The sequence below is a fragment of the Lampetra fluviatilis genome, chromosome 53, assembly GCF_964198595.1.
Source record: "Lampetra fluviatilis chromosome 53, kcLamFluv1.1, whole genome shotgun sequence".
Taxonomy (NCBI): Eukaryota; Metazoa; Chordata; class Hyperoartia; order Petromyzontiformes; family Petromyzontidae; genus Lampetra; species Lampetra fluviatilis.
The window spans coordinates 7471386-7543474 of record NC_136327.1 but is presented as its reverse complement, the minus strand read 5'-3'; the positions used below and the strand labels follow the sequence as shown (position 1 = coordinate 7543474).

General features: G+C 53.2%; 1 protein-coding gene across 2 annotated transcripts; it reads left to right on the top strand.

Moving 5' to 3' along the window:
• The first annotated feature begins 23166 nt into the window (after positions 1-23166).
• On the top strand, positions 23167-68590 carry LOC144949190 (insulin gene enhancer protein ISL-1-like). Of its 2 annotated transcripts, none has more exons than XM_078879079.1 (6): positions 23167-23999; positions 46498-46682; positions 64590-64849; positions 66328-66617; positions 67693-67866; positions 68211-68590. In XM_078879079.1, the coding sequence occupies exons 1-6, from the start codon at positions 23793-23795 to the stop codon at positions 68322-68324; spliced, it is 1230 nt and encodes a 409-aa protein (XP_078735205.1). In that variant the 5' UTR covers positions 23167-23792; the 3' UTR covers positions 68325-68590. The 2 variants fall into 2 exon arrangements, with proteins under 2 accessions (XP_078735205.1, XP_078735206.1); XM_078879080.1 differs by having other exon boundaries at positions 23926-23999; positions 46493-46682.
• Positions 68591-72089: the final 3499 nt, after the last annotated feature.

Genomic DNA, 72089 nt, shown 5'->3' with positions numbered 1-72089 from the left:
TTATAGATGCGTTATTCCTGCTCGCGAGATTCTTGAGACACCTACACACAACACACACACCTACACATAACACAACACACACACATAGCACAACACACACACCTACACACAACACACCTACACACACACAGACGCACACACACACACACAAACGTACACCTACACACACACACGCACACCTACACACACACACGCACACACTTACACACACAGACCCACACGCCTACACACAAACGCACACACTTACACACACATGCACAAACACCTACACACACACAGACCCACACACCAACACACACACAGACGCGCGCGCCGACAAAGAGAAAGATCCCCCGTGTAGCCTTAACAGACTGTAGGGGCAAGTGCTGTTAGCGAGCACCTATGAAAGCCACACACCTACACACACACCTACACACACACAATCACGCACGCACACCTACACACCTACACACACACCTACACACACACCTACACACACAATCACGCACACACACCTACACACACACCAATACACACCTACACACACACCTACACACACGCACACACACACCTACACACACAATCACGCACACACACCTACACACACCTACACACACACACACACAAATACACACACACACCTACACCCACACTCACGCACACACACCTACACACACGCACACACACACACCTACACACACACTCACGCACACACACCTACACACACGCACACACACACACCTACACACACACCTACACACACACTCACGCACACACACCTACACACACACATACACACACGCAGACACACACCTACACACACACGCCTACACACACGTACACACACACCTACACACACACCTACACACACACCTACACACACGTACACACACACACCTACACACACACCTACACACACACTTACACACACACACCTACACACACACACGCTACACACACGCACACACCTCCCCACACGGCCGCGGGAGGAGGAGGAGGGGGGGTGGGATCTCAAACTGCGTCAGTCTCTCCCAGACACAACTGCCGCGAGGAATCAGGCGGCGAGGCGAGGTTGCCCTCATCCATCGCCGACGGCTGATGGATGACGAGGATGCGCTGCGGTGATGGATGCGACGCGCTGATGGCTGGAGATGAGTCGTTGATTGATGGCGGCGGATGATGGCCTCTTCCCAAAGTTCATGGATTCGTGCATAGGATTTGGGGGGGTGGGTGGGGGTAGGTGGGGCGAGTGCGGGGATGGGGGTAATGATCGAGCGAACAAAATAATTATTACAGCTGCTGCTGCTGCTGGGTTGTCAGTAGTGGTGGGCAAACAACAACAACAACAAACTCATTCGCCAATAACAACATGGTGGCCTTCCAAAGGGGAAGAACTGTAAAATGGTTCGACACTTCTATTTAAAGCTTTCGTGACTGCAGGGATTCATCTTTTTTGGTTCTTTCGGTAAAGTCACGTAGAAGGGAAATAATAAAATAATAAAAATAAAACATAATTATCACGACGTTTCGGCCACAACGCAAGCAGCCGTCCTCAGGTGAAGACCAGGTCTGTCGGGGAGCGTCTGAATGACGTCTGAATGACGCTGTCTCCCCGACAGACCTGGTCTCCACCTGAGGACGGCTGCTTGCGTTGTGGCCGAAACGTCGTGAGAATTATTTTATCATGTTTTATTTTTATTCTTTTATTATTTCCCTTCTACGTGACTTTACCGAAAGAACCAAGAAGATGAATCCCTGCAGTCACGAAAGCTTTAAATCGAAATTCAAACACATTATCATCACAGCTGCTGCTGCTGCTGGATTGTAAGTAGTGGTGGGCAAACAACAACAACAACAAACTCATTCGTCAATAACAACACGGTGGCCTTCCAAAGGGGAAGACAGCTGTAGAATGATCCGACACGTCGGCTTTCGCGAGCGATTAGTATCCATAGGAGAGGGGTGACCGGCGAAACGTCGTTCTCGAATTGGTAAATGTCGTGGGTTTACTCTCCAGCACACCGGTGTGCCAAACTGGTCACGGACTTTGATTTGAAGCTTTCTTGACTACAGGAATCCATACTCGTTGGTTCTTTCGGTAAAGTCACGTAGGTAGAAAATAAAAAAAATCACGACGTTTCGGGCGCAGCACAAGCGTCCGTCATCAGGTGGGAACGACACACTTCGAAATTTACGCGATCTAACACACACACAGAAAAAAAGCACTCTATTGTGGAAAAATAGAATGGCAAATATACAGTAGACGACGTTTCTGGCAAGGCCCCTTCTTCGTAGCGCGAGTGAGGTGGTGCAAGTGAATTGCACCACCTCTCTTGGCCATGCCGTGTGCTGTGGAGAGGGGCCCCAGCGAGCACTTGCAGGGCTGCGCCTTCACCTTATACACGCTTAGATCAAGCACTCGCCATGGCCAATGCCTGAGATGCTTCCACCACCGCCACCACCACCGCCACCACCACCGCCGCCGCCACCACCATCGCCACCACCACCACCACCGCCACCACCGCCACCACCGCCGCCACCACCGCCACCACCGCCACCACCACCACCACCGCCACCACCACCACCACCGCCACCACCGCCACCACCATCACCGCCACCGCCACCACCACCGCCGCCGCCACCACCATCGCCACCACCACCACCACCGCCACCACCGCCACCACCGCCGCCACCACCGCCACCACCGCCACCACCACCACCACCGCCACCACCGCCGCCACCACCGCCACCACCACCACCATCACCGCCACCGCCACCACCACCGCCACCACCACCACCACCGCCGCCACCACCGCCACCACCGCCACCACCACCACCGCCACCACCGCCGCCACCACCGCCACCACCACCACCACTGCCACTCGCCATCACTTCCTTCCTCCTGCTTAGACCCTGCAGCTCCCGCACCAGCGGCGCCCGACCTCCAAGTTCATCACCACCATCACCACCATCACCATCATTATCATCATCATCACCACCATCATCATCATCATCACCACCATCATTATCATCACCATCATCATAATCATTATCACCCTCATCATCACCATCATAATCACCATCATCATCATCATCACCATAATGCTTACCATCATCATCACCATCATTAGCATCATCCTAACCATCAAAATCATTATCACGCTCATCATCGCCATCATCACCATCATAATCCTTACCATCATCACCATCATAATCACCATCATCAGAACCTTCATCATCATCATCACCACCTTCGGTGCTTCGGTCCTCCCATTGCTTGCACCGTCGACACGTCCTTCAACAATCTGCTCTCATCATCATCACCATCATCATCACTGCCATCATCACCATCATAATCATTACCATCATCATCATCACCATCATAATCACCATCATCATCACCACCATAATCATTACCATCATCATCACCATCTCACCATCTCACATCAACACCATAAATCATAACCATCATCACCATCTCACCATCATCATCACCACCATAATCATTACCATCATCATCACCATCTCACCATCTCACCATCACCACCATAAATCATTACCATCATCATCACCATCACCACCATCTCACCATCATCATCACCACCATAATCATTACCATCATCATCACCATCTCACCATCTCACCATCACCACCATAAATCATTACCATCATCATCATCACCATCATCATCACCACCATCTCACCACCATAAATCATTACCATCATCATCACCATCTCACCATCCCACCATCACCACCATAAATCATTACCATCATCATCACCATCATCATCACCACCATCTCACCACCATAAATCATTACCATCATCATCACCATTTCACCATCTCACCATCACCACCATAAATCATTACCATCATCATCATCACCATCATCATCACCACCATCTCACCACCATAAATCATTACCATCATCATCACCATCTCATCATCCCACCATCACCACCATAAATCATTACCATCATCATCACCATCATCATCACCACCATCTCACCACCATTAATCATTACCATCATCATCACCATTTCACCATCTCACCATCACCACCATAAATCATTACCATCATCACCATCATTATCACCACCACCACTGCCACCAGCTTCACTTCCTCATAGTGCGGCCCTCTGGGTGCTGCTCAAATCCATCCCCGTCTCGGTATCGAACCCGGGTCGCAGGGGCTCGTAACTCTGCGAGGAAACCACCGCGCCACGCCCCCCCCCCCATCGAAGTGTCACGGTTCGTGGTCGGTTTGCTGGACCAGGTATTGACGCACCAATCCCACATTGTGAGTGCCGAGGCCGAGTGAATGCACGGCTCAGACAACCACTGGGCCCAGATTCGGTCGGGGTCAAATCTGGTTTGTTCTGATCGGCTGAGGTCAGGTAGGATCACATCAGGTCAGGGCAGGTCAGGTAGGGTCACATCAGGTCAGGGCGGGGTCACATCAGGTGAGGTAGGGTCAGATCAGGTCAGGGCAGGTCAGGTAGGGTCACATCAGGTCAGACGGGGTCACATCAGGTGAGGTAGGGTCAGAGCAGGTCAGGTCAGGTAGGGTCACATCAGGTCAGGGCAGGTCAGGTAGGGTCACATCAGGTCAGGGCAGGGCAGGTAGGGTCACATCAGGTCAGGCGGGGTCACATCAGGTGAGGTAGGGTCACATCAGGTCAGGTCAGGTAGGGTCACATCAGGTCAGGCGGGGTCACATCAGGCGAGGTAGGGTCAGATCAGGTCAGGGCAGGTCAGGCGGGGTTAGATCAGGCAGGGTCACATCAGGTCAGGCGGGGTCACATCAGGCGAGGTAGGGTCAGATCAGAGCAGGTCAGGTCAGGTAGGGTCACATCAGGGCGGGGTCACATCAGGTCAGGCGGGGTCACATCAGGTCAGGGTCACGTAAGCTGGCGACTCGAGATGGACGCAGCGAAGCGGGCAGCAGACGGGCGAACGAGAGAAAGAGAGAGATCGTGAGAAAGAGAGAGAGGAGAGGAGAGATGGGGGGGGAGAGAGAGAGAGAGGCGGACGCAGGAGGGCTACGGGGGGAGAGAGAGAGACAGGGCACGGAGAGAGAGACGCGCTCAGAGGGAGAGAGAGGCTGGAGCCGGGGAGACGCCGGGGACAGGAGGCGAGGCGGAGAGGAGCGGCGAGGACGCACGCAGAAGGGAGAGGCCGAATCGGAGAGCGAGCGAGAGACTTGGAGAGGGCAGAGAGAGAGGGGGGGGCACAGGAGGGGGGAGGTGGGGGAGGGAGGGAGGGAGGGGCGCGGGTCACCACTGACGCCTCCTAGTCTGCGGCTCAACATTCGATCCGTGTTGCGTCCTCGGCGTGGCGCGCGTGGCGCTCCCCCCCCCCCCCAACACTCCCCCCCTCCTCCTTACTCTGATTTATGCCTCTGTGATACAGAGACACATAGACACACATAGACACACAGACATAGACACACAGACATAGACAAACGTACATAGACACACACAGACACACATAGACACACGCAGACACACATACACACACACAGACACACGTACATAGACACACAGACCCACGTAGACACACAGACATAGACACATAGACACACGTAGATAGACACACACATAGACACACAGACACACATAGACACACACACATAGACACACAGACACACATAAACACACACAGACACACATAGACACACAGACACGCATAGACACACAGACATAGACACATAGACACACACACAGACACACATAGACACACACAGACACACATACACACACAGACACACGTACATAGACACACAGACACACATAGATACACAGACATAGACACATAGACACACGTACATAGACACACGTACATAGACACACACATAGACACACAGACACACACAGACACACATAGACACACAGACACGCATAGACACACATAGACACACAGACATAGACACATAGACAGACACACAGACACACACAGACACACACAGACACACGTACATAGACACACACAGACACACAAAGACACACAGACACACATAGACACACGTACATAGACACACGTACATAGACACACGTACATAGACACACATAGACACACACAGACACACATAGACACACACACATAGACACACACATAGAGACACACACATAAACAAAGGGAAAGGTCCCCCGTGGAGCATGAACAGACTGCTGGGGCAAGTGCTGCGTTGGTCGCGAGCGGGGTTCGTAGCGCATGGCGCTGGGAGCTACACTACCGCTCCCCACACACTCAGACACACACACAGAGACACACACACATAGACACACACACACACATAGACACACTCTCACAGAGACACACACACATAGACACACACACACACATAGACACACTCTCACAGAGACACACACACATAGACACACACACATAGACACACACACATAGACACACACACACACGTAGACACACACACACATAGACACACACACATAGACACACACTCACAAAGACACACTCACACATAGACACACACACACACACACATAGACACACTCTCACAGAGACACACACACATAGACACACACATATAGACACACACACATAGACACACACACATAGACACACACACACGTAGACACACACACAGACACACACACATAGACACACACACACACGTAGACACACACACACATAGACACACACACACATAGACACACACTCACAAAGACACACTCACACATAGACACACACACATAGACACACTCTCACAGAGACACACACACATAGACACACACACACGAAGACAAACACACACTTAGACAGGCACACATAGACAAACACACGCACACAAAGACACACACATAGACACACACGAAGACAGACACACACTTAGACAGGCACACGTAGACACACACACACATAGACACACACCACAAAGACACACACGTAGACACACACTTAGACAGGCACACATAGACAAACACACACACAAAGACACACACATAGACACACACGAAGACAGACACACACTTAGACAGGCACACGTAGACACACACACATAGACACACACAAAGACACACACATAGACACACACTTAGACTGGCACACATAGACAAACACACACACACAAAGACACACACATAGACACACGAAGACAGACACACACTTAGACAGGCACACGTAGACACACACACATAGACACACACAAAGACACACACATATACACACACTTAGACAGGCACACATAGACAAACACACACACACACACACAAAGACACACACATAGACACACGAAGACAGACACACACTTAGACAGGCACACGTAGACACACACACATAGGCACACACAAAGACACACACATAGACACACACTTAGACAGGCACACATAGACAAACACACACACAAAGACACACACATAGACACACACGAAGACAGACACACACTTAAACAGACACACGTAGACACACCAAGACACATCGATCCCTCGTGTAGCCTGAATAGACTGTCAGAACAAGTGCTGTAACAACGGCAAAGGTCCCCCGCATAGCCTATCCAGACTGTTGGGGCAAGTGCTGTTAGCGAGCACTTATACAGGCGACACACATAGACACACAGACACAACAAAAACAACAACAACAACAACAACCCCCGTTTTCCACTAATTGGTGGTAAAGTCAACCACGTCGCTTGTGCCAGGCCCGGTGCACTCTGAGGCCACGAGAAGTGTGGAAGGCCCCCGGTCACCCAAATCCTGCTCCTCGTCTCTCTCCCCGTTCCGTCTCCTAATCCGATGGGCCGACCCCCTTCGCTCTCACTCCCCCCCACACACCCCCCCCCCCCCCCCCTTCACGTGGCACAACGCGGGGTGGAACAAAAGTTGCTAAGAACGAACAACATCCGAACGCCGACATTCATCCCAAATGTTTGCCGGGGACGGACGCTTGTGTTGCGCCCGAAACGCGTCGTGATTTAATTAATTTTATTTTATGCCGACGTGACTTCACCGAAAGAACCAAACGGGTAGGGACGGATGTTGATTTGGGGTTCGCTCCGGGCAGGAATCAGCCGAGAGAGAGAGTTCCAAATCGCCGCTGCGAGTCTCGCGTTAAGAACTCATTAAGCGCGATCCACGTCATCGGTGAACCGGGTGCTCCGCATCCCGTGGAGTGTGACGTATAGCCCCCCCTCCCCCTCTTCTCCCCATTACCAACCCGCAGTGACCACAAAGGTAAAGTATGGTCAAATTACCCCCCACCGCTTGTGGTGGCATTCCATCCAGAAATGGTTGGGACCCGAATTTGGTTTCGCCTGCCTTAGAGCGCAGTGACTCCCACCCCCCCTCGCCCGCCCCCTACATTATACGCTCTTAAATTAAGCATTCATGCGTTAAGCGACGTGTAAATACATTGCCAATAACGCTCCCGCGTTAACGGTCCGTGCAAGTCACGGTAAGTGAACGGCATGATTGACACCGTGCACAGTGTGTGTTGCGTAATAACACGGCGAGGTCACAAGCGCAGCTCCGCAATTGCCCGTTCGCCCCACTGTTGCCGGTGGTGCATCCGCCAGAGGGAACTCTCGAGAGCGGAGGGAGTGCTCGGCCTACTCTTCCACGCTGGTCCCTACGTCTTGGAAGAAGCGTGCAACCCCTTCGCGATGTCGTCATCATCGTCATCATCATTAATCAACCCTCGTCATCCATTGCTGTTGCGTGATCTGTCATCCACGTGTTCCTCTCTCTCTCTCTCTCTGCTGCTTTCGTTGCGGCCCTTTAGGTGCACATCGGTGCCATCGTAACGTCGACAACAACAACGACAACAACGACGATGACGACCACGTGGTCGTGGCACGCGGTGCAACTTCGCTGGCGGCCGGTGACGAGCGCCGTCGTGACGCCGTGGATGTCCGCTCTTGTGAATGGTGCCACGGGACCTTGAGGGTCTTTGTGGCGTCCGGTTTGATGAGCTCGAGGGAGCGCTTCGGTATGAATGCGTCACGCGCCCATTCAGGTACGGGGAGGGTGGGGGGTGCGATAGGCACGTGGGTGCGAGAGTGTGGGGGGGAGTCGTGAAAGACGCTGCTGGGCAGTTGGAGGCAGTGGACCTCCCAACAACAGCGGAGGGCGGAGGAGCGACGCTCACAACAACGAGCGGAGCGCCGTGTGGATAAAGCACAGCCAGTTGGCACAGTAGGGGGGCACAGGTGGTGCATGGGCCACTCATCTGAGTCGGTCGACCCGTGGCACCTGCTGGGTCGGCCCCGTGACCTCCTGCCGGCGGGCGTTCGGCACTTCACGTGGCCTCAACGTGCACCTAGCCTGGCACAAGCGCCGTGGTGACGTCACTGCTACTTAGTGGTGAATGGCGATTGTTGTTGGGGGAGCGTTAGTGGAACATTTAGCACGCAGCACTATGAACCTGGCGACCCGGGTTACTTTAACCGGTCCTGGGCCTCCCCTAGGTCGACTCAGCCTCAAATGAGTACCTGGTGCGGTGCGTAAACATCGCCACTTGGGAGACAAAGGCGGCCGGGCGTGGTGCTCGCCACCCACCCCCTCGTGTGTCGTGCTGACCTTCATAGGTGCTCGCTAACAGCACTTGCCCCAACAGTCTGTTCAGGCTATACGGGGGATCTTTGTCTTTGTGTGTGTGTGTATATGTGTGTGTGCTAAATACAATTTATGTTTAACATAAATAGCATCCGCATTTGTGATACTACGTGCAGGCCTCTGTAATGTTACGTATCATCGTGTATGTGAACGTGTGTCTCCAACGTTATAGTTGTATAGTACGTACGAATCCTGGTGCAAATGTCTACAGTCATTGTCTACATGTGAAACAAATAATACGATTGTGTACCGTATGTTGCATGATGTGGTATGTGTGTATCTATTTGTGCATACACACACCACGAACCAGCGCCCTACCTCATTGCAGACCAATTCAGACCGTTTGGGTCACCCCGTGTCCTTTATAAATCTCAACGTTCATCATATAAAGTCCCATCACAAGGGAGAAACACACACAACTAGACAATCACCACTAGTACACTCACCACTAGTACACTCACCACTAGTACACTCACCACTAGTACACTCACCACTACTATACTCAGCACTACACTCAGAACTACACTCACCACTAGTACACTCACCACTAGTACACTCAGCACTACACTCACAACTAGTACACTCACCACTAGTACACTCAGCACTACACTCAGCACTAGTACACTCACCACTAGTACACTCAGCACTACACTCACCACTAGTATACTCACCACTAATACACTCACCACTACACTCACCACTAGTACACTCACCACTAGTATACTCACCACTACACTCACCACTAGTACACTCACCAATAGTACACTCATTACAACACTCACCAATAGTGCACTCATTACAACACTCACCACTAGTACACTCACCACTAGCACACTCAGCACTACTTACCTGTCAAACCATTTTCAGTGTCCTACTTTATTACAGACCAATTCAGACCGTACTGGTCACGCCGTTCCTTATAAATCTCAAAGTTCAGCCTACAAAGTGCCAACACAAGGGAGAAACACACATTTTTATTATATTGTTTTGCCCGTATTGAAACGGCTGTACGCGGTATGGACCTGAAAACTCAATTTCCCTGTACCAGAATTCGGGCTAAAACCGCATGGGTCGACAACGATATATCGCTACATCCGGCTTGTGTTGTGTGTATGTGTGTGCGTGTATTGTAGGTCGACTCAGCCTGAAATTAGTACCTGGTGCGGTGTGTAAACATCGCCACTGGGCAGACAAAGGCGGTCGGGCGTGGTGCTGGCCACCCACCCCCTCGTGTACCGTTCCGGCCTTCATAGGTGCTCGCTAACAGCACTTGCCCCTACAGTCTGTTAAGGCTATACGAGGGATCTTTGTTTTTTTTTTTGTATAGCACGACACGTCCCGTGTGCACGTGTCGTGGAGCACACGAAGGCTCGTGGCAGGGCACCACAACGAGAGTTGATGAAGCCATCACAACACCGCGGCTCGCCATCGGTCGCCTGCCCCCCCCCCCCCATGAGCGGGCACACTGACCTCGCTCACGGGACAAACCTTCTGCGGGCTGTGAGCTCCACAGAGGAATGGGGGAGGGAGGAGGACCCCAGGATCGTTTGATTCGTCATTTGTGACCCTATGTCAGACGTGGCCGAGACTCGGGACGGCGGGGTGGTGGCTGGGGGTGGGGGGTTCGTAGCGCAGTGCGCTAACCGTGACCACCACCGTTCTGCACATTCAAATTGCACGCGTTCACATGTGCAATGACAAAAGACAAAGATCCGCCCGTATAGCCTGCGCAGACTGTTGGGGCAAGTGCTGCGAGCGAGCCGTTATACTTGGCGCCGCACGAGGCTGATGCGACGGCCAAGACCACGCCCGGCCGCCTTTGTCTCCCTCGTGGCGATGTTTTACGCACCGCACCAGGGACTGATTTGAGGCTGAGCCGACCCATGCAAATATGCGCACGCGCGTGCAAATACATTCAATATGGAGGCACACTCATCATAGATGCGATAAGGATGCTCGGCGTGACCTATACAGTACAGACTGTTGGGACAAGTGCTGTTAGCGAGCTCCTATTAAGGCCGGGTCGACGCGCGATGGGGTGATGTGGTCAGCACCACGCCCGGCCGCTGGGTTCGTAGCGCAGTGAGCTAACCACTGCGCCACCCATCTCCAAAGATCGTCTCGGGCACAGACGCGCGCACAACAACAAACCGTGGCATGGAGTGCAGCATCAGCACTGGGGGGAAAAAAGGCGGCCGGGCGTGGTGTTGGCCGTCACCCCTCCCTCGTGCAGCGCCGTTACGGCCTCCATAGCGGCTCGCTCACAGCACTTGCCCCAACGGTGTGTTAAAGACTATCCGGGCGAGCTTTGTCTTTGTGATGTCAACGCGTGTTTACACAGCCACTGCATGCAGCGGTGAGCGCTGCGCTACAGAACCGGCGGCCCGAGTTCGATTCCCGCTCACGGCCAACAACCGGTGGCGATTATCTCAATCGGTTCTGGGCCTCCCCTAGGACGACTCAGCCTCAAATGAGTACCTGGTGGTAGTGTGTAAACATCGCCACTGGGGAGACAAAGGCGGCCGGGCGTGGTGCTGGCCACCCCACCCCCTCGTGTGCCGTGCCGGCCTTCATAGGTGCTCGCTAACAGCACTTGCCCCAACAGTCTGTTAAGACTATACGGGGGATCTTTGTCTTTTAGTCAGCACTGTATGTCCACGTGTTAAATTGTCTACTTTCAACAACAATTGATTCGTTTTCTCACAACGAAACAGAAACAATATGCGATTGTGCCTTTAACATTTCATATCTTTAAACATTAGGAAAATATTGCTCATTATATTGGCGGTACGTGCGTCACTTTATAAATATTGCCTTGTAAATAAATGTACATGCATTGTGTATATATGTGCGTGTCTGTGCGTGTGTTCTATTTACATGTATGCGTATGGTGTATACATTGTGCGTAATTGTGTATTATATCAAAACATCGCATATATATGTGTGCATAGTTGTGCGTACGTATGTACGTCTGTATCGTAGGGTAATTGTGAAATTGTGTATGTGTGGGTGTGTATGTAATAATTAACAATATATTCATGCAAGCTTGTCTGTAAATATACTTACGACTTTAGGTCTACAATGTGTATTTTTTTCTGATATGTATCTATGTATGCCGCGTCTTAATGTGCGTAACTATGTTTGTAATTGTGTGTAACGATGCATACGCGTGCACGTGCGCTAATGTAATGCGTATTGGTGATCACGTGTTATTCTCGATTTGAAGTTTTCGTGCCTCCAAGGATCCATACTCTGTGGTTCTTTCGATAAAGTCACGTAGGTGAAAAAAATTGTCTTGCTGTGGTTGTCACACCTGATGATGCTTGCTTGTGTTGCAATCGAAACGTCGTAATTTTTTTTTATTTTTTTTATTCTTATAATTTTATAATAATATTTTCACCTACACGACTTTACCGAAAGAACCAAAAAGTATGGATCACGTGTTATGTATGAGTTTTGTAATTATGTACATATTCATACGTGGCACATGCGTATAGTATGCTATGTACTATCAAGCATGTATGCAAATGTAATGTTCTCTGTGTACGTACACATTTGCACAGTCAGTGTATTACGTCGTGGGAATCAGCAAACGAATTCTCAATTTTAAGAGGCCGTATCGTAATGCGCGGTGTGCGATGCAATTCAATTTGTTTAAATATTTTACGTGCAATGTGGCTGTCTTAACACACTTATCCAGTATATCTCTTGCATGCATACTGCATCATGAAATCATTACGAAACAGCTGTTGTATTTATGTGGACGTGTAAATACGGCAGAGCAAATATGGAGGGGGAGCCCTGCGGTTAGCGGACCGCACTATTAACCCGGTAACCTGAGTTGGATTCCAGGTCACGGCTAACATGAGTGGCGAACGATCTCTGAATCGTTCCAGTGCCCCCCCCCACACCCTCCCACCCCCACCTCCTTCCCTACTTCACCAACCCGCATTGACCAGCGTGATGAAGTATAGCCAAACAGACCCCCGTCACGACCGAAACGGTGTACACGCGTGTACACACGTACAAAGGCGGCCGGGCGTGGTGTTGACCACGCACCCCCTCGTGTGCCGTGCCGGCTTTCATAGGTGCTACTCGCTAACAGCACTTGCCCCAACAGTCTGGTAAGGCTACACGGGGGATCTTTGTCTTTGTGTGTACACGTAGTCACCATGAAGTGACGCTGCTTCTGCGCTGGCAGTGGTGCAATAAGCACAATTAACAACGACACTGGACAACATTCGTCACGAATACTGTGGCCTTAAATCGATAAAAATATATAGATAATTGGCAACATTTCGGGCAATTGCCCTTTATTATCGCTCAGTGATCCTCCTTCATGTGCTAGGAAGAAGGTCCATTGCCCGAAACGTCGGCTGCTATGTCCCCGCCCCGTTCCTTTTAAGGCCGGAGTGGTATAGACCTCAAGTGTAGAGCGTATAGTGACATCCACACTGCACTTGGACGAGGTCTGACTACCCACTCCTTACCCCACCACCATCACACGCGACCTGGCCACCGACTACAGCTGCCGGGTGGGTGGGCAAAAGAGGTGGGGGGGGGGGGGTGCCCATTGTTTTAATTGCCGCGTCTGGAGATCGAACTGACTACTTCGACACTTGTGCCACGGCTGATGACAACTTTCGTAGTTCTATTATGAATGGTTATTGATATCAATGTGGTTACGTTTAGTCATTTCGTGCGTGGACGATCCTTCAATTCCGCTCACGGCTACGAACTAGCCTCGGCAGAAATGTATCTCAACGGGTGCCAGTGGGTCTCTCCTTGGTCGACTCAGCCTTAAATGCGCAGCCCCCGGTGCTGTGTTGTAAACATCAGCGCGCGGGATACAAAGACGGACGGGCGGACACGCGCTCGCTGACAGCACTTGCCACGTAGGCATGCCTTTAACGAACACGTTGTGTGTTGCAACAATCACAATTGCATCGCATCGAGTTCAAATAACACCGCATGATGACGGTTACAATATGTGTTTTTTTTCATTTTCAAAATGCATTGCATTCTTACCGATGCACACACACACATATATATTTACTGTAGTGGTCATTCACAAGTAGACGGCAGATGGATTTCACAGCGATAACGTTCAGCCCCCCAATGGCCCAAAAAAACGCCAAGCAGGCCAGCAACAAACAGCACCATTAAAGTTGCAATTGACAAACGTGGCGCGTTTTCTCGAATTGAGACTTACGGTCGTAAGAACTTGCGAGCGGAGGAGTAGGGGAGGGGGTGGGGGAAGAGACGATACGCATAGCATATACACAATATAAAGTCAACAATGTGGTACGTGCATCGTGCCCGGGTGCGTCCAACGGTATTCGCCGACGCACTGCTCTAGATCGAGAGAGGGACACGGGGCTGCGTTGGGGTCGACTCGTGGAGTCGGCTCCAGACACCGCCGCACGGATTCTGAATTCGACATCGCGTGGCCGACAAACGATCACACGCGCGCACGCACAGGGCAAGAAGTCCCCCAACAGTGTCATTCGTCAGTAACAATGCTTGCGCGCGCGTGCGTGTGTGGCTAGGGTGGTGGGGGGGGGGCTTTCAAGGGAACACAATATATAATAGGCGACGTTTCAGGGAGTGGCCCTACTTCGTATCACATTGTTTGGTGAGGCCGCTAAACAGCCACAACAATCAACGCGTTCGTCAACAACGGCACTTAAAGGGAACACAAATATATCGTAGGCGACGCCATGTGCTGTGAAGAAGGGTCATTGCCCGAAACGTCATCAATAATATAGATTTGAAGGCCACGGTGTTGTTCTGAATGAATGCGTTGAGTTGTTTTGCGCTGTTAATTCGTGGATGTGCGCCGTTGTCACGAAATAAACGATTTTTTCCATGATACTTCAGACGATGAGAAGGCCCCGAAAATTCTACGCGAAACCCTCCCTGCCAGGTCTCCCCGAAGTGGCGGAATGATTTAAAATAAAAACAATTAAATTCCGCTCCGAGCGACTACCAGACCTGTCGGATCCCCTCCCTCCCCATCCCGCCCCCACAGCGAACGTCAATTTCATCCCAACCCCCCCTTAGAGGCGACGCAAAGAGGGCGCCGGAGAGACGCCGTGAACTTCGTGCCATTTGAGTCTAGATTTGAAGCTTTCGTGACTGCAAGGATTCCTATTCTTAGGTTTTTTCGGTAAAGTCACGTAGGTAAAAAAAATAAAATTAATAAAAGTAAAATAAAAATTAAATAAAAATCACGACGTTTCGGAGGCAACACAAGCCTCCGTTTTCAGGTGGAACCGTCACAGCACGATTGTTGCCTCCGAAACGTCGTGATTTTTATTTTATTAATTTTAAATGTTTTACCTACGTGACTTTACCGAAACACCCCAATAATATTTGTGCGCTTTGGTTCTTTCGGTAAAGTCACGTCGCAGGAACATTTACAGATCACGACGTTTTCGATCGCAACACAAGCAGCCGTCATCAGGTGAAAGAACCAAAGAGTATGGGTTCCTGCAGTCACGAAAGCTTCAAATAAAGCCGTGAACTTCGCTGAAGTTTGCTGTTGTGAGCCTCAAAGAGGTGACGGATTGCTGAGCGGCCTGGCCCATTTCGTGGTCGTCGGTCGATGGTAATGACGCAGTGGCGAGCCGAGAGGAGGGACACGACGGGCGAAAGGTCGTCCAGCCATCTCGGAGGACGACGAGGAGCGATTGCGAAATGAGCTCGCGTAGAGAGGCGGGTGGTGTTGTGGGGTGATATTGCTGCTTCGCTCGGGCCGCGAGAGGTGGTCGCCAGCTTGGGCGAGAAATATTCATCCCGCAGTGGATTGATCACGGCTGATGATAGTGGTGGTGATGATGATGATGCTGCTGATGATGATGATGCCGGTGATGATGATGATGATGATGGTGGTGGTGATGATGCTGCTGATGATGATGCCGGTGATGATGGTGGTGGTGGTGGTGGAGATGATAATGCTGCTGCTGATGATGATGATGGTGGTGATGATGCTGCTGATGATGATGCCGATGATGATGATGATGATGGTGGTGGTGGTGGTGATGATGATGGTAGTGGTGGTGCTGCTGCTGCTGATGATGATGATGCTGCTGATGATGATGCCGGTGATGATGATGATGGTGGTGGTGACGATGATGATGGTGGTGGTGATGATGCTGCTGCTGATGATGCCGGTGATGATGATGATGCCGGTGATGATGATGATGGTGGTGGTGACGATGATGATGGTGGTGGTGATGATGCTGCTGCTGATGATGCCGGTGATGATGATGATGCCGGTGATGATGATGATGGTGGTGGTGACGAATGGCCTCTTTGAGTTTGAATGTCTCCCGCTACAATTAGGGGGCGGCTTGCGCTCGCTGTCACTTGACCCAGCCCCTTAACCCCGGCCACGATCACTCGAGACGACCGTCCACACAGCGCCCCAGCCACGCGCGGCCACTCCGCGTTGCGCCGCGCGGACGTTGGCGAAGACGTTCCAAAGCTGAATTGGGAGCAGCTCCCATGTTCAATCCACTGCTGGATGAAGGGCTCTCTCTCTGTCTCTCTATCTCTGTTCAAGCCGCCGCCTATCACCACGGCCTTGCGGTGTAGCGATCTCTGCCCGGCATCAGCTGCACGGGAATCGATTGTGACGTTTTTTTTTCGATGTAAAGCTTTCGTGACTGCAGGGATTCACCTTCTTGGTGCTTTCGGTGAAGTCACGTAGAAGGGAAATAATAATATAATAAAAAATAAAACATAATAAAATGCAATTCTCACGACGTTTCGGCCACAACGCAAGCAGCCGTCCTCAAGTGTTAAATATACGCTGCCAAGCTTGGTGGTGTTCATTCAGACGCTGTCTTTCCGACAGACCTGTTCTTCACCTGAGGACGGCTGCTTGCGTTGTGGCCGAAACGTCGTGAGAAATGTATTTTATTAAGTTTTATTTTTTATTATTTCCCTTCTACATGACTTTACCGAAAGAACCAAGAAGATGTGACGTTTTTATTCTCATTATTTTATTGGAATTAATGGACAAGCATCGCAATGTGTGGCAGGACCCTCCTAGTAGCGCGTCTTGAGACTCAGTCAGGCTCCCCCGTACGCACACACAGTGTATGTGTGCGTGTGTGCATGGGCAGGGTTACTGGCGGTTGTTGCTGGACGGATCTCCCGCGCGACTGTTCGGGTCTAAGAGCAGCTCCCGGCACGTGGAGCGAAACGTCGGACATGCTGCCGAGCAATACACGGTGGCACAGGCCCGAAAACGCAGCACAACCATGAAAATCCACGCAGCTCTAAGATCGATAACTTCCGATAATACCGCATTCTCCGTATTATAAGACGCCCTAACCCCCTCCTGTATTTGAAAGCCAAAGTTAAGGCCACGTCTAATGATCCTGTAGGTCCGTGCGTGGAGGGGAGCGGTGGCGCAGTGGTTAGCGCGCTGCGCTCCAAACCCGGCGACCCGAGTTCTATTCCCACTCACAGGCAACACCAGCGACGGTCCTAGGCCTCCCCTAGGTCGACTCAGCCTCACATGAGTACCTGGTGCGGTGTGTAGTAAACATCGCCACTGGGGAGACAAAGGCGGTCGGGCGCGGTGCTGGCCTACCCACCCCCTCGTGTGCCGTTCCGGGCCTTCGTAGGTGCTACTCGCTAACACCACTTGCCCCAGCAGTCTGTCGAAGGCTTTTTTGTTAGCGTGACCACATTTGCGTAATTTGATCGACACACCGAGGGCACGTGGGCGAGAGGGGGGGGGTGGGTGGTGCGTCTTACTTTCCGGAGCGGCTTAGAGTCCGGGCAAGAACGACGGCCGCGTGCTTCGGGCGTTTGCGTGCGGACTGCAGCGCGTGTGGTTCGCCCCGGCCCCTCCGTCTGGGGGTTGTTCGCGGCTCGGGTCGTGGCGCGCGGTGGTTTTGGTGCACGGTGGCCTCGAGGCTTCATGGAGAGAGGGGGGGGGGGTGGTGACGATGACGGTGCCTTTACAATTGCGGCACCTAAACTCTGCGACCCTGTGCCCCTTCGGGGTGAGGAAATCATCTTCAAAATCTCGACGAACAAAAAGTACCTAAATATTGATTTAAAGCTTTCGTGACTGTAGGGATTCATATTCGTGGTTCTTTCGGTAAAGTCACGTAGAAGGGAAATAATAATATAAAAACGTACCTGTTGAAGAAGGTATATGTCTCTTTAGTTATTTCCAAACGTCTTTCTCACGTCTTCTTTACTTCGTTGTTGTTGTTAAATGATTTTCCGCCTTGCCACGCACAGCGCCCTGAGAGCGCTTGCTTGAGGGCGCTTAATGAATGTACATGATCACATTAACATCCCCATGATGCTGCTGCCCGCATCCACGCCGCCCTGTCCCCCTCCACCCGTAATGTTTACCACTGCCGCTGGTGGTGGCACACAAACAGCAGCAGCAACAACAACAACAACAACAAACAGCACTCAACACGTTCGTCAATAACAACAGTTGTGGCCTTAGAATGGAATAAAAATATGTATATGAATAAGGGTCATTGCCCGAAACGTCGCCCATAATATATTTTGTTCAGGACACGGCGTCGTTATTGACGAGTGTGTCGAGTTTTGTGTTGATTACTGTGCAGCAGCACCAACTAATTTGTTCAATGAGAATTCATCGATGACACATTCATAAATAACGCAATCGCCTCGCCTCCCTATCTCTCTATGCGATGTGAAGAAGGGCGACTGCCCGAAACGTCGCATATTTAAACAGATTTTTGTATGTATTTCAGTGTCATTGGCGAAAGGGTGTTGAGCTGTCTCGGTTGTTACTTTCTCCAGCGGTCAACTTGATGGATGTCTTTCTCCTCTGCTGCGCAAATCCAACTCTCAGTCCCCACTGATTGAAAACGTTCAGCTGCAGGGCCAAATTGGCACGCCGAGTTTTATGAACTGCACACACACGCACGTGTGATTATCGCGAGTATGTATTCCATCCATTTATCATCATCATCATGTATCGTCGTCGTTAATTTAGCCATCACAGATTCGCACCCATTGCTTCCACTCATCGATTTAATGAAAGCTCGTCTCCGCCAATTACATTCATACGTTTCACCGTTCGTTTAGCACGTAGGCTTTCGCGACCAATATTATTCATAATAACGTTTTTTCGGGTTAGATCGCGTTAGTTATAGCTGTGTCGTAATCCTCCACCACCCGACACGGCCAAACACCGTTGTTAATTCTCTATAAATTACTTTAATAATAATAATGTACGTGTATTGGTAATGCGCCTTTCACTGATGTCGCAAGGCGTCTTGTAAGAATACGGTTAAGGAAAGGCTAAGAGAGTACGAGACGCGACGTAGAATAAATTGACTTACGAAGATGTGTTTTTTAGACGACGCTTAGAAGTGTCCACATTATCAGATAAACGAATTTCAAACGGTAGCGAATTCCACAACAGAAGCGTAGACAGCGAACGAGAAGACATATATATCTCGTGTGTGTATATATGTAATAAATCAAGCTAATTATTGAAAGCGAAGTGAGATGACAATTGATTGAACAACGAAGCGAACGTGAGCCGTTTTTTTATTTTTTGCCGCGACGATGTTGATGAGTGGGAATCGCCCCGTCTCCCACTCGCCGAGAGAGCTGAGATGATGGGTAGGCGGAATATGCGAGAAGGTCGGTTATGCGAACATTTTTAAAATACATATATATATATAACGATGCCTTGCACTGGTCGGTTAATCGGGCGGATATGCGACGTTGTTCTGCGATTAGCACGTACGGTGTGACATAAGTTCAACATGCACGCGCGCGTTCTGCATTGAGCATGATGACGATGATGGCAGCCGATTGATTCCGGGAGGGCTGCAGTTCTCGTGATGCGACTATGAACGCAACTCTGACGCCACCGTCATCGTCATCGTCGGCTATGATCAATCCACTGCTGGATGAAAGCCTCCCCCCCCCCCCCACCCCCAAGTCGTTCCCATCAGTCACCATCCTGAGATGCAGCAATATCGTGCATCGCTCTCACGAACTGGCTCGTATTTAAAAGGAGCCGGGCACGCGTGAGTGCCGGCGACACGCGCGCACACGGCCACCCGAGTGAGAAGATGGGGGGTGGGGCTGGTGGGGTTAGTGCGTCTTATAATCCGGATAATGCGGCGAAATCAGAGGTCTAGCGGTGTCAGTGTCTGCGCGGGGCTTCGCGGCCGCGCTGCGTTTTCGGCAGCGTGTCCGACGTTTCGCTCCACGTGCCGAGAGCTGCTTTCGGACCCGCACACACGCGGGAGATCCGCATAGCGCAACCGCCAATAGCTCTGCCCACGCAGTCCTTCGCGTATCGCGTTCACCAAAGATAAAGAATACCCATATAGCCTAAGTAGACTGTTGGGGCAAGTGCTGTTTGCGAGCACCTATGAAGGCCCGGGACGGCACACGAGGGAGTGAGTGGCCCAGGACCACGCCCGACCGCCTTTGTCTTTCCCAGTAGCGATGTTTACGCACCAGGTACTCGTGTGAGGCTGAGTCGACCTAGGGGAGGCCCCGGACCGGTTCAGATAATCGTCGCTGATCTTGGCCGTGAGCGGGAATCGAACCCGTGTCACCGTGTTGGGAGCGCGCCGTGCTAACCGCTACACGTGGACGCTGTGTACACGGGCAGGTCACCGCTACACGTGCACACTGTGTACACGGGCAGGTCACCGCTACACGTGCACACTGTGTACACGGGCAGGTCACCGCTACACGTGGACACTGTGTACACGGGCAGGTCACCGCTACACGTACACACTGTGTGCACGGGCAGGTCACCGCTACACGTGGACACTGTGTACACGGGCAGGTCACCGCTACACGTGGACACTGTGTACACGTGCAGGTCACCGCTGCACGTGCACGCTGTGTACACGGGCAGGTCACCGCTACACGTGGACACTGTGTACACGTGCAGGTCACCGCTGCACGTGCACGCTGTGTACACGGGCAAGTCACCGCTACACGTGGACACTGTGTACACGGGCAGGTCACCGCTACACGTGCACACTGTGTACACGTGCAGGTCACCGCTACACGTGCACACTGTGTACACGGGCAGGTCACCGCTACACGTGGACACTGTGTACACGGGCAGGTCACCGCTACACGTGCACACTGTGTACACGGGCAGGTCACCGCTACACGTACACACTGTGTACACGGGCAGGTCACCGCTACACGTGGACACTGTGTACACGTGCAGGTCACCGCTGCACGTGGACACTGTGTACACGGGCAGGTCACCGCTACACGTGGACACTGTGTACACGGGCAGGTCACCGCTACACGTGGACACTGTGAGAGAGACAGGCCTTAATCCAGCGGTGAATTGACCATGGTTGATGACGACGAATGAATAATGATATCATCATCATCGTCGTCTTCATTACTTCTGTCAACATGAAAAGGCCAACGACGCGGATACATCTTCACCGGCCCCAGATGCGCGCCTCCCATTGGCACGGTTGGCTACGTACGGTGCGAAGGAAGTTCAACATACACACGAGACTGTACAACCTTCCCGAGGTCGACTCAGCTTCGGATGAGTGCCCGATGCGATGTACATATATACACCGTCGTGGTGAGTGCTGTTAGCGAGCACCTATTACACACTCACACGCATAAAAAAAAATTCATACACACACGTGGAGCGGTGGCGCTTCGGTTGGCTCACTTCACTATTAAACCCCTTTCGCGACCTGAGTTCGACTCCGAGCCACGGGCTAACGCCAGCGGCGCTGTGGTATATTTCGCAAGAGGCAGTCCTTTACCAGACTCGGCAAACTGCCCCGCTTGGTGAAGTATGCTCGTCAAAACAAACCGCGTTGACCAGCAGGGCCACGAGGAGTCCTTCATCGGCCGCGGTGATGACGGCGGAATTCGCGATGTCCTCGTTCGCGATATTCTCGCTCGCTAGCCGAACAAAGATAAAGATCACCCGTATAGCCTGGACAGCGAGCGCACATGAAGACCGGCGCGGTAACACGAATGGGGGAGGAAGGCCGTCTTTGTCTCGATGTTTAACACCATTGTCACCAGGCGCTCATTTGTGGCCGAGTCGACCTAGGAGAAATCCCAGGACCGGTTCGAATATCCCGATGTCCCTGTCATTGCTCGCGAGTGGGGACCGTAGCACAGTGCGCTAACCACCACCACCACCGCTCACCCACCACCACCACCACCGCTAGCACCAGCCACCACCACCACCGCTCACCCACCACCACCACCACCACCGCTATCACCCACCACCACCACCACCGCTATCACCCACCACCATCGCTAGCACAAACCACCACCGCTCACCCACCACCATCGCTATCACCAACCACCACCACCACCGCTCACCCACCACCACCACCGCTATCACCAACCACCACCACCGCTATCACCAACCACCAGCATACTCCAAACAACACCCAACCCTCCCTCACCTCCTATCTCCATCCCTATCCTCCTCGCCCTCTCCCCGTGCCTCTCCCTCCCCCCACCCTCCCTCTCCGCCTCCCTCCCTCCCTCCCCTCTCCGCCAACTAAACCCGACCTCGGCTGCCCAATGAACACCGCGCACACGAAGTGCTGGGGCCGTGAAGGCTGGGCGCGCTCTCGCATTGTGGCTCACAGCTCTCTCGCGGCTTGCCCCCTTGCCGCTGCTGCCGCTGCAGCTGCTGCTACTGCTGCTTCTGCCCCATCTTCAGCCTATCGCCCTGAGCGTCCCAAGACAGCAAGAGACAGCAAGAGAGAGGGACACGCGCGCGCACGCAGAGAGATCGAGAGTACGAGAGAGAGAGAGACACGCGCGCGCACGCAGAGAGATCGAGAGTACGAGAGAGAGAGAGTTGAAGAAGGGGTGTTGCATCTGCGGCTGCTGAGCGGAACGGCCGTGGTGGGTGCCGAGACGGAGTCGAATCGTGAAGGGAAATGCGGCAGCGGTCAGGAAACATCGCGTGAGTCAGCCCGGCTGCTCGCCTAACCACATACCCACACCTACCGAGCAAGCCGACCCAGCCGCCGACCTGCCAACGCACCTAAACCTCCTGCATCCACAAACCCACCCAGCTACCTATCGACCTACTCAACTCATCTTCCGGCAGATACAACATTCAACAACAGCAACAACAGCAGCAGCAGCAGTCACTCACAACAACCTTCACCAGCAGCATCAGCAACAACAACATTCGCACCCCTGCCCGCAGCCACCCAGTGGCGCGGTAGCTCCAGAGATGCATGGCAGGGTGCACTGTGCCTGGCACGCGGCTCGCATCATCGTCGCGTGAAGGAGGACTCTCCATCACCAGCATCACCGCCGCCGCCGCCTCTTCCTCCTCCTCCTCCTCGGCAGAGGAGATCGAGGCGGAGAGCTCGTTGGCCGTGGCGAGAAGAAACACGGCGAAGAAGACGAGGACATGGGTGATATGGGAGACAACTCCAAAAGTAAGTGGCGACCGACCCGCGTGTGGCGGAGCTAAGCTATGGTGGTCGCTCTCGTGGTGCTGGTGGTCGCTCTCGTGGTGGTGCTGGTGGTGCTGGTGGTGGTGGTGGTGGTGGAGGAGCTAAGCTATGGGGGTCGCTCTCGTGGTGGTGCTGGTGGTGCTGGTGGTGCTGGTGATGGTGGTGATGGTGGTTGTGGTGATGGTGGTGGTGATGGTGGTTGTGGTGATGGTGATGGTGGAGGAGCTAAGCTATAGTGGTCGCTCTCGTGGTGGTGCTGGTGGTGGTGGTCGCTCTCGTGGTGGTGCTGGTGGTGCTGGTGGTGCTGGTGGTGCTGGTGGTGCTGGTGGTGCTGGTGGTGGTGGTGGTGATGGTGGTTGTGGTGGTGGTGGTGGTGGTGGAGGAGCTAAGCTATGGGGGTCGCTCTCGTGGTGCTGCTGGTGGTGCTGGTGGTGCTGGTGGTGCTGGTGCTGCTGGTGGTGCTGGTGGTGGTGCTGCTTGTGGTGCTGCTTGTGGTGCTGGTGGTGCTGGTGGTGGTGCTGCTTGTGGTGGTGCTGGTGGTGCTGGTGGTGGTGCTGCTTGTGGTGCTGGTGGTGGTGGTGCTGGTGCTGGTGGTGGAGCCGACCGCTCACGCTGTCTGCTGTTGCTCATGCTACTGCTGTTGTTGATGTTGCTGTTACTGCTGTTGTTGGCGTTGCTGCTGCTGTTGTTGATGTTGCTGTTACTGCTGTTGACGTTGCTGATGCTGCTGCTGTTGTTGATGTTGCTGATGATGCTGCTGCTGCTGCTACTGTTGATGTTACTACTGTTGTTGTTGATGCTGTTACTGGCTGCCGTTGAACCTATTGCTTCTGCAGCTAATGCTGTTGCTGCTGCGGCTGTTGCTGCTGCTGCGGCTGAATTTGAATCCAATGCTGCTGACACCTTTGCCGTGTCGCTATTGCACACGACGACGGCAACTTCAGTAAACAGTTTCAAATGTGTAACGTGCGTGTGTGTGTGTGTATATGTGTGTGTGTGTGCATATGTGTGTGTGTGTGTATACATATATGTGTCTGTGTGTATATATGAGTGTGTGTACATATATACGTATGTGTGTGAGTGTATCTTTGTTTGTATTGCGCTCGCTAACATCACTTGCCCCAACAGTCTAAGTAGGCTACACGGGGAGATTTGTCATTCCATTCATGTGTATATGTGTGTGTGTGTATATGTGTATGTCTTTGTATGTCTTCGTATGTGCGGAGCGGTGGCGCAGTGGTTAGCGCACTGCGCTGCTGACGTCGGTGACCCAAGTTCGATTTCTCAAGCACAGTGCCAAATATTAGAACCGGTCCTGGGCCTCCGCCTAGGTCGACTCGGCCTGAAAAGAGTACCTGGTGCGGTGTGTAAACATCGCCACTGTGTCGTGCCGGCCTTAATAGGAGCTCGCTAACAGCACTCGCCCCCCCCCCCCCCAACAGCCCTTGAACGGCGTCTATAGGGTATCTTTGTGTGCGTGTGTGCATATATATAGGTTTGTGTAAAATCATATTCGCCCCGTTACATCGCATGGACGTACTGCACATGTGTGATTGCATATTTGCGCATATACGTGTGTGTCTATCTTTTGTGTATGCATGCGTGTAATATAAAATGAGCATTACATCTGCGTTACGCGCGTGCGTGTGCGTGTGTGTGCATAATAATGATATTAATTTACAGTCCTTTGTCAATCCACTGCTAGATGAAGGCCTCTCCGCTCCGTGTTGGTCGTGGAGGTTGTGTGACCATACTTCACCGCGCTGGTCAGTACGTGTAGGGCGATGGGTGTGGGGGGGGGGGTCCTGGAATAGCTCAGACGTCACCACTAACCCACGTGTGTGTTTGTGTGTGTACTGTACTGTGTGTGTACTGTGTTTGTGTGTACTGTGTTTGTACGTGTGTGTGTGTGTGTACTGTGTAGGTGTGTGTGTACTGTGGAGGTGTGTGTACGTGTGTGTGTGTGTGTACTGTGTAGGTGTGTGTGTGTACTGTGTAGGTGTGTGTGTGTACTGTGTAGGTGTGTGTGTACTGTGTAGGTGTGTGTGTGTGTATTGTGTAGGTGTGTGTGTGTATACTGTGTAGGTGTGTGTGTATACTGTTGAGGTCTGTGTGTGTGTATTGTGTAGGTGTGTGTGTGTACTGTGTGTGTACTGTGGATGTGTGTGTGTGTGTGTACTGTGTGTGTACTGTGGAGGTGTGTGTGTGTAGTGTGTGTGTACTGTGTTTGTGTGTACGTGTGTTTGTGTCTACTGTGTGTGTACTGTGTTTGTGTCTACTGTGTGTTTGCGTACGCGTTTTGTGTGTGTGTGTACGCGTGTGTGTGTGTACATGTGTTTGTTTGAGTGTGTGTCTGTGTTACGTGTGTGTGTGTACGTGTGTGTGTACGTGTGTGTGTGTACGTGTGTGTGTGTACGTGTGTGTGTGTACGTGTGTGTGTGTACGTGTGTGTGTGTACGTGTGTGTGTGTACGTGTGTGTGTGTACGTGTGTGTGTGTACGTGTGTGTGTGTACGTGTGTGTGTGTACGTGTGTGTGTGTGTACGTGTGTGTGTGTGTACGTGTGTGTGTGTACGTGTGTGAGTGTGTGTACGTGTGTGTGTGTACGTGTGTGTGTGTACGTGTGTGTGTGTACGTGTGTGTGTGTACGTGTGTGTGTGTACGTGTGTGTGTGTACGTGTGTGTGTGTGTACGTGTGTGTGTACGTGTGTGTGTACGTGTGTGTGTACGTGTGTGTGTGTACGTGCGGTGGTGTAGCGGTTATCGCTACGAACCCGGCCACCGGGTTCGTTTCCCGCTCACGGCCAACACCGGTGACGATTATCTGAACCGGTCCTGGGCCTCCCCCAGGTCGACTCAGCCTCAAATGAGTACCTGGTGTGCGGTGTGTATGCATCACCATTGGGGAGACAAAGGCGGCCGGTCGTGGTGTTGGCCACCCACCCCCTCGTGTGCCTTCATAGGTGCTCGCTAACGGCACTTGCCCCAACAGTCTGTTAAGGCTACACAAGGGGGGATCTTTGTATTCATCATGTGCAAGCCCGTGTATGTGAATGTAAATATAAACGTAAATACGTGTGTTTACGAGTGTACGTGTGTGTGTGTGTGCATTTGTGCCTGTGAGTATATAACATTGCGTACAATGGAACGTATATGCCTGTCTTGTTACATCTATGCTACGTGCCATGAAGAAGGGCAATGGCACGAAACGTCGCCTATTTGTTCTTCCTCGTAAGGGAGGCTGCCAACTCAGTAGCAGCAGCATCGCCAACTTATTTGCTTATTCTTTTACCGATGTGTTTGTGTGTGTGTATATGTTTACACGCATAGTACATTAATGTGTGTGTTTTTGTGTGTACGTGCGTGTTTATGTTATATATATATGTGTGTGTGAACGTGTATGCGTGTAATTGTTGTGTACATGCTGTTGTTGTTGGTTGTATGTGCGTGTGTGTACAATGTGCGTGTGTGTGTGTTGAACTTCTTTCGCACGGTACGCAGCCAAGCGTGCTAGTCGGAGGCGCGGGTCAAATGAGTACCTGGGAGCGGTGTGTAGTAAACATCGCCACTGGGGAGACAAAGGCGGCCGGGTTGTGTTGCTGCTCACCCACCACCCACCCCCACGTGTACCTTGACAGGTGCTCGCTAACAACACTTGCCCCAACAGTCTGTTGCAGGCTACACGGGGGATCTTTGTCTGTGTCGCACACACACGTGCGCGCTACGGACCTGGCGACACCCGAGTTCGATTCCCGCACAGGGCCACGAAAAACGTTAGTGGCGAATGTCTTGAACCGGTTCGTAGCGCCCTCCCAATTGCCGTGGGTGAACATCGGCCCCTGGGGAGACAAAGGCGGCCGGGCGTGGTGTTGGCCACCCACCCCCTCGTGTGCCGTACCTGCCTTAATAGTTGCCCGCTAACAGCACTTGCCCCAACAGTCTGTTAAGGCTACACGGGGGATCTTTATTTTTGTATGCACTGCATACACTCCTACGTGTGTGTGCGTCTGTATATGTAGGACTGTAAGTTTGTGTGTGTGTGTATGTATATGTGTGTGTGTAAGTGTGTGTATGTGTGTGTGCGTGTGTGTATGTGTGTGTGCATTGTGGGGAGCGGTAGTGTAGTGGTTAGCACGCTGCGCTACGAACCCGGCGACCCGAGTTCGATTCCTGCTCACGGCCAACACCGGTAGCGATTATCTGAACCGGTCATGGGCCCTCCCCTAGGTCGACTCGGCCTCAAATGAGTACCTGGTGTGTAAAAAAAAATATCGTTACTGGGGAGACAAAGGCGGTCGGGCGTGGTGCTGGCCACCCACCCCCTCGTGTGCTATGCCGGCCTTCATCGGTGCTACTCATTAACAGCACTTGTCCCCACAGCGTGTTAAGGCTATAAGGGGGATCTTTATCTTTGTTTTGTGTGTGTATATATGTGTGTACGTGGTTAAAGTGTTTCTCCAAATCCGGTAACCCCAATTCGATTCCCGCTCACGGCCAACATCAGTGGCGAATTTCTAAGCCAGCCCCGAGCTTCCCTTAGGTCAACTCGGCCTTAAACGATTACCTCGTGCGGTGTGTACACATCAGCACTGGGGAGACAAAGGCGGCCGGGCGAGTGCCATTCCTGCCGCGCAAAAGGTGCTCGCTACACTTGCCCCAAATGCCTGTGAAGGCTACACGGGGAGCTTTGTGGACTTATCTTAAACAATATACACAACATCACGTTATAGCGTGTACATATATACACACACTGTACATATTTATATAAAATGCGTGCGGATGTTGTTTAACCAAATTATCATTTTTGTATAATTACGATTCACGTTTTAACGAACACGGTTATCTATACAATATTTTATTAAAACATATATTTAAAAATATTTTAAAACATCTTTTAATATATATCAATATAGAAAAATACTACATCAATATATCTAGAGGCTATTTTGTCCCAATTGCACCCCTAAATGTGCACGGGCGGTGCTGGTGGGGTGGCAATAAACCCACCGGCCGTGGGAAATAGAAAAATCCACACGGGCGATCCGTCAGCATTGGGTACGGGACGTGGGGTGGGGGGGGCAGCGAGGGACGTGGGGTGGGGGGGGGCAGCGAGGGAAGTGGGGTGGGGGGGGGCAGCGAGGGACGTGGGGGGGGGCAGCGAGGGACGTGGGGTGGGGGGGGGCAGCGAGGGACGTGGGGTGGGGGGGGGCAGCGAGGGAAGTGGGGTGGGGGGGGCAGCGAGGGACGTGGGGTGGGGGGGGGCAGCGAGGGACGTGGGGTGGGGGGGGGCAGCGAGGGACGTGGGGTGGGGGGGCAGCGAGGGACGTGGGGTGGGGGGGCAGCGAGGGACGTGGGGTGGGGGGGCAGCGAGGGAAGTGGGGTGGGGGGGGCAGCGAGGGACGTGGGGGGGCAGCGAGGGACGTGGGGTGGGGGGGGGGCAGCGAGGGACGTGGGGTGGAGGGGGGCAGCGAGGGACGTGGGGTGGAGGGGGGCAGCGAGGGACGTGAGGTGGAGGGGGCAGCGAGGGACGTGGGGTGGAGGGGGGCAGCGAGGGACGTGGGGTGGGGGGGCAGCGAGGGACGTGGGGTGGAGGGGGGCAGCGAGGGACGTGGGGTGGAGGGGGGCAGCGAGGGACGTGGGGTGGAGGGGGGCAGCGAGGGACGTGGGGTGGGGGGGGCAGCGAGGGACGTGGGGTGGAGGGGGGCAGCGAGGGACGTGGGGTGGAGGGGGGCAGCGAGGGACGTGGGGTGGGGGGGGGCAGCGAGGGACGTGGGGTGGAGGGGGGCAGCGAGGGACGTGGGGTGGAGGGGGGCAGCGAGGGACGTGAGGTGGAGGGGGGCAGCGAGGGACGTGGGGTGGAGGGGGGCAGCGAGGGACGTGGGGTGGGGGGGCAGCGAGGGACGTGGGGTGGAGGGGGGCAGCGAGGGACGTGGGGTGGAGGGGGGCAGCGAGGGACGTGGGGTGGAGGGGGGCAGCGAGGGACGTGGGGTGGGGGGGCAGCGAGGGACGTGGGGTGGAGGGGGGCAGCGAGGATGGGAAGCGACGCGCAACATCGTGGGTCACGCGTGGGGCTCCACATCAAGCTGCTCTTCCTCTCAGACGGAGCAGTCCGGAACGTCGAACTTGGCGGCGCTGTCTGTGTGTGTGTTGTGGTGTGTGGGGAGGGGTAGTGTAGCGGTTAGCGCGCTGCACTATGAACCTGGCGATCCGGGTTCGATTCCCGCTCACGGCAAACACCATTGACAATTATCTGAACCGGTCCTGGGCCTCCCCTAGGTCGACTCAGCCTCAAATGAGTACCTGGTGCGGTGTGTAAACATCGCCGCTAGGGAGACAAAGGCGGTCGGGCGTGGTGCTGGCCACCCACCCCCTTGTGTACCGTTCTGGCCTTCATAGGTGCTCGCTAACAGCACTTGCCCCTACAGTCTGTTAAGGCTATACGGGGGACCTTTGTGGAGTGGTTAGCGCTACGCTGCGCTACGAACCCGGCAGAGACCCGAGTTTGATTCCCGCTCACGGCCAACACCGGTGACGGATTATCTGAACTGGTCCTGGACCTCCCCCTAGGTCGACTCAGCCTCAAATGAGTACCTGCTGCGGTGTGTAAACATCGTCACTGGGGAGACAAAGGCGGCCGGGCGTGGTGTTGACCGTCCCACCCCCCCATCGTGTGCCGTGCCGACTTTCACAACGGCACTTGCCCCAACAGTCTGGTGAAGGCTATATGGGGGATCTTTGTCTTTGCTAGTGGTGGTGGTGTATGTGGTTGTCGTGCATGTGCGCGCGTTGATGTCTGCGGTGGTGTATGGGGAGCGGTGGTGCAGCGGTTAACGCACTGCGCTACGAACTCGGGCCGCACGAGTTCGATTCCTGCTCACGACCAATAACGGTGGCAAATATTTGAACCGGTCCCGGACCTCCCCTAGGTCGACTCTGCCAGAAACGAGTGCCAGGTTGCAACGTATAAAACTTCAGCACTGGGGGAGACAAAAGCGGCCGGGGCGTGGGTGTTGGCCACCCCCTCCCTCGTGCGCTGTGCCGGCCTTCGTAGACGCTCGCAAACACCACTTGCCCCAATCAGCTGTATGGCCGTACGATGGATCTGCATCTTTATCTTTGGTGGTGCGTGTGCGTGTGCGCGTGAAGATTACTTAGGCGTATCTATTTACGTCGTTAATGATTACCATATATGTACGTTGTACTCTCGTGGTAGTGCCTTACGCCGACGATTCCGTCTCCGTGGTTACAACGGCCTCATTGGAGCCGTGTCTGTCTGACACGGCCCAGCAGGAGCATGCGCACGCGTACCCGGGCACACCACATCGAGTATGCATCATCATGTAAATGTTCGCTGGAGAGAGACACGTTATGGGTCCGAATGCAGCGTTCTGCGCGGCTTCTATTCACGATACCTCTCTGCACGGACTGCAAACGTTCGCTTACTGGCCGGGACTACGGCCGTGGGCTTACGTGGCCGCGTGGAGCGAAACGTCGGACGTCGTCAGCTGCATAATAGCAGCGCGACAACCCGCGCCGTGCACGCTGACGTCGACTCTGCGGGGGAACAAGGCACATTGCTCGAAACGTCAGCCACCGATGTTCATGACGAGTTTCTCGGTATGTGCGTGTGTGTCTGTGGGTGTGTCTGTGTGTCTGTGACTCTGTGACTGTGTGTCTGTGTGTGTCTGTGACTGTGTGTGTCTGTGACTGTGTGTGTCTGTGTGTGTGTCTGTGTGTCTGTGCGTCTGTGTGTGTGTCTGTGTGTGTGTCTGTGTGTGTGTCTGTGTGTGCGTCTGTGTGTCTGTGCGTCTGTGTGTGTGTCTGTGTGTGTGTCTGTGACTGTGTGTGTCTGTGTGTGTGTCTGTGTGTGTGTCTGTGTGTGTGTCTGTGTGTGTGTCTGTGTGTCTGTGCGTCTGTGTGTGTGTCTGTGTGTGTGTCTGTGTGTGTGTCTGTGTGTGCGTCTGTGTGTGCGTCTGTGTGTGTGTGTGTCTGTGTGTGTGTCTGTGTGTGCGTCTGTGTGTGCGTGGGGAGCGGTAGTGTAGCGGTCAGCGCGCTGCGCTACGAACCTGGCGATGCGGGTTCGATTCAACACCGGCGACGATTATCTGAACCGGTCCTGGGCCTCCCCTAGGTCGACTCAGCCTCACACGAGTACCTGGTGCGGTGTGTAGTAAACATCGTCACGAGGGAGACAAATGCGGTCGGGCGTGGTGTTGGCCACCCACCCCCTCGTGTGCTGTTCCGGCCTTCATAGGTGCTCGCTAACAGCACTTGCCCCTACAGGGGATTCTTTGTCTTTGTGCGTGTGGGGAGCGGCAGTGTAGTGGTTCGCACACGAACCTGGTAGAGACCCGAGTTCGATTCCCTGCTCACGGTTAAAATCGGCGAGAAATATCGAAGCAGTACCGAAGGCGACGTGTAAAACATCAGCATTGGGGAGACAAAGGCGGTCGGGTGTAGTACTGTACTCGCCACGCCACCCGTCCACACTTTCCCCAACAGTCTCTGCAGGCTACACGGGGAATGTGTCTTTGCGTGCGTAATTGTATGGATCGATGAAACCATTAAATGAGTACCTGGTGCGGTGTGTAAATATTAGAATCGGGGCGTGGTTGCTTGTTCCACCCACCCCCTCGTTGTGCCCGTGCCGGCCTTCGTAGGTGCTGCTCGCTAACAGCACTTGACCCCAACAGTCTATGTAGGCGATTTGGGGGATCTTTGTCTTTGCGTGTGTATGTGTGTATGTGCGTACGTGTTGTGGGTGGGGAGCGGTAGTGTAGCGGTTAGCGCGCTGCGCTACGAACCTGGCGTCCCGAGTTCAATTCCCGGCCAATAACACAAGTGGCGATTTATCTGAGCCTCCCCTAGGTCGACTCAGCCTCAAATGAGTAGCTGGTGCGGTGTGTAAAAATCATCGCCACTGGGGAGAGAAAATTCGGTCGGGCGTGGTTGCTGTTCCACCCACCCCCTCGTGTGCCGTGCCGGCCTTCATAGGTGCTGCTCGCTAACAGCACTTGCCCCCAACAGTCTGTTAAAGCCACACGGGGGATCTTTCTCTTTGGGATGCGCTAAAGATGTTCTGATTAATTTAAAAATTCTGATTTTCTTTTTGATACATTTCGGATTATTAAATCACGTCACTCCCGAACTCCCCCACCCCCCCCCCCCCGCTAAAAATTGGGTGACGTCACTATTGTCAGCACGAAGATGTAAAAAAATCGGTCCGAACTGCCCCCCCCCCCAAAAAAAAAATCCCACGTGTGCATTCTTTTATTCTTTTATTCTTTTATTAGCAATGCTGAAGGTCCATTACCGAAACGTCACCAATTATATCTTTTGTTTTTGTTCCCTTACGAGGCCAGTTGTTATTGACGAACGCGTTGCGTGTCCGAGTGTAGTTTTTTTAGGCACCGCACCCCACCGCATAGCGCACTGCACTCCCAAGCCGGCGACACGAGTTCCATTCCCGCTCACGAACCAATGACAGTGGCGAATATTAGCATCGGTTCTGGGCCTCACCTCTGTTGCAAATGTGTAATCATCAGCACTGGGGAGACAAAGGCGGCCGGGCGTGGTGTTAGCTACCCATTTCCTTCATGCGCTGTACTTATGTTCATAGACACTCGCTAACAGCACTTGCCCCAACAGTCTGTTAAGGCTACACGGGGGATCTTTCTCTTTGGGATGCGCTAAAGATTTTCTGATGAATCTGAAAATTCAGATTTTCTGGTGAAGGCGGTGATACGAATGGTATGTGTTGCGTGTATTCTACGCACTCGTATCGTTTATGGGGGGGCTTTTTGACCATACTTCACCACGCTGGTTCAGTGCGGCTTGGTAAATGTGTCGAGAACGCGGGAGTGAGCTGTGGCCCCGAATCTAACCCAGGTCACAGCAGTTGGCGGTGCGCTCACGATCCCGTATATATCCACTTCATTAACATAGAAAGTATAAAAAAATATATACTTCATTAACATATCAAACAATTTACGCAAATATATATGCGTCTATGTACTCTTAAAACAGATTGATAACAATCGATACACAAATGTTTGGCTATAATTAATTTGTTTAAACGGCTGCGTGATTATGCCGCTCACAAGCTGCGAGATGATGAAGGGGGGGGGGCCTCACGTGGATCGCACAACACTCGGCAGAGACATCGCACTGATCCTTCGCCCAGCGGCGGGTAGACCACGGCGACTGCCATATCGTCGTCGTTGTCTGTGTCGTTGTCTGTGTTGTTGTTGTTGTCATCATGACGCATGGGAGAGGCGCGTGCTTGGACTCGTAGTTCGAAACGAGAAAGAGGTGGTCCCCGTTCACCCCCCCCCCCCACGTGTTTCGGGGATCTCGCTCCATCCTCACACCGGGTTATCTGCGCGCGCGATCTCGTGACCGGGGGAGTCGAGAGGGGGCCGGTGGCGGCGGCTGACGGCTCTGATTTCTTACTGTATTGGGGCGGAGAGGCTGATGATGGCGGTGTGCTGGATCGGCTACTGAACGGCACGGAGGAAGGGACTTTTTGTCCTGGATTGCATTCACCGCGGTTCGTTCATCCAATTCCGAAGACAAAGGCTGGGGGTGGGGGGGAGGTAGTGGGAAGGTGGGGGGGGTGCCTTGGTCGAGGCTGTGGGGGAACAGCACCGCATGAGAGAAGGAGGAGGGGGGGTCACGCAAACGTGGAGGCGTCCTCGTCACCTAGTCACGTCATCACGTCGGCACGTGGTCAAAGCGAGCCGTGGGGGGGGGGGGGTCGCTTGGGGCAGGACGCACGCGGGGGTCCGGGCAGAGCCGATGTCGCGAGGCTGGAGACGGGAACTGGCGGGGGAGCCACGGGTGGGGAACCCCACCGAGAGGGGGGAGACGACCGCCCTGCGTGGAGACGGAGTTCGCTCGGAGCCCGCTCTCGGAGCCGGCTCTCGGAGCCAGGTCACGGAGCCGGCTCACGGAGCCAGGTCACCGTGGAGCAGTGAGATGGACCTCTGGCGTCCATCGCGTGAAGGATGTGGAGGTAGGGTGGTCGATATTGGGGAGGTGTGGAGGTGGAGTTGCCGATATTGGGGAGGTGGGTGGCCGATATTGGGGAGGTGGGTGGCCGATATTGGGGAGGTGGGGTGGCCGATATTGGAGAGGTGGGTGGCCGATATTGGGGAGGTGGTGTGGCCGATATTGGAGAGGTGGGTGGCCGATATTGGGGAGGTGGTGTGGCCGATATTGGGGAGGTGGGTGGCCGATATTGGGGAGGTGGTGTGGCCGATATTGGAGAGGTGGGTGGCCGATATTGGGGAGGTGGTGTGGCCGATATTTGGGAGGAGGCTGCTGGCTGCTGCTGCTGATTATTTAATTGTTTACAATACATAAGGCGTGCCTTACGTTTTACATAAGCCGCGGTGGTGCTGGCTTTAAATAGGATTGTCAAGAGATGTCTTTAGTTAGCGGAACATTGCGTGTACATTTATAAAATACTTAACAACGTACTGCGTGCAATCACGTTGGTGTAGATGCCGATGATATTCTAGAAGGGCTCGGTGGGGCGAATCGTCGTGAGCGACGTGAATGCAAAATGACGTTCTCGAGAGGAGCTCGTCGATTTGCAGGTTAGTTCGGGTTCACTTAGCGCAGTGAGTGGTCCTTAACCGACACTGCAGCCTTGCACCCCGTTCGGTTGTCGATCGATCAACAATGTACGATGTTAATAAGTACCGAGGGTTTGGCGAAACAAAGTAAGTTGGCACGTACGTGCTTAATTTGTGTTTTCGATGATCTGCCTTCGACAACAAAAATCTGGCAGTGCCTCGCCACCAGAAAGGGCATCTCGTACCCAGGGCGGGGGGGGGGGGTGCACCCCCAGGTTAAGAAGAAAAATAACAAGAACCACACTTTAATTCTAGATTTGAAGCTTTCGTGACTGTGCAAGGATTCATATACTCTTTGGTTTTTTCGGGAAAAGTCACGTCGGTAAAAAAATAAAATAAAATAAATGAAAACAACTAACAGACATTTAGTTGTTTTCAATTATTTTGTTAGAATTTTTTTTTACCTATACGTGACTTTACCGAAAACAACCAAAGAGTAAGAACCGCACTGACTTAGGGAGAGGGTCAGGGCCGACATTGGCTCAGAGTCTCACTCTAACCCCCCCACCCACCACACACGAGTAAGTCCGCAAGTCGGTGGAGTGCGACGCCAAAGCCGCAAGAGAGCGAAGTGAAATCCATCGCGATCGCAATGCCAAACAGAACGAGGGCAATTGCCCGAAACGTCGCCGCGTGTTAATCGAAGTTTCCGTTTAAGTCCGGGCGCAGTGTTGCCACCGGTAAATGCGTTGAGTGTCACGTGTGTACGGTATCTGCATGCGTGCGTTCATTGTGGTCTCAATTTACAAATGCTTATTTTTTTGTTACCAACGATGAATCATCGAACGATTGTAATCGTTACTCCTCTGCCGTGAGCACATGCGCTGCACGGCGCTGGAGAACGTGGGAGACGCGGTGGTTGGAGCTGTTTTCGTGCATTGTGCTCTGAACCCGGCAAGCCTGAGTTGGATTCCCCAGGTCACGGTTGAAATCGGTGGCGAGTGTAATCGGCCACCTCCCCCTAACCACCCCACACAACAAAACCAAACTTCACCAAGCTGCACTGACCAGCGTGGTGAAGTATGCTCAACCCCCGATACTATTAACATGGCGTGGATGCAACTCTATCCAGCAGTGGATTGATGAAGTGCTTTAGCCATTATCCATAATGGAGGTTTTCTGATGTCGGATCGCGTAAATATCTAAATGTGTCGTGAAACCCGCCGCCCACCACCCGACACGGCCAATTGGTAATGTTCGTCACACCGGCGTGTTGGAGAGTAAACCCACGACGACAATTGCAAATGTCGTGGTGGGTTTACTCTCCAACGCGCCCGTGTGCTGAACTCGTAACGAATTGGCCACGTTTAGTTTACGTGTCAACCCTCACTTAGTTGGCTGTGTCGGGTGGCGGAGACGGCGGGTTTTAACGACACACATTTATATATTTACGCGATCTGAACCCCCCCATAAAACTCTATTATGGACAATATTGTTCGCGAAAGCCGCCCGCTAAGTGTTAAACTGGCCTCAAGCGTTCTACCCGTATTTTTGTTAATCTGGTTATGAGCCGTGCCGGAAAGTAACACGCACCTCGAGAAGTTTACGGTAACCTTGGTCTCGCACGCACACAGCTACCGGACTACAAGACGCGCACACCCCCGATTTGGCTTGAAATACAGGGGGAAGGCTAAAAGCGCGTCCTATAATCCGGACAATAAGGTGGCACGTGCTCCTCTTTCAACGGGAGGTTGCGAAACGGTGACCTCAAATTGTTGTAGGTCGTCGTGTTCAAAGTCGATGTCCCGTTTTGAAAGTCGGCAAACCGAGAAACCGTTCGGAACGAATCGCAGCTTCCGCCCTCGATTCTTGATGGAAAGTCTCGAGACGCAGCCGAGGGTCTGTCGCCTGCTCACTGGGATGGTAGTATGTGGTATGTGTGTGGTATGTGCTATGTGTGTGCTATGTGTGTGGTATGTGTGTGGCAGGGGGGGGGATACCCACACTTGACCCCACCTTAATACGATCGACTGCCGTGCATACCCTTTATTTATACTGCGGTGTGGAACAGAGGCGGTAGGGGCGGTGGAGGGTGGATTTATTGTGGGCATTGCGGTGGCTAGGAGATGTTAACTAACTCGCCTGGTACGCAGGAGGTCGTGGGTTCGATCCCGACCCGAACTCCTGCTGTATATTTGCAGTTTGCGTGTATCTCATCATCATCACGGTGGCTAGGAGATGTTAACTAACTCGCCTGGTACGCAGGAGGTCGTGGGTTCGATCCCGACCCTGACGCCTGCTGTATATTTGCAGTTTGCGTGTATCTCATCATCATCACGGTGGCTAGGAGATGTTAACTACCTCGCCTGGTCTACAGGAGGTCGTGGGTTCGATCCCGACCCTAACGCCTGCTGTATATTTGGAGTTTGCGTCTCTCATCATCATCATCATCATCACGGTGGCTAGGAGATGTTAACTACCTCGCCTGGTATTCAGGAGGTCGTGGGTTCGATCCAGACCCTGACGCCGGCTGTATATTTGGAGTTTGCGTGTCTCTCTCCCCGTGGTCGCGTGGATTTCTGTCCGGGACCTCTGGTTTTTCCCTCCACATTTAGAATCAACATCACGCGTTCAAGAGTATTTGTCTGCTATAAATTTCCGCATGAGCTATAATTTCTATAAAAAAGAGCGATATACGGTAGCTCAGTGGGGTCTTACCTGGTCAAATGAAAAACATCGTTTAAATACATTCAGCATCGTATCATCTGCCGCAACGGGAAGAGATGGAATCGAGCTGCAAGTGCAGTGCCCTGTGACCGTTAACTTCGCCACAGTGACAGCTCCTGCCTGGGTCTCTGCCGTCAATGGCGCCACGCGTTGTGTTCATAGCGAGACGTGAAAAACCGGTAACCCGCTAGAAACCGGTTTTATTCATGCGGTGACCGGCAATCGAAAAAAAAATCGATTTTGATTACCATGTACACTACACTGTATACCGTATATGGTGTGTGGATTTACTACACATGTGTATGAGTGTTCGTGGGGAGCCGGTAGTGTCGTGGTTAGCGCGCTGTACTACTGAACCCGGCGACCCGAGTTCGGTTCCAAGCTCACGGCCAAGACCAGTGACGATTATCTGAACCGGTCCTGAACCTCGACTCGGCCTCAAATGAGCACCTGGTGCGATGTGTACACATCGCAGCTGGGGAGACAAAGGCGGCCGGGGAATGGTGCTGGCCACCTACCCCCCTCGTGTGCCGTGCCGGCCTTCATAGGTACTGGCAAACAGCGCTTGCCCCAACAGTCTGTTCAGGCTATACGGGGGATCTTTGTCTTTGTGTGACTTTGAGAGGTTGTGTGCTTAATGTAAGGGGGGGGTGGGGGAGCGGTAGTGTAGTCGTTAGCGCGCTGCGCTACGAACACGGCGACCCGAGTTCGATTCGCGCTCACGGCCAACATCAGTGGCCCAATCTCTGATTATGTGACCGGGCCTCCCCCCCCCCACGCATTCCCAGAAGTCCGTGCGGCCGACGGCGCGTGTAAAACACGACTTTGTGTGTTGTTGTTGTTTTGTTTACCTGGATGTGACAGATGCCTCGCAGGATACTCGCCCTCAAAATGAGTACCCCGGTGCGCTGTGTAAACATCGCCACTGGGGAGACAAAGGCGGCCGGGCCTTGGGTTGGCCACCCACCGTGTCGTGCGCCGTGCCGGCCTTCGTAGGTGCTCACTCACAGCACTTGCCCCCCTAAAGTCTGTTGGGGGGGGGGGTCTTTGTCTTTGTTGTCAATCTACTGCTGGGCGAGTACCTCTCAGAGACGCGACGGTGTGTTTGACCATACTTCACCACGCTGGTCACAGGCGTTGCTGAGTGTCCTGTGTGTGTGTGTGTATATCTATAGACGCGTGTACAAGTTCTCTTTCGGTAGCTTTGTGTTGATGGGTTGGTGCCTTTTGAGTGCGTTATAATTACAGTGTAATGTATAAACATCTACACGACCGTACAGATATACACAGGATGGTAAAGTACTAAAGCCGTCACGTATTTAAGTCGTGCTCAAGGCTCTAACGCATAGCCGTCACTGACGATGTGATTTGCATACCTTCGCTCCGCGCGACGTGAGGGTTTTCATAACATTCTAGATTTGAAGCTTTCGTGACTGCAAGGAATCATATTCTTAAGTTTTTTTTCGGTAAAGTCACGCAGGTAAAACATCAAAATTAATGAAAATAAAATTAATTTTGATGTTTTACCTACGTGACTTTACCGAAAAAACCTAATAATATGTTTTCATAACAATTGCTCTGCTCCTCGACAATAGTTTGCTCACGGAATGTTTATCCAGTATCGTCTGTACACCGCGCGCGTGTGTGTGTGTGAATGGTGGGGGCGGAGCGGTGGCGCAGTGGTTAGCGCACTGCGCTACGAACCCGCTTAACCAACTGTGGTGCGGTGTGTAAAACATTGCCGCTGAGGAAGACAAAGGCGGCCGGGCGTGGTTCTGCCCCCACACACACACACACCCATTCGTGCGTTGTGCCGCCCTTAATAGGTGCTCGCTAACAGGGCTAGGCTACGTTGCGTGAACACACTGTACGTTTTATGTACTAAAAATACAAACACGCACACACGCAAGGGCAAGATTTCCCGTATAGCCTTAAGAGACTGTAGGGGCAAGTGCTGTTAGCGAGCACCTATGAAGGCCGGCACGGCACACGAGGGGGTGGGTGGCCAGAACCCCGCCCGACCGCCTTTGTTCCCCCAGTGGCGATGTTTTACACACCGCACCAGATACTCATTTGAGGCTGAGTCGACCTAGGGGAGGCACGGGACCGGTTCCGATAATCGTAAACGGTGTTGGCCGTGAGCAGGGATCGAACTCGGCTCGACTGGGTTCATAGCGCAGCCGCGCTAACCGCTACACCACCGCTCCCACACACACACACGCAGACACATACACACGCACAGACACACACGCAGACACACACGCACACGCAGACACACACGCAGACACACACGCAGACACACACGCAGACACACACGCACACACACGCAGACACACACACACGCACACGCAGACACACACGCACACGCAGACACACACGCACAGACACACACGCACACACACACGCACACACACGCACACACACACGCACACACACGCAGACACACGCAGACACACGCAGACACACACACGCAGACGCACAGACACACACACACACACAGACGCACACGCAGACACACGCAGACACACACACGCAGACACGCACACGCAGACACACACGCACACGCAGACACACACGCACACGCAGACACACACGCACACGCAGACACACACGCACACACGCACACACAGACACACACACACAGACACACACACACGCAGACACACGCAGACACACACACGCAGACACACACACGCAGACACACACGCGCAGACACACACACACGCACAGACACACACGCACACACACACGCACACACACACGCAGACACACGCAGACACACACACACGCAGACACACACACACGCAGACACACACACACGCAGACACACACACACGCAGACACACAGACACACACGCACACACGCACACACGCACACACAGAGGCAGAGTACATCCATTCGTGGGTACACACACGCGCACAAGCACCCTTACACCGCCAACAGCACACAACATGCACCACTTAGCCCCGAGCGGACTGACCCATTGCTGTTGGCGAGCACCCAGTAAGGTCAACCACGGGGTGGCGTGGCAAGCACCACGTCCACGGCCCCCTTTGTCTCCCCAACACACACGGTGTGTGTATGCATACACACACCGTGTGTATGCATACACACACCGCACCAGGCACTTCCTATACAGGCGTAAGGCTGAGTCGACTTAGGTAGGATTTGTCCAAGATTGGTTCAGATCCCGGGTCGGATAGCGCTCGCCACTGATGATAGCCGTGACCGGGACTCTAAGTTGGGTCTCGCTACCCCACGTACACACAGGTACGTACACACACACACACACTGCCTGCACCAATACGATGAATGTGTAGTCGATTGTGTGTGCTCGTGTGGGGAGCGGTGGTGAAGCGGTTAGCGCGCTGCGCTACGAACCCGGAACCCGAGTTCGATACCCGCTCACGAGCAACACCGGTGACGATTATCTGAACCGGTTCTGGGCCTCCCCTAGGTCGACTCCGCCTCAAATGAGTACCTGTTGCGGTGTGTTAACATCGCCACTGGGGAGACCAAGGCGTGCCGTTGTGGTGCTGGCCACCCACCCCCTCGTGTGCCGTTGCGGCCTTCGTAGGTGCTCGCTAACAGCACTTGCCCCAACAGTCTGTTAAGACTACACGGGGGACCTTTGTCTTTTGTCACGTGAACGCGCGCTCGAGTAGAAATGATGTCGCTGATTGTTGACGCGCGCTCGGGGCGATTTTATCGGTCAAAACCTTTTCGGGAATAATGTTCTCCGTAAAACAATTCTGGCGGAACTCACGAATAGGCCGTGCATTGGAATGGATACATTAATTGCCAGCGTAGCAGCTCACTGAGACCATGCGAATAATGGTTCCTCATCACCCGCCGTGATCTGGCCAGGTGGCTCAGCAGGAGAGCCAATCACACTTCCCCGGGGGGGGGTCGATAAAATTGGTTCCATTTTGTGGGGAAGTCAACAAATGGTTATCTTATGTATAAACCACCCCCAACCCCTGCCCGCCATATGAATGTGGAATTTCCACCACTGGCTTATGACTGCTAACGGGAGGTGAGCTCACTTGTGCGGGGATAATCACTCTTGAGCATTATTTCCGATTTCATAAACATTTCAATTGCAGTGCCGTGTGTGTGTGTATATATATGTTTACATGACGCTACTCTCGATAGGCCGAGGAAGGGTCCAGAACGACGCGTCGCCCGTTGCGTTCCGCTTTCTTTTGAAGGCCACACGCGCAGTGATTATTGTTGGCGGATTTCGTCGAAGTTTTATCTTTTGTTATTTTGCACTTTATGCGCGGAGACGCTCAATGAGTTTCGGTTAAACAACGTCGTTTTTTGTTGTTGTTGTTTTTATATTTGGTGTTGAACAGGGCCCCGGAGTTTATATGGAGTGCTCTTGCCAACAGCGTGGGCGACCCGGTTTAACAAGCCTCGGCCCTGATGTTGATTGTATAACAACAACAACTATACTTGGACTACGACTACTATTACTCTACTGATGAGACCCAGCCGATCGAAACCAGTGTTTGAATTTCTGGGCACGGGCGGAGTTTCAGAAGTTTACGATGATTATTCAAAATTGATTAATGCACCCTAGATTCCTAATGCGAGGGACAAAGCAACAAACCCCTGACAACCCCCTCCACTGCACTCCGCCTCTGGTGCTGCTATAATGTTGGCGCGGTGAGTCGATAGTCCGATGGACTGGCGATGACTCACACAGACCGAGGTGTCGTCGTCGTCTTCCCTGTCACCCACAATGCTCCCGCACCGGCACCAACGACATTGTCGATCGCGATGGTTTAGCGAAAAATAACGAAACGCGCTTTCAGTGTGTGTGTGTGGGGGGGGAGGGGGTGTTCCCCAGTGATAAAAAAAAAACTACGCTTGGCGTCGCGTCTCAATAATAGTTGCTCGCTTGCGGCACTTGCCCCAACAGTAAACGGCGTTACTGGGGGATCTTTGTCTTTGTTTCGTGTACAGTACCGTGCAATGATGCCTGAGTGCGCGCGTGCGTTAAAGGCGGAGCGGTCGTGCACCGGTCCTCGCGCGCTGCGCTACGAACCCACTCGCGCCCAACACGAGTGACGATTAGCTAAATCGGTCCTGGGGCTCGCCCTAGGTCGACTCAGCCTCAAATCGAGGACCCGGTGCGGTATGTAGTAAACATCGCCACTGGGGAGACGAAGGCTGCTGCTGCTGCTGCTGGTCACCCACCCCCTCGTGTGCCGTACCCACCGTCATAGGTGCTACTCGCTAACAGCACTTTCCACAAAAGTAGTTGACGTCTAGCGGGGGGATATGCGTGTGTTTGTCTTCAAGTGCATTAGCGCGTGTGTCTTGGGAGTGTAGCGGTTAGCGCTACGCTGCGCTACGAACCCGGCGACCTGAGTTCGATTCCCGCTCACGGCCAACACCAGTGACGATTATCTTAATCGGTCCTGGGCCTCCCCCTAGGTCGACTCAGCCTCAAATGAGTACCTAGTGCCGTGTGTACAAATCGCCATTAGGGAGACAAAGGCGGGCACGCGTGGTGCTGGCCACCCACCCCCTCGTGTGCCGTGCCGGCCTTCACAGGTGCTACTCGCTAACAGCACTTGCCCCAACAGCCTGTTAAGGCTACACGGGGGATCTTTGCCTTAGTCGTGTGTGTTAGTGCGATGTTTAACGCTCGTATAAATAAACGCTGCGTTATGGCTTGAGTCACGTGGTATGTATTGAAGTTCTAGAAGGGCCAGAGCAGCGACGGTGAGTGACGTAAATGATGATGATGATGATTCTAGAAGGGCTCAAAGATTTAGGCCTGGGACGAATGTTGATTTGGTTTCACTCCGGGCAGGATCAGCTGGGAGAGAGTTCTAAATCACTGTTCTGAATCTCGCGCTAAACACTGATTACGCACAGTACGATCCCCATCAGCAGCGGACCGAGTAATTTGCCTCCCGTGGAGTGTGACGCGAAAGCCGATATGAATCTGGTAAAATCCGCTCAGGGCAATTCAAATACATAGATATGAAGACAAAGATCCCCGAATAGCCTTTAACATACTGTTGGGGCAAGTGCTGTTCGCGAGCACCTTTTTTATGAAGGCCGGTACGGTGCAAGAGTGTGTTGGGTGACCAGCACCACGCCGGACCGCCTTTGTCTCCCCAGTGCTGGTTTGTGCACTTTGCAAACCTGCTCCTCATTCAGCGATCGATGGGCCCTGGACCGATCTCGGATTGCCAGCTGCACAGAGCATGTAGCGCTAACCACTGCACCACCGCTCCTTACCTTACGCGTGTGTGTATACAGTACACACACACACTGATTTCTTTGGCCGAAACGTCCCCCTATTAGATATATATGTTTTGTTCCTTTTAAGGCTACAGTGTTATTGACTAACGCGTCGAGCGTTGTTAATTATTAATGCTAATGTCCAGCTCCTGTGTCAATCCTCGGCTTGGATGGAGGCTTCCCCACGCCTTGTTTGTGGCCACGGGGGCTTGAATGTCCATACTTCACCACTGTGCTGTTGCGTTAGAGGGGGGGTAAGAGAAGGGGGGGTTAGAGGACGACTGCTCACTATGCGCCCACCCCCCAACGCGAATGCGCTGCACAGAATCGCAGAAGCCAAAAAACGGAGCCCAACGGAATGAACGCGGACCGCGCGTGCGTGTCACCTGCAGCTCACCTGGCCACGGCGCATGAGTCTCACCTTGCGGCTCACCTGGGCACGACGCGTGCGTGTCACCTGCAGCTCACCTGGCCACGGCGCATGAGTCTCACTTTTGCGGCTCACCTGGTCACGGCGCGTGCGTGTCACCTGCGGCTCACCTGGCCACGGCGCATGAGTCTCACCTTTGCGGCTCACCTAGTCACGGCGCATGAGTCTCACCTTTGCGGCTCACCTGGGCACGGCGCGCATCCAGTGGCACTGCGCGGTCACCTTGAATCTAACGCCCCCCGGAACCCTCTCCCTCGTGTCGAACTCGAGCTCACACTGACACCTGCTTCGGTGGATCTGCACCGCACCGCCGGTGTTGCTTACGCACAATGCGGTGCGTGCGCTCACGCCCGGCCGCCTTTGTCTCCCCAGTCCGTGCTGCTGGCAGTGCCATCGCGCGCGAGCGGTTTTGCGCGCGCCGTGACATACCCCTAATAGGTGCTCGCAAACAACAGCGGCGGCAGCAGCGATGTTTTCAAGGTGGCTGTTGTGCTTATAAGTGGCGCTCATGTTAATGAATGGCTGTGTTGTGTGTCTCTCTCTCTCTCCCCGCGTCTCCCTCCCCCCTATCTCCCCCCCCCCCCTCTATCCCCCCCCCCTCTCTCTCATCCCCTCTCGCTATCTGCGAGAATCGCCTCTCGTGTCCCCACTCATGACTCCCCTCCTCCCTCCATCCTGCAATCTTCATTTCTGCCCATCGTCTCGTACACCTTCCTCCTCACGCCGGACTCTCCCCCCCCCCACCTCCACCCCCTCCTCCCACCTCTCCCTCCACCACCGCCATCCATGCCCGCTATAATTTCGTTCTGACGTTATCCGTGTGTCTGTCCGTCCGATTGTTTTTTTTTCTCTCTGTCTCCCCCATCTGCATCCACGCGCGTGTTTCCACGTGCGTGTGGTTGACACACGTGCGTGACTCAACACACGTCGTCTTTCTGTCTGCCCTGTGTCCACTGTCTGTCTGTCCGTCTCTGTCCGTCTTTCTTCCCTCCACTGTTCCGCGATGTCTCTCTTCTCCCCGCGCCTCGCCTCCTCCCCGTCGGCTCCCAACTCTTCCCCACGCGTCGATCTGCCGACCTTCTTCCTTATCTGCCTCCTCCTCCTCCTCCACGTCCCTCGCTCGCTGTCTCTCTCTCTCCCATCCTCACGTCTCTCTCTCGCTCCGTGTATCATCGATACGTGTACCGCCTTCCATCTCTCTCATCGCGTCTCCGTATCTATGTCTACTCCCCCCGCCCCCCTCTCCTTCCATCATCTCACCATCTCTCTCCTATCTCTCTGCGTCTCTCTCTCTCCGTCTCGCCCCTCGGGCCCCCTCTCTACCCCCCCGCCCCCCACCTCACCGCCCTCCCCAATTTCACTTCCTCCGTCCATCTCTTCGTCTCTCTCCTTTGTATCTCCCCCCTCCCCCCCCCCCGTCTCCCCCCCACCCCCTCGCCCCCTCGCCTCCAACTCTCACCTGTCGCTGCCTCAAGAGAAGCGGCTGGCGTCCGTGTGCGTTGGCTGCGGCGCCCAGATCCGAGACCCCTTCATCCTGCGCGTATCCCCCGACCTCGAGTGGCACGCCTCGTGCCTCAAGTGCGCCGAGTGCGCGCAGTACCTGGACGAGACGTGCACATGCTTCGTGCGCGACGGCAAGACCTACTGCAAGCGGGACTACGTCAGGTGCGTGCACGTGCTGTGTGTGTGTGTGTGTGCACGTGGTGTGTGTGTGTGTGTCTGTGCACGTGGTCTGTGTGTGTGTGTGCCTGTGTGTGCACGTGGTGTGTGTCTGTGCGTGCACGTGCTGTGTGTGTGTGTGCACGTGGTGTGTGTGTGTGTGTGCACGTGGTCTGTGTGTGTGTGTGTCTGTGTGTGCACGTGGTGTGTGTCTGTGCGTGCACGTGCTGTGTGTGTGTGTGTGCACGTGGTGTGTGTGTGTGTCTGTGCACGTGGTCTGTGTGTGTGTGTGCACGTGCTGTGTGTGTGTGTCTGTGTGTGTGCACGTGGTGTGTGTGTGTGTGTGTCTGTGTGTGTGCACGTGCTGTGTGTGTCGGTGTGTGTGTCTGTGTGTGTGTCTGTGCACGTGGTCTGTGTGTGTGTGTCTGTACACGTGGTCTGTGTGTGTGTGTGTCTGTGTGTGCCTCAAATGAGTACATCGCCACTGGGGAGACAAAGGCGGTCGGGCGTGGTGCTGGCCACCCACCCCCTCGTGTACCGTTCCGGCCTTCATAGGTGCTCGCTAACAGCACTTGCCCCAACAGCCTGCTACAGGCTACAGGGGGGATCTTTGTCTTTGTGTGTTCTCCAGAGACTCTGTGGGTGTGGTGGGGTGAGTGGGCGCTTGCCCCCGGGGTTTCCCCTCCCAAGGTGGTGGGGGCGACGGGGGGAGGAGGGGGGGGGCACCGCTGGAGTTGGTAACCGGGCGGGAATGGTCAGACAAGGAAGCGAGCGATGGCTGCTGGTGGCTCACGTGCAGTGCTGGTGGGGGGGGGGGGTAGCACCACCCCACTACGGCTCCACCTCAATCTGCTCCTCTGACTCAAACGCCACCGACCCCCCCCCCCGACTCCACTCACCCTTTATTATCACCTCCCCCACACCGGTTCAACCCACCTTCCCACCACCATGTGGAGTGCAATATCGGTGACGATTCACGGAACCGATCCTGGGCCTCCCCCTCAATGTGAGTGTCTGGTGCGGTGTGTCAACATCGCCACTGGGGAGACAAAGGCGGCCGGGCGTGGTGCTGGCCACCCGCCCCCTCGTGTGCCGGCCTTCATAGGTGCTACTCGCTAACAGCACTTGCCCCAACAGTCTGTTGAGGCTATACAGGGGATCTTTGTCTTTGTGTGTGGCATGAGCAAGCAATGGCAGCCCTGCACCTTTATCTTTGCGGAATTCAAATTTCCAAATTACACGCCACGTGTCCAGCGTGTTACCTGTGGATAATTACCGAGCATTAGCGCTCATTTGCATTACACGGCTGCGGCCTTTCGACGAGTCGTTTATAATGTGACCGCGTGTTAATTAGATATAGATGTCAATTAGATGTACGGTGCTAGTGTGCGCGTGCGTGCGTGCGCGTGCGTGCAAGAGTGGGGAGCGGTGGCACTTGAAGCTATTAAATGCCCCAACCCCCCCCCCCACGTCCCTCCCCCACCTCTGTCCCACCCAGCGATTTGAGTGGGTTCGCAACAGCTGATCGAACGGCAGGTCACGTGTGGTGGGGTAAACTGTGGGTAAGGCCCACGTCTTCCGAGGCGTCTGGCAAGCATGGAAGAGTAGACCAAACGCTATCCCTCGAGTGGTTCTCTTCTATAGCCACCCTCCCATCTATTGGGAGGCCCTTTTGACGCGATGTGTGGAACCCCGGTCGACTGCTGCCAACGACTTAAAACTAAACTAAAAACTATACTATTTTTAAATCCTTTATATTAAGTTCACTTGCTTGCTTGCTTGCGCGCTTACGACCGTGCAAATCTTTCGGTCGTTTTAAAACCCACTTCACGTGATCCAATCGAGCTGACATTTTTGCACACGTACTCGTTGTGCGTGACAATTTATTTTCGTGAAATTTTTTTTTCATAACTTTACACTTATTAGGATTTTTTTAAATATTTAATTACCAATTGCTTAATGGTGGCAGGCAATCATCTGACCCATAGGTGGCAGCCATCTCAAGCCAGAGGACGAGAGGACTCTAGCCGCCACGCATATAAAGGATTTATAGTGAAAAACTTTGTTTTTACGGGTTAATTTTTTTATTTGAACAGGTAAGGAGGCCCCACTGAGCCATATAGATATTTTTCAGAAGCGGCCTCGCCATCAAAAATACTAGCTCAGGGAAGTGGCTTATCATCACGTGGGGATTCGTAGCAGCCAAATATTCAAAACGCGTGATGTCGATTCTAAATGTGGAGGGAGAGACAGGAGCACCCGGATACAAAATCCACGCGACTACGGAGAGAGAGAGAGAGACATCGCAAACTACAAATATACAGCAGCAGGCGTCAGGGTTGGGTTCGAACACACGACCTCCTGTATACCAGGCGAGGTAGTTAACATCTCACCACCGTGACTTCGCGGGACCTTTAACGTCCACCGTCAAGCAGACAGCGGCGTAGCATTATTATTTTTCCGCTTATCACACCGGCAGTATTAATCAGGGCGGCCGAGTGGATTCGAACCGTGAATTCAAGCGAAAGGGGGCGAACCGCCCTACCCGCTAGGCCTTGTCCATACGCGGGTCCCGTTTACAACTTAGACAACGGCGCCGCGTTGTCGCTGGCGACACGGCGGCCTTGCCCCTTGGCGTCCGTGCCGCGCGATCCATCGTGGGTCACGTGGCGTACTTGAACCCACGTGGGGGTGGGGGGTGGTGATGGCTGCCCGCCCGGGGGATTCATCGCCACGATCGCCGTTGTGACGTCACGAACCACGTGGAGCAGCAGGAGCGTCGAGGCCACCTGACAGAGCCTCCGACCTCTTCCTCGTCTCCTTCCCCATCCTCTTTACTCTCATTCCCCGTTATTTATCATCTTCTTCTTCGTCATCCTCTCTCGTCCCTCTCCCGTTCCTTCCTCTTTTTAAATCCTTTATATTAAGTTCACTTGCTTGCTTGCGCGCTTACGACCGTGCAAATCTTTCGGTCGTTTTTTAACCCACTTCCCGTGATCCAATCGAGCTGATATTTTGCACACAGACTCGTTGTGCGTGACAATTTATTTTCGTGAAAATTTTTTTCCAAAATTTTCCACTTTTTAGGAAACAAAAAATGTCATATTTAATTTAAAATACCAATGTGATAAAAATGAAACTCTTACTCAAGAAAAACAAAAAATGAATAATAAAATAAAACCGATGCCACGCATTTAAAGGATTTATAGTGAAAAACTTTGTTTTTTACGGGTTAATTTTTCCCCCGTTCGATGGCGTCCGTGACCCTCCCTCCCCCTCCCTCCCTCCCTTCCCCTCTCCACGTGGGTGCTGTCCGCGGGTACGGAGTTGCCGATATTTGATTGGTTAGCGGCGTCTTGGGTTTCGTCTCGGGGCGTGCGCGCGCGCGCTCTGAGCGCGACAGAGCCCCTGGCCTCTTAACGCCGAACGAACTGCGGTCGAAGGACCGTGGTACATGAAACCGTTGCACGGCAAAGCACCAACAACAAAAAAATAGAGAATACAATTGTGGATTGAATTGATATCGCAAAGAAAAAAAATCGTCATCGTTAAAAATCTCGAGAAATTATATCGCGACAACACTATGACACACGTGTCTAATATATATACAGTATACACACGCGTATACTGTATACGCATGTACACACACACATCTACAATATATATCCGTGTAGCGTTTCACAAGGCTGTACACAAAAGGGGTGGGTTGCCAACGCCACGGCCGGCCGCCTTTGTCTCCCCAGTGGTAATGTTTACACACCGCAACCATGTGCCCATTTAAGGCTGAATAAACCTAGGAGATGCCACCTATTTTGGAATCGAACATGAGGCTCCGGGTTCGTAGCGCAGTTAACCACTAGACTCCCACACATATATATACAGTATATACACAAAAACAATGATCCCCGTATAGCCTTAACAGGCTGTTGGGGCAAGTGCTGTTAGCGAGCACCTATGAAGGCCGGCACGGCATACGAGAGGGGTGGGTGGGCCAGCACCACGCCCGGCCGCCTTTGTCTCCCCAGTGGCGATGCTTACACACCGCATCAGGTATACATTTTAGGCTGAGTCGACTTAGGGGAGGCCCAGGACCAGTTTTGATAATCGTCACCGGTGTTGGCCGTGAGCGGGAATCGAACCCGGGTCGCCAGGTTCGTAGCGCACCGTAGCGCTAACCGTTGCACCACCGCTCCCCACACATACCTATACACATTCACATTCATCGCGTACTGTACATATATATTGCATAGTCTGCATCATTACCATGCACATAAATGCATATAAAATATGCATAATGCTTATGTATACATAATGACCGACCGATACATTATTAAGCATGTACACATCACGCGTTCCTGTTGCATGTACGTACGTTGAACTTCGTTCGCACCGTACGTAGCCAACCGTTGCCAATCGTAGGTGCGGACACGAAAAAATATGATACACATACATTAGGGGCCGTCCATAAATGACGTCACGCACCTAGGGGGGGCGGGGGAACAGACAATTGTGACGATGTGTGACGAGGGGGGGAGGGGTTTGAGAAATGTGACGTCACATCAAAATGCGCAACTTTAAATAAATATAGACAACACGTTCTACTTAATTACATAGACTTTTAAATAAATGTTTCTCCGACAACATCAGAGTGCAGCGCCACATTAAATACGCACTACAATGACAATAGTTTAAAGCGATTTGAAGCATGTTTTATATTTTTATTTGGAGGGGGGCAGAGCTTAGTGACGTCATATTTGAGAGGGGGGTCTGATATTTTGTGACGCCGTGTGACGAGGGGGGGGGGGTAAAAAATCGTCCAAAATCGCGTGACGTCATTTATGGACGGCCCCTAAACACGTGCTCGCCGCGTAGGGCAGTCCAAACACCGCGCGTGCGTTCACGCGCACACGCATCGCTCCACACCGCGCAACGCGGCTGTCGGAGCGAGTGCAGTTGGCGAGCACCTACGAAGGCCGACAACGGCTCAGCGCCACGCGCGGCCGCCTTTGTCTCCCCGGCTCGGATAGTTCGTCGCCCACGTGAGCAGAGAGGATGAACGGCGGCGTCCCCCACCACGCAGTCGCCGGATTAGGCTCGTGCGGGCCCTCTAGCATCTGTTATAAAGGGGCCGTAAATATTAAAAAACTAAAATATGAAAACACAAATTTTTTTACTTGCATAGTAAAGTTATTGTATTTTTTTACCTTTGCTATACAGCCAGATATTACGACAAATCGCTAACCTTAAACACCCAGTCGTTCATAAAAGTTGAAGGCGGTATAGTACTATAGTAATGGAGCAAGTGCAGAATCACTGAATCGGAATTGATTGTTTGAAACCATTCAGCGCGGGGCGCTTGAAAGTGCGGGGCCCGTAGCTATCTACACATGTAGTAGGTAGCACACGTGTAGTAGGTATTACACGTTTAGTAGGTAGCACACGTGTAGTAGCTACTAGGGGGGGCGGGGGGTCAGCCATTTACTACACGTATAGCAGTAGCTACTACTACACGTATAGTAGTAGCTACTACTACACGTATAGTAGTAGTAGCTAGACATGTAGTAGCTACATTGCTACCCACTACTGCGCTCACCGCTCCTCTGTGAATGCTCTCACCGCGTACGCTACCGGATTGCGTAACGCGCGCGCACTCACTCGTACGTCCAAGTTCCACGCACGCGCACGCGGACACCTCCACGCAGAGGCACCGCGGAATCTACTGCACGCACGCGCGCGCGCGCGATCGCGTGGTAGTTTTAAAAGCAAAAGTGTTTAAAAGAAAAGTGCGATCAGATTTGTATAGGATTAACGCGTAGGCTTTCGCGACCAATATTATCCGGAATAGAGAGGTTTTTTTTTGGGGGGGGGGGGGGGTTAGATCGTGGAAACGTTGTCAATGCCGTGGGTTTACTCCCCAACGCAACGAGTGTTGCTGTGCTATAGCACAGCAACACTCGTTAATTTATGTACATTTATGTACATATTTCGGTAAAAAATGGGATTTAATCTTCCGTATAATTACGGTAAAATTCACTGGCAACTTTCTGCCAGAAAAGTTACTGTAAATTTACGGAATTATTTTTTACAGTGTAGTCACGAAATTGACACGTTCTGTTTACGTGACAAACCTTACTAATTGGCTGTGTCGGGTGGTGACGGGTCCAACGACACATTTATTATATATTTACGCGATATAACCGCGCAAAAAAAAAAACCTCTTACAGATTTCAATAACTTTACAGACGACAAAAAGCCACAATGCGTTATTCTAACACGTATTCTGGCAAGTCGCCCCGATGATGTTGGATGTAATCGCCAGCGAAACGTCGAACTACTCAAAATTGTAAATGTTGTGGATTTACTCTCCAACGCACCGGTGGGCTGGAGTCGTAAACTAATTGGCGCGTTTTGTTTACGTGACGAACCTTGCTGGCTGTGTCGGGTGGTGGTGGGTCACGATACAAGATTTATACTTATCCGATCTCACCCTAAAAAACTTTTTTTATTATTAAGAAAGGCACAAGTTTGCGGCGGGGGGGGGGGAAGGTACATCTTCGTTTCGAGGGCGTCTTTATAATCCGGGACATGCGGCCTGGTTGAAATTCTCAGTCCTGATTAAATACAGGGACGTTGAAATGATCGTCCTGGTGAAATAAAGGGACGTTCCCTGTCGCTGTTGACTCCAAGTGGGAGTCGCGGGGGGGGAGGGGGGGAGGGGGGGACAATCGGGGGATTTTGGACACCGAACTAGTTTGCCCATATCGTGTTTTGGCAACTGAATAAAAAATAAAACCCACCATTATAATATTTCTTTATACATACGCTTATCTTGCTCGAGGTTGATAATTAATCGCGATAACAACTTGGTTGACGTTTTTGTCTGGATTATAAAAAGGCGCGTCGGAAAGTAAAATTGACCCCCCCCCCAAAAAAAAACTTGCGCCCGCTGTCAATAAAGTCATACAAATTCTTATTCTTAGGTTTTTTCGGTAAAGTCACGTAGGTAAAAAATGAAAATTAATAAAAGTAAAATAAAATAAAAAAAATCACGACGTTTCGGAGGCAACACAAGCTTCCGTCTTCAGGTGGAACCGTCGCAGCCACGACAGCTGTATCACGTGACTTTACCGAAAAAACCTAAGAATAAATCTAAAGTCATAAAAATTCTGACCACACCCCTGCCGGATTATAAGACGCACCTCCCGGCTCCCGAGCGTTACTTTGCAATACAGGAGGGCAAGTGCGTCTTGCAATGCGGCAATAATTGAATCGATCGACATCAACTTTCGCTCTCGAATAGGTGAAATTAATCGAAGGCGCTGCTCGATTGAAACGGGACGCGACGGAGCTTCCGCGGATTTCGGCCCCTGCCGAGTTCTGGGTTTGGGTTACAGAGAGGCGCGTCTTAGAAATCTGCGGCTCGCCTTCCAACCTCGACGACAAACCCCAATCGACGCCATTCGCGTCCGTGGCTGGCTGTCACAGACGCCTTTATCCGCAAGCAGTTTACCCAAGAACCTCCGAGGCTTTTCGCTATCGTTTCGATAGTAATCATAGACGCGGTCGGAGTCAAAGGTTTGTGGTAAGTTGACGAGGGGGGGGGGGGAGCTTCCGAGTGGCTCCCGCTTGCTTTGGCGCTTGTTGACAAATGTCAATCCTCACCTCTCCCACGGCGCTGCAAGACAAAAGCGTCACCGAGACCCGTTTAATTTGCGGGACTATTAGGGGAAAATGCTGTTGGCGAGCACCTATTAAGATCGGAGCAGCCGCAGTGCTGATGTTCACACACCGCACCGGGTATTCGTTTAATGCTGAGCCGACCTAGGGGAGAGACGCAGGAGAGGTTCAGATATTGATTGTTGGGAATCAAAATCGATTTGGCTCGATTCACCCACACCCCCCTCCCCCGGTAGAGTGCGACGCTAAAGCCGATAGAAAGCATTGCCCGGCCCTCTACGAGTTACAGGGAACCCCGAGGGAGGGTCCTTGCCTATGGGGCCGTCCATAAATGACGTCACGCACTTAGGGGAGGGGGGGTCAGACATTTGTGACGATGTGTGACGAGGGGGGGGGGAGTTGAGAAATGTGACGTCACATCAAAAGGCGCCACTTTAAATAAATATATAATTGCTATTACAACACTCCTACAACATCAGAGCGCAGCGCCACATTAAATACGCACTACAATGACCATAGTTGAAAGCGATTTGAAGCGTGTTTTATTTTTAAAATGTAAATATGGTTTTGGGGGGGTGGGGGGGCACAGAGCTATGTGACGTCATATTTGAGGGGGGGGGTCTGACTTTTTGTGACGCCGTGTGACGAAGGGGGGGGGGTCAAAAATCGTTCAAAATCGCGTGACGTCATTTATGGACGGCCCCAAAACGTCGGGCAGCTCACCGGCCGGCAGCGAGCCAAGCGAGCGTCACTCGGCCGACGAGGACGCCGCTAACAGATGGACGGACGCGTGGGCCGGGTTATCCTTTTTGAATAAAACAAAAACAAAAATAGTTCACGTGGGAGAGACGGACGGAGATGGGAAGGCGAGATTAGTAATGCTGCTTCATCCACAGGCCTGTGTGCGTGCGCGTGGCGTACGAACGTATCACCCGCTCACCGATTGTGTACGTGTCTCGTATGGGGCCATCCGTTTAGTACGTACGCATGGAGGGGGGAGGGGGGGGTTAATCAAAATGCGTTCCGCTTGCGTATGGGGGGGTCTCGATAATAATTTGTCTACAGTGGCCTTCAAATTAGTTAGTTGGGCGGTGGACTATCTGTTTGCTTAAACACGTTAATTATATGAATCCTTGATCGTTTATGCGTGGATTAAATATCGGCCGTTCTATAGAATTCGCGGGGGGGGGGGGTGCATCAATCGTACGTACGCAGGTGGGGGGGGGGGTGTAAGAAGTCCGCGTGCGAACAGGGAGGGGGGGAGAGGGGTCAAGTTTTGACAGATTTTTGCGTACCTACTAAATGCATGGCTCCTATGCGCACGTGTGCGGAGCGGTGGCGGAGTGGTTAGCGCGCTGCGCTGCTACGCGAGATCGAGTCACGCTGCCCATGCCAACATCGCTGGCGAATGTCTGAGCCGGTGCTGGGCCTCCCCTAGGTCGACTCAGCTTTAAACGAGAGCTGCCTGGTGCGGTGTGTGAACGTCGGCTACTGGGTGTGGTCCTGGACCACACCATCCACGCTCATACGAGGATGTATATTATATTGTTATTAGAGTATATCATTGCATAAAAATGATTTTGATGACCTACTGTGAGAGACACATTAATAGTATTGTCTCTAAATACTGCAGTTAATTCCAGAAATGACTCGTATTGTGTTACGTATGTATATAGGTATCTGTGTGTACATATTTATCTGCGTGTATGTAATGCGTGTATGTAATGCATGTATGTGTGTGCGTCTGTTGGTCAAATATGCTAAGGGGCCGTTCATAAATGACGTCACGCACCTAGAGGGGGGGAGGGGGGGTCAGACATTTGTGACAATGCGTGACAAAGGGGGGGGAGGGAGTTGAGAAATGTGACGTCACATCAAAATGCGCAACTTTAAATAAATATAGACAACACGTTCTACTTAATTAAATATACTTTTAAATAAATGTGTTCTCCTTCATCAGAGTGCAGCGCCACATTAAATACGCACTACAATGACAATAGTTTAAAGCGATCTGAAGCATGTTTTATTTTGGGGGGGGGGGGGGGCAGCGCTTTGTGACGTCACATTTGAGAGGGGATCTGACTTTTTGTGACGCCGTTTTTTCCCTAGATCGAGTATTCGGAATGTATGAATTGGGCTAAGTATAGCGAATCTCTGAAGCTGTTGCTGATACAGGGACTCCTCTACTTACGAACGAGTTTGGTTCCAGAGGTCTGTTCGTAAGTCTATTTGTTCGTAAGTCCAACTTTACTGCTGTCGATTCCAAACGTGTTGTACGCCGTGTACACTAAACACGGTAAATGGCTTTAAAAGTTGTATAATCTCCTGTAGATGTAGATGCCACTGGTTCTTCGTGTTCCGTAGATGTATATGTTACTGGTTCTTCACGTTTTGCAGATGTAGATGCCACTGGTTTTTCACGTTCTTCTGATGTAGATGCCACTGGTTCTTCACGTTCTGCTGATTTAGATGCCACTGGTTGTACACCTTCTGCTGATGTAGATTCCACTGGTTCTTCACGTTCTGCAGATGTAGATGCCACTGGTTCTTCATGTTCTGTAGATGTAGATGCCACTGGTTCTTCATGTTCTGTAGATGTAGATGCCACTGGTTCTTCACGTTCTTCTGATGTAGATGCCACTGGTTCTTCACGTTCTGCAGATGTAGATGCCACTGGTTCTTCACGTTCTGCAGATGTAGATGCCACTGGTTCTTCACGTTCTGCAGATGTAGATGCCACTGGTTCTTCATGTTCTGTAGATGTAGATGCCACTGGTTCTTCATGTTCTGTAGATGTAGATGCCACTGGTTCTTCACGTTCTTCTGATGTAGATGCCACTGGTTCTTCACGTTCTGCAGATGTAGATGCCACTGGTTCTTCACGTTCTGCAGATGTAGATGCTACAGGTTCTTCACGTTCTGCTGATATAGATGCCACTGGTTCTTTACTTTCTGTAGATCTAGATCCCAATGGTCTTCACGTTCTGCAGATGTAGATGCCACTGGTTCTTCACGTTCTGCTGATGTAGATGCCACTGATTCTTCACGTTCTGCTGATGTAGATGTTACTAGTTCTTCACGTTCTGCAGATGTAGATGCCACTGGTTCTTCGTCTTCTGTAGATGTAGATGCCACTGGTTATTCACGTTCTGCTGATGTAGATGCCACTGGTTCTTCACGTTCTGCAGATGTAGATGCCACTGGTTCTTCACGTTCTGCAGATGTAGATGTTACTGGTTCTTCACGTTCTGCAGATGTAGATGCCACTGGTTCTTCGTCTTCTGCTGCTGTAGATGCCACTGATTCTTCACGTTCTTCTGATGTAGATGCCACTGATTCTTCACGTTCTGCAGATGTAGATGACACTGGTTCTTGACGTTCTGTAGATGTAGATGCCACCACTGCCATCTATTGCGCGGCGGTTGAACTTATGACTCTCGGTCTGAATATGCAACAGGACATACGGACAGGTTTGTTCGGATCTCTGAAAGTCGAATGTTCGTAAGTAGAGGAGTCTCTGTATAGGATAGCTACTGAGGAACAGACAAACCATTCAATAACCAACCGAGTTATTACCACGAAATAAAACAATTCATACTAAAAGTTAAACAAGTACATATTATATTTCGTGTGGGAAGGTTTAACCGCGTGAAGACAAGTATCTTCACACTCTTCATGCGCCTATTTACAAACCGGTCATCAGAAGACATTTGAAATGACGTGCTCAATCTCGGCACTCAATTCCGTCTCTGCCTTCTCTTCCCATGCGTTGTGAAGGGCCCTTGGCCGAAACGTCGCCTATTGTATAATGTATTTGAAGGCCACACAGTATTATTGATTATATTAATGAGATGTTTTAGTTCGTAAAAAAGATCCCCCGTATAGCCTTAACAGACTGTTGGGGCAAGTGCTGTGAGCGAGCACCTATGAAGGCCGGCACGGCACACGAGGGAGTGGGTGACCAACACCACGCCCGGCCGCCTTTGTCTCCCCAGTGGCGATGTTTACACACCGCACCAGGTACTAATTTGAGGCTGATTCGACCTAGGGGAGGCCCAGGACCGGTTGAAATAATCGTCACCGGTGTTGGCCGTGAGCGGGAATGGAACCGCTAACCGCCCAGTTCATATATTTATACGCACAGTAGTATGTTGTTACATATATCATTAGAATTGTTAAACGATCATCGATTCAGAAATCGACCATAGATTCCAGTGGGGATTTATTTATTTTTTATTCGGAAGAGGTGGCCGTACCCACACTTGACCCCCACCATACACGCGACCTGCCCACATCGCCTGACGGTGGGGGGGGGGAGCAGGCGGGTGGTGGGGTGGATTTAGGAATCGCCCCCCCCCCCCATGGTTGCAAATGCCGCGCCAGGAGATCGAAACGACCCATGAGTCTCTGTGAGCTGCTTCTGAACCTCTCCAAATCCAACTTGCTGCGTCGTCCCTTCCACTCTCAGTCGGAGAGTAAAGCAGCGCTTATTGCCAGAGGTCTATGCAGTCGATATAAACCGCACAGAGATATACATACTGTACTGTATATGTATGAGCGTGCGTGCGCGGCAAACAGGTAAGGGACCGTCCATAAATGACGTCACGTGATTTTGAACTATTTTTGACCCCCACCCTCCTCCTCGTCACACGGCGTCACAAAAAGTCAGACTCCCCCCCCCCAAAAAGCATGTTTCCATTTTGTAAATTAAACATGCTTCAAATCGCTTTAAACTACAGTATTGTCATTGTAGTGCGTATTTAATGTGGCCTGCACTCCGATGTTGTAGGAGTTGTTATCACAATTAGTGTTGTTATAACAATTCGAAATTTATTTAAAGTTGCGCATTTTTATGGGACGTCACATTTCTAATTCCCCCCCCCCCCGTCACACATCGTCACAAATGTCTGACCCCCCCCCCCCAGGTGCGTGACGTCATTTATGGACGGCCCCTAACCGGTTTATTAACCGGTTTCCCCCTCCCCTCCCCCACGCGTTTTACCGGTCACGCAGTGCGGATTGATGATGATGATGATGTTCGCCGCTGCGAGAGACCATCAAACTGGGTTCCGTCGGCGGGGACGAGGAGCGCGTAGAGTGCGCTAACCGTTCCGCCACCGCTCCCGCCTCTACACGGCAATGTTGAACCCTTCGCGGTTTAAATGGACGACGTTGCCAATTCGTTGCGATCGCCACAATCACTTGCACGCCTTTTGCACTTGTAACGAAACACACGTTACAGCTCCATCGCTTGGTGAGATTTCTCGCCGGGCGTGTAAACTTCCAGATACGACGAAATGAATCAACAGGAAACCCTTCGTGGGGAAATTAAATCCATCCGACTAATTCCCAAACGCGTCTCCGTGCGGCCCTTAATCGGTGCATCGCTAATAAAAGTCGCGTCCCGTCAAAGTCTCCGTGCAAAGCTGCATATACAGTACACCTTAGCAACTCTAATCCCACAATAGAGGTTCTATTTTGGGTTAGATCGCGTAAATATATAAGTGTGTCGTTAAACCCGCCACCACCCGACACGGCTAATTAGTAAGCTTTCGTGACTGCAGGAAGCCATAATCTTTGGTTCTTTCGGTAAAGTCACGTAGGTAGAAAAATAAATGTAAAATAAAAAATCACGACGTTTCGATTGCAGCTCTTTCGCTATGTTGTTTAACTGCTGGATTTTTGTTTCACCTGAGCACGATCGCTTGTGTTGCGATCGAAACGTCGTGATTTATTATGTGTATTTTTCTACCTACGTGACTTTACCGAAAGAACGAAAGAGTAGTAAGGTTTGTCACGTAAACAGAGCGTGGCCAATGCGTTGCTAGTACGGCAACACGGGTGTGTTGGAGAGCAAATCCACAGCATTTACAATCCGAGTACGACGTTTCGCCTGAAATTACAACTAGCTTCATCAGGCGACAGCCAGATTTGTGGAGAAATCCTCCTGTTTCGTTATATATTTATATATTTACGCGCTCTAACCCAACACAAAAAAACACCCCTGTATGATGGATGACGTTGATCGCGCAAGCCTATCACGTGTTAAACTCACTGACAATAGTCCGATAAAAGGGGTAAAAAAAAACAATTAGCATATTTTTTCTTCTGGCAAATGAGGTTCCAATAGTGTAAATGCTTACCCCGAGCTCTCATACTCAGATGGTTCATTGTCTTTGAGTTGTGCGCCTTTTGGCGTCATCTGGTCCAACACCATGTGAGACTAGGCTCTAAGGAAAGCTGTCTCGGGTGTGGACCATTCAACGTCAAGGACAGTGCATACATTATCAGAGTTATGTTTTTTGTTTGCATTACGACTGCAGGTATTGTGGTCAATGCAAACATGACTCCTTGTAAAAAAATGTATCAGTTTCGTTGCCAGATAGAAGGGTAAAAAAAACAATTATCATATTTTTTCTTCTGGCAAATGAGGTTCCAATGGTGGAATAGCCCGGTCGGTCAGCGTTATAGAGCGTTGTGTCAGCGCTGTTAGCGAGCGCCTATTCAATTCGTGTCGGTACGGCGTAATGGGTTAGCGCACTGCGCTACAAACCCGGCGAACCGGAGCTTACATGACCGCTCACGGCCAACATCAGTGGCGAGATGTTAACTACCTCGCGCGGTATGCAGGAGGTCGTGGGTTCGATCCCGACCCCTGGCGCCTGCTGTATATTTGGAGTTTGCGTGTCTCTCTCTCTCTGTCATCATCATCACGGTGGCTAGGAGATGTTAACTACCTCGCCTGGTATACAGGAGGTCGCGGGTTCGATCCCGACCCTGGCGCCTGCTGCTCTATATTTTGAGTTTGCGTGTCTCTCTCTGTCATCATCATCATCATCACGGTGGCGAGGATATGTTAACTACCTCGCCTGATACGCAGGAGGTCGTGGGTTCGATCCCGACCCTGGCGCCTGCTGTATATTTGGAGTTTGCGTGTCTCTCTCTTTCCGTGCTCGCGTGGATGTTTATGCAGGTCCTTCGGTTTCCCGTCCACATTTAGAATTAACATCACGCGTTTAGGGCTTTTGGCTGCTTTACATTTCCGCATGATAAGCCAACTTCGTTGAGCAATCAATTGTGGCAGGTCGCTTCTGAAAAAAAAGCTAAAGAGCACAGTGGGGCCTTATCTGGTTAAATAAAATAAAAGTTATTATCGTAGTTTCAGTTTTGAATCGACTTTAAACGATAACCTCTCTGCGGTGTGTCAAAAACAATCAGCACCGGGGAGACAAAGGCGGTCGGGCGTGGCACTCACACGAGACGCGCACACAACGTGTGGCTGCTCGCGCGGAGGTTAAAAACTCCCTCCCCTCCCTCTGCTCCCTCTGCTCCCCTCCTCCCTTCCCTCCCCTCCTCTCCTCCCTCCCTCTCCTCCCTCTGCTCCCTCCCTCTGCTCCCTCTCCTCCCCTCCCCTCTCCTCCCTCTCCTCCCCTCCCTCTCCTCCCTCTCCCTCCCCCTCCCCTTCCTCCCTCTCCTCTCCTCCCTCTGCTCCCTCTCCTCCCCTCCCTCTCCTCCCTCTCCTTTCCTCTCTCTCCTCCCTCTTCCTCCCCTACCTCTCCTCCCTTTGCTCCCCTCCCTCTCCTCTCCTCCCTCTGCTCCCTCTCCTCCCCTCCCTCTCCTCCCTCTCCTTTCCTCTCTCTCCTCCCTCTTCCTCCCCTACCTCTCCTCCCTTTGCTCCCCTCCCTCCCCTCCCTCTCCTCTCCTCCCTCTGCTCCCTCTCCTCCCTCTCGCTATCTCAAGTCCGTGCGGGGGATGGGTGAGATATAAGGGGGTAGGGATGTGGGGTAGAGGGGGTAGGGGGTGGGATGGAGGAGGTAGAGAGGTGGGGTAGAGGGGGTAGGGGGTGGGATGGAGGAGGTAGAGAGGTGGGGTAGAGGGGGTAGGGAGCTGGGGTAGAGGGGGTAGGGGGTGGGATGGAGGAGGTAGAGAGGTGGGGTAGAGGGGGTAGGGAGCTGGGGTAGAGGGGTAGGGATATGGGGTAGAGGGGGTAGAGAGCTGGGATAGAGGGGGTAGGGAGCTGGAGTAGAGGGGTAGGGGAGCCCGTGTGTGTGTGTGGGGGTGAATAGCCATCACTCGCCCTGCCACCTCGCCTGATAAGATCTGTCAATAGCCATTCGCGGAAGTGACATCGCGAGGTTTAGGAGCTGTCTGGCGCCCGCGCCGTCACTGCCGGACAGCTGCGGGGAGTGGGGCGGGAAGAGCGGTGGCGCAGTGGTTAGCGCCGCGCTGCGCCACGAAACCACCCCCCGAGTTCGATTCGCGCTCACGGCCAACATCAGTGGCGGATATTTCGATCGCCACGCGAGACGCCGTACGTGCAGAAGTTTCAAACGACTTGCGCAGAGACGCGTGCTCGATATAAACAAAAACTCTCGGCCATTCGTGCGTTATGGCAGCAAAAGAAAATCGTCTGCAGTTATTTTTACAAATACTATTTTTTTTTATTTACCAGGTAAGGGCCCCACTGAGCTACGTGGCTCTTGTTCAGATGCGACCTGGCGCTCACAAATGACAGCCCAACGAAGTGGCTCATCATCTTCATCGTGTGGATTTTTTTTTTGTTAGCAGCCAAATACTCTATAACGCGTGATGTTGATTCTAAATGTGGAGCAAAAACAGGGAGGACCCGGATAAAAATCCACGCTACCATGGGGAGAGAGAGACGCAAATTCCAAATATACAGTAGGGTCAGGATTGAATCCACGACCTCCTGTATAGCAGGCAAGGTAGTTAACATCTCTACAGAGAGAGAGAGAGAGAGACGCAAACTCCATGCATGCGTCAGGGTCGGGATCGAACCCACGACCTCCTGTATAGCAGGCGAGGTAGTTAACATATCCACAAGGAGAGAGAGAGAGAGACACGCAAACTCCATGCACGTGTCAGGGTCGGGATCGAACCCACGACCTCCTGTACACCAGGCGAGGTAGTTAACATCTCCTAGCCACCGTGATGACGATGACAGAGAGAGAGACGCAAACTCAAAATATACATTCTAGATTTGAAGCTTTCGTGACTGCAAGGATTCATATTCTTAGGTTTTTTCGGTAAAGTCACGTAGGTAAAAAAATAAAATTAATAAAAGTAAAATAAAATGAAAATCACGACGTTTCACCTGAAGACGGAAGCCTGTGTTGCCTCCGAAACGTCGTGATTTTTATTTTATTTTACTTTCATTAATTTTAATTTTTTACCTACGTGACTTTACCGAAAAAAAACTAAGAATATCAAAATATACAGCAGGCGTCAGGGTCGGAATCGAACTCACGACCTCCTGTACACCAGGCGAGGTAGTTAACATCTCCTAGCCACCGCGGCGCCCCTGCATTGCCATCCCGTTACCTTCTGCTCAACCATCGAATGCATTCGAGGAAACGTGGCTGGTTGACGAGCAGCGGTGATGCAGAGACGGACAGCTGCAGACCGATTTCGTCCTTCTCAGGCCTCGTCAGCACAGCGTGGTCACCAGTGGCCCATACTGAGACCGGAGCCACCCACACTCAACAAACGCTAACCCCAACCGCTCCCAAAAAAATTGAGTGTTTTTTTTATGTTTGCGCAACGCAATCGCCATCACTGCCTCCTGCGAGCGCATCGGAGCGACGCGATTCGCCGTTGTTCGTTTGACCGGAGCGAGAAGCCAAAGCGGTTCGGATCCCGCTCATTTGCAAGCCTGACCTTAGCCAGCTGAGCCAGCTGAGCCAGCTGAGTTAGCTGATTTTAGCTGAGTCAGATGATTTAGCTGAGTCAGCTGAGTTAACTGAGTTAGCTGAGTCAGCTGAGTTAGCTGAGCCAGCTGAGTCAGCTGAGTTAGCTAAGCCAGCTGAACCAGCTGATTCAGCTGATTTAGCTGAGTTAGCTGAACCAGCTGAGTCAGCTGAGTCAGCTGAGTTAGCTGAACCAGCTGAGTCAGCTGAGTTAGCTGAGTTAGCTGAGTCAGCTGAGTTAGCTGATTTAGCTGAGTTAGCTGAGTCAGCTGATTTAGCTGAGTCAGCTGATTTAGCCGAGTTAGCTGAGCTAGTTGAGTTAGCTGAGTCAGCTGAGCCCTCGCTATCTTATTGACCCAGGTCGACGTTGCGGCCCCCGAGGCTCTACCCTGGGCCTCCTGAATTCCCACCTGATTAATCAAAATCAACTCTCTCTCTCTCTCCAATCTCGCTCCCTCTCTCTCCATCCCTCTCCCTCCTCCGTCTCTCCCCCTCCCTCTCGCTGCCCTCTCCCTGTGGGCGCCCGCAGGCTGTTTGGCATCAAGTGCGCTAAGTGTGGCGTGGGCTTCAGCAAGACGGACTTCGTGATGAGGGTGCGGACCCAGGTGTTCCACCTCGAGTGCTTCCGCTGCGTGGCGTGCAGCCGCCAGCTCATCCCGGGTGACGAGTTTGCGCTGCGGGAGGACGGCCTCTTCTGCCGCGCCGATCACGAGCTCCTGGAGAGGGCCGGCACCGCCGACGGCATGGGCAGCCCGGGGCAGGGGGGCGGCCGGCCCCTGCAGCTCGCCGGTGAGGGGGGGGAGGGGGTTTGCGGGGGGGGCGGGGTGAGAGGGGGTGAGGATGTTGAATGACGGATGGAGGGTGAGTGAGAGAGAGGGTGAGTGAGTGAGGGGCTGAGAGGGAGTGAGTGAGTGAGTGAGAGGGGTTGATGGAGGGGGTGAGTGAGAAAGAGGGTGAGTGAGTGAGTGAGAGAGAGGGTGAGTGAGTGAGGGGCTGAGAGGGAGTGAGTGAGTGAGTGAGGGAGAGGGGTTGATGGAGGGGGTGAGTGAGAAAGAGGGTGAGTGAGTGAGTGAGAGAGAGGGTGAGTGAGTGAGGGGCTGAGAGGGAGTGAGTGAGAGGGGTTGATGGAGGGGGTGAGTGAGAGAGAGGGTGAGTGAGTGAGAGAGAGAGAGGGTGAGTGAGTGAGGGGGTGAGAAGGAGTGAGTGAGAGGGGTTGATGGAGGGGGTGAGTGAGAGAGGGGGTGAGTGAGTGAGTGAGTGAGGGGTTGAAGGGAGTGAGTGAGAGGGGTTGATGGAGGGGGTGAGTGAGAGAGGGGGTGAGTGAGTGAGTGAGGGGTTGAAGGGAGTGAGTGAGAGGGGTTGATGGAGGGGGTGAGTGAGAGAGAGAGGGGTTGAGATGGGGTGAGTGTGGGGGTGTATGGCAGGAGCGCACCTATTCCGGGTGTGCGTCTCCTCAGTCCAACCGTTGGATGAAGGCCTCCTCCCGGCCGCACACAAAGACAAATATCCCCCTAATAGCCTTGAAAGACTGTAGGGGCAAGTGCTGTTAGGTCCGCACGGTACGCAAAAGGATGGGTGGCCAGTACCACTCCCGAGTGACAATGATCACGCATTGCACCAGGCTGAGTCGACCTAGGGGAGGTGCAGGACCGGTTCAGATATTTGCAAGCGATGTTGGCCGTGAGCGGGAATGGAACTCGGGTCGCCGGGTTCCTAGCGCAGTCGGGCGCCACGGTGGCTAGGAGATGTTAACTACCTCAGCCGCTATACAGGAGACTTGAAGGAGGTATAAAAAATAAAAATGAATTTAATCTCGACGTTTCGGGCGCAACACAAGCGTCCGTCATCAGGTGGGACAACCACAGCAGGAAAACAATTGCGTGATAAATTTAATTTATTTTTTATACCAACGTGACTTTACCGAAAGAACCAAAAGAGTATGTTACACAGGAGGTCGTGGGTTTCAATCGCGACGACCCCTTACCACTGTCTATTTGAAGCTTGCACGTTCTCCCCGTGTTCTCCCCTCCACGTTTAGAATCGACGTCGCGCGTTTGACACTTTCTTTGGCCGCTCTAAATTTCCACGTGATGACGACGACGACGATAATCCACTTTCGTCGAGCTCTCATTTGTGGTGGCCAGGATGCTTCTGAACAAGAAGCTACGTAGAGCCAAGTAGGGGCCTTACCTGCTTGGTCTCACTCCTCTCCTCCCCTCTCCATCTCCGCACCTTCCGCGGGCTCCCCCCCCCCCTCCCCCCCGCAGCCGAGCCCATGTCCGCGGCTGGCCGCCACCACCCACTGCGCCCGCACGTGCACAAGCAGGCGGAGAAGACGACGCGCGTGCGCACGGTGCTGAACGAGAAGCAGCTGCACACGCTGCGAACCTGCTACGCGGCCAACCCGCGGCCCGACGCGCTCATGAAGGAGCAGCTCGTGGAGATGACGGGCCTGAGTCCCCGCGTCATCCGCGTCTGGTTCCAGAACAAGCGCTGCAAGGACAAGAAGCGCAGCATCCTCATGAAGCAGATCCAGCAGCAGGGAGGCGACAAGACGGTAAGGGCCCCTCCCCCCAACCCCCCCCCCCCCCCACCCCCACTTGCTCGATTCTCGAGTGCTCGATGGATCGATAGATCAGCTGATCTTTTGATGGCTCGATTGCTCGATGGATCGATAGATCAGCTGCACTTTTGATCGCTCGATTTGTGATTGCTCGATGGATTTGATAGATTGCTTACTCGCTTGATCGCCCAATTACTCTATCCGTTGGTCGATGGATTGACCGCTGGCTGACGATGATGATGACGACTGCGGCAGAGTTAATCACGATGTTGATTATGGTGTTGATGATGATGATGGTAGTGATGATGGTGATAATGGTCGTGGTAGTGGTGGTAATGATGATGGTGATGGTAATGGTGTGTGGTGGTGACGGTGATGGTAGTGATGATGATGGTCGTGGTAGTGGTGATAATGGTAGTTGTGATGATGATGGTGGTGATGGTAGTGGTGTGTGGTGGTGATGAGCCTTCTCTAGTGGTGAATGACATAGCGGGGAGCGGGGGGGGGGATGGTGAGGAGTGAACCCGGCCAGAAACGCCTCCACACCTGTGAAGCTGTTTGTGCCCCGCTTTTCTATTTGCGACGCTGCTGCTTTTGATTACTTTTGCTTTACTCTCTGGGGGTTCTCATCACCTGACCTGCGTGTCTGTGTGTGCGTGCCTCTGTGTGCGTGTCTATGTGTGCGTGCCTCTGCGTGCGTGTCTGTGTGTGCGTGCCTCTGCGTGCGTGTCTCCTCCCGTGTGCGTGCCTTTGCGTGCGTGCCTCTGCGTGCGTGTCTGTGTGTGCGTGCCTCTGCGTGCATGTCTGTGTGTGCGTGCCTCTGCGTGTGTGCCTCTGCGTGCGTGCCTCTGCGTGCGTGCCTCTGCGTGCGTGTCTGTGTGTGCGTGCCTCTGCGTGCGTGTCTCCTCCCGTGTGCGTGCCTTTGCGTGCGTGCCTCTGCGTGCCTCTGCGTGCGTGTCTGTGTGTGTGTGCCTCTGCGTGCGTGTCTGTGTGTGCGTGCCTCTGCGTGCGTGCCTCTGCGTGCGTGCCTCTGCGTGCGTGTCTCCTCCCGTACCGCGCCGTTGCGCAGAACCTGCAAGGCCTGACGGGCACGCCGCTGGTGGCCGGCAGCCCTGTGCGGCAGGACGGGCCGGGCCTTCCCGTGGGCGCCGTCGACGTGCAGACCTTCCACCAGCCGCCCTGGAAGGCGCTCAGCGACTTCGCGCTCAGCAGCGAGCTCGACCAGGGGCCCTTCCAGCAGCTGGTGAGGGCGCGCGCTGGCGCTCGCAACGCGCGCACGCACGCACAGGCAAACGCACGCACGTAAAACGCACAGACGCGCGCGCGTACGCACACACATCCAGGCACGCACAGAGAGACCAGTGCTGGCCGTGAGCGGGAATCCAACTCGGGTCGCCGGGTTTGTGGCGCAGTCCGCTAACCACTATCGGTGTGGCGATGTTCATGGTGGTCATGGTGGTGATGGTGGCTTGTGGTGGTAGTGGTGATGGTGGTGGTGCTCATGGTGGTGGTGTTGGTAATGGTGGTCGTGGTGAGTGGTGGGTACTAATGGCGATGGTGGCGGTGGTTTCTGGCCGCGTGGAGCAGGTGAACTTCTCGGAGGGGCGGCCGGGCTCCAACTCGACGGGCAGTGAGATCACGTCGCTCTCGCAGCTGCCCGACACTCCCACCAGCATCGGCTCCAGCCCCATCGAGGCCTGAGCAGCAGCAGCAGCAGCGGCAGCGACGGCAGCGGCGGCGGCGGTGGGGCAGAGCAGCGCCCTCGGTCTGGAGTGGACGTGTGGCAGTCAGCTGGCCGGGCCGAAGGGGCCGGCCTGTTGGTTGATGGGGTCGTTCGGACAGTCGGTCGGTCCGTCAGCCGCTTTGGCTGCTCGCCTGGTTGTCTGGCCGATTGGTTTGCTGGCGCATCGGCCGGTCGGTCGGTCACTCGGCGGTTAGACGGCCGGTCGGTCGGTCGGTTGATCGGTTGCCCTGCTGGTCGATGGGGGGGGGGGGGGGTGGTGGGGGATGACGACGATTGGAGCCGTGGGTGGGTGGGGGGGCGGCATTGCGAACGTTGGAGAGGTGTGGGGGTTGGGGGTGGGGCGACGAACTGGCGGACTGAAATAAAACCACGGGGACCGTGGAACCTCGGGGCGAGGAGCGGCGCGAGAGAGCGCGTGGGCCTGGGCGGCCCGCGGAGGGGCGACGACGAGGGGTCGTGAGCGGCCCAGCGCGACCCCGCGACCCCGCGACCCCGTGACCCCCTGCTCCATCGTTGCGGCTCGTCGCGCGTGCCGTGGGACGTCGCTCTCTGCGCCCGACTGCCAACGAAGCGTCGAGCTCTCGTGCTGCGGGGGTGGGGGGGGGTGGCACGCGTAGTGACGCAGCAGCAGCAGCAGCTACACTTCTCCAATTCGTGCATCCCCCCCGAAGCCCGTGTACATAGATGCGTACATACGCGGTGTACATACGAAGGAGGAGGTGGCGGCGGCGGTGTACGTACACGGTGTACATACCGGGATGTGGCCGACAGGGTCCGTGCCTGCGGCCATCCCCGCAATGTGCATGGATGATTACAATCATAGCGATGACGACGGAGATGTTGGTGATGTCGATGATAAAAACGATGGTGATAGTGATACAGGAGGATTAGAAATGAACGGCAAGGGCGTGACATGGTCAGTTTTAAGTTGTTGACGTTATGAGGATGATGATGATGATGGCAGTGATTAGGAGCAATGCCGGAGAGCGCGTTGGGGGGAGCAACTCCTCTTCATAAGTGTTATTGAGCCAGACAACAACAACAACGACAGCAACAACGACAAGGTCTGCAGCAGAGTACAGCAACGAGCAGCAACTACTACGGAAACAACATTGACAACGACTACAACAACAACGACTACAACAACAACGACTACAACAACAACGACTACAACAACAACACAAACCACAACCAGCAACCGGCGATCGAGAACGTCAGCAGCCGGCCGCAGCGCTGCAGCTCGCTGTGGAGGCAACGACCACGTGCACAGTTGGTCACGTGCACAGTTGGTCACGTGCACAGTCGGTCACGTGCACAGTCGGTCACGTGCACAGTCGGTCACGTGCACAGTCGGTCACGTGCACAGTCGGTCACGTGCACAGTCGGTCACGTGCACAGTCGGTCACGTGCACAGTCGGTCACGTGCACAGTCGGTCACGTGCACAGTCGGTCACGTGCACAGTCAGTCAGAGCAGAGTTGGTCACGAGCACAGACAAGTCACGTGCCCCCGTCGAGGATTACGGGCGACTAATGAACAGCCACGCGCACGTCCGCCGCTCGGCATCTCCCGGCGATTTCGCCGCTACAATTCTGCCGCGTCGCGCTGCAGGGGCCTCCAGGGCGCGGACGGGGGAGTGATCCCGCCGACAACAACCGTCCGGCCGGGCCGGCAGAGTTCGCTCCGCGGGCCCCGGCCCTGATCCCCGTGAGATGCTTGCATCGTTATCGCCACTGCAACCGAGCCGCGCCGGTCCCACGTTTGGTTTTGTTCCCCACCTCGGGACCCGAGCCATGCTCCTCCGTGACGCTGCACAGTGTCCTCTGACCGGCGCTCACGCAGCGTTTACCCAACCCCCCCACCCCGCGCCTGGCCCTGCTTGGCCCCCAGCCAGACCCAGGAACGCCTTCCCGCGAGGCCGTCCGGCGTCGCACGGTTCGGTGCCGGCTCGGCGCGGCAATTTATCCAGCCAGGGGGGGGGGGAGGGAGAGGAAAACGCACACACGGCTCGGATGTGCCAGTGGAACAAGTGGGTAAGAGAGGCCCAGACAGGCCCCAGGGTGTGCCTTGCTTACAAAACAACACTGCTGCAAAATTGTGGTTCCCCAAGGCCGATAGGCTGATGGACCAGGGGGGGAAACGATGTTTTATTTTGGGGGGATGGGGGGGAGGGAGGGGCAAGAGATTATTTTGAGTGTGTCTGTATTTATATACGCGAGTCTACAGGTTAAGAGGGGCATATGTACTGCATATGTGCATGTATACATATGCCGTGTCGTGTGCGTGTATGTGTGTGTGTGTACACGCTTCAGGCGTGTTTAGCCCGGCACGCGACGGGATTGGGTGCTGGGGCCGTGACTGTGCGATGGGGACGCGATGTGATTGGATGATGTCGTGATGACGCTGCCCCACGTGCGTGGCCACATTGCATCATTGGCGTTGGAACCCGGAGAGCGCGAGAAGGAATGCATATATCAGAATCTATCGCTCACTACACGAGCTGTAACCATAACAGATAACCAGCACATCACCACAACTAACCAGAGACACTAACCACAACAGCGAACCAGCACGTAACCATAACTAGCCAATCAGCCGCTAGCACTGTCCCTGGTAGCCCAAGCCCTAACCTCTCCTCACGACGTTTCGCACCCCACCCCTTACCCCCACCCACCACCACCGCTTCAATTCCCATCAGCGCGTCGCGGGTCGTCGCCTCCACCAATCACCGCCGAGCGATTGAACTCCGCGTGGTGACCGAGACAATGAGCGGTGGCCGCGTCATCGAGTGATCACGTGGTGCGTCATCGAGTGATCACGTGGTGCGTCATCGAGTGATCACGTGGTGCGTCATCGAGTGATCACGTGCCTGTTACCCCGCGAGGGTTTTTCCGTCGAAAAATTTGTGGTGCACCGACGGCAAAAAATAAATTTGGGTTTTTTAGTTTTTAAAGACACACACGGGCTGCGGTCGGTTAAAACGCCACCCCAAGTTGCGCACGAAACTCGTGTTGGTAGCAAAAACGTTAGGCGAAGGGGGGGGGGGGGGGCGTGGGGGGGGGTCCTCCAACCTGCGATCTTGCCCCCCCCCCCCTTCCCCTCCATCCCCAACTCTTCCACGTTCTCCGGGTGGGAGATGCCCACACTTGACCCCACCAACACACACGCATGCGGCCTGTCGATCGATCAACTGTGGCGGCGTAGCCTATTAACACCGCTGTGTGGCAAGGTGGGTGGGTGAGGGGGTGAATGAACTTTGCCATTGCTTCAACTGCCGCGCCGGGAGATCATATGGAGCCGGCGAGCTGTGGCGACGACAATAGCTAAACATCTGCATCCCCGCAATCAAACAAACCAAAAACAAATCTATCTTCGCCCATCGATCTATCGGCCTCGCAAACCCCGTTGCGTTGTTAACGCTCGGCAACTGGTTTAATCGGGCAGTTTCGATCGGGTTTGCCCCCCTTTCTGGGCATCATCAGCAGGGGTGACCACCACCACGTGGCACTCACTCCGGTGAAACTGTCCTCCTCAGAACCACGCCCTGTGCGATCAATCCGCATCCATCACTCACGTGCGCTCCAGTCCGATGCGGCGTCACAGCGAGTTCGGACCACGTGACCGTTCCAATCACCCCCCCATCAGCGACCGCATCAACTCCACGCCGCGCGTCTCTCTCCTCCCTTCCCGTCTTTGTATCATAACTAAATAATTATTTAATTT

Coding starts and splice junctions, on each gene's coding strand:
- LOC144949190 (XM_078879079.1), top strand. CDS start 23,793: ATGGCAGGGTGCACTGTGCCTGGCACGCGGCTCGCATCATCGTCGCGT. Junction 64,850..66,327: donor CCGGCCCCTGCAGCTCGCCG/GTGAGGGGGGGG, acceptor TCCCCCCCGCAG/CCGAGCCCATGTCCGCGGCT. Junction 66,618..67,692: donor AGCAGGGAGGCGACAAGACG/GTAAGGGCCCCT, acceptor GCCGTTGCGCAG/AACCTGCAAGGCCTGACGGG.